Raw genomic sequence first — 66,427 nt, forward strand, 5'->3', positions numbered from 1 at the left:
AGGTGAAGGGCAGGCTAAAAAATTTGCACAACGTAGAATTTTTGCACCACACCGACCCCTGTGTGGTGGGCGGTGCGGGTGTGCGAATTACCGCACAAATGCACCGCACATGCGCCCAACCGCACGAGCGGGATTCGCCCGCACGGTTTGGACCATTTCTACGTCCACCCTTCCTCCTCCTCATAGAGAGGAAGTGGTGATCGTGGGAGGCCCCATTGGGCCTCCTTTTAAGGGGAAAACCGATTGGGCTTCCCCTTAAAAGAGATCTTTAGGGGGAGAAGAAGCCCAATATGGATTTCCTCCCCCTAAAGATGATAGCTAAGTCACCATAAAAAATGAAAACATATGAAGGAAGCTGGTATTCGCGCAGGAGGGGCCTCCGAAAATTCTAAAAACAAAGAAAAGGAAAGAACAAAAAGACGTCTCGGCATGCTCCAAGATGATGCGGCTGTTGCTTCAAGCTCGATAGTTGAAGTGTTGGTTCTTCACATCAGCTCTGGCTCTGCGTAGGGGCTGGCGACGAGTCTGGACACGATAAGCTTGGTGGTCCTCCATCAAAAGTGTTAATTTCATCATGTTTTTAGGATTTTAATGCTTAAAATATTAATTTTTAATGCATATTATCATGATTTTAGGTTAAAAGAAGTATTTTCTTAAATTTCAAGTCAAACGACACATTGGACAAATAATTAGGTCAATTTATAAATTTTAAACGGTTTTAGAATGATGATTATAAGAATTTAAATGCTTTTAATTGACCTATTTGTATAAATAAAATGAAAGTAACAATAAAACTTATTTTACAAGTTAATAAAACATTTTTCGCATTAATAAACATTATACGATTTATTCCATTTGTTTTTGAATTAAAAAGGTTTTTTATTTAAACTGGCTCTTATTGGGCCAGTTTTGGTGCTCACCAGTTGGCAAGTGGTGCATGGCGTACGAAAGTTGTGCACCACATGCAATGCCACGCAGACATATCAGAAGGCGCGCTCGCGCCTTCGGTGCGCGACACGGACATACACAATTCTCTGCGTGTCATGCATGGAGTGGAACCACGTGACGGCGCAAAGAGCCAATCATGTCACAATGTACATCCAGCGTACAGCACGAAAAAGAAAAAAAAAATAACAGAATCGGAAGAAGCTGTTCTTCCGATTCCGCGGCGATAAAAGGGGGGAAAATGAAAATTGAGATCCCCTTCTTGATTTTAAGCTCAAGGAGAGAACACCTTGCTCCCTTGAAGACTCAAGAGTCGACCAGGAATGATTTGGAGCTCAATCAAGGCAAGAATTTCGCAGATCCGTTGCCGCATTTTTTATCAAGTTCAAGCCAAACTCGTGGAAAATTGGGGTGTTCGTTGCTCGGGGTTCACCCAGATCAACTCTATGATAACTCCTGGTACTTATAGGTTTATTTTAAATACATTTTCCAACTGAATTGGTGTTCAAATTTCCTGATTTCTTAGTTACATTCATGTACGCCATTTTTCCAAATTTTGATTTTAATCACTTTAATTCATAAATTTTATCTTGTTTTTAATTCAGTTAATATCCCTTGAGTTTAGAATAATCAATTTTTGAATGATATCTCACCTTTAATTCACTCATTTTAGTCCCTTATTTCTCAAATTAGCAAATCGTATTCACGATTTGCTAATTGAGGACATCTTTGCTATTTTTAATTAATCAGAATAAAATAAAATTTTAATGAAAACCTTCTTAACATTCTAAATCCGTGAGAAACATTGAGCATGGTTTATCAAAAAAATGTTAATAAATCCATTAGAATTTATCAAAATTTCTAATTACATTTCTAAAATCAATTTGGCACATAATTGATCCAAATGAGGTGACTATTTAGCAAATCTTATCAAGAATTGCTAAGTAAACATAAATTTAATTCTCATGGATTATCAAGAATACAGAAATTAAGGCATTTTAACTCTCTGTTGATAAATAACAGAGGGTTCATTTTGATACTCTGAAGTAAAAAAAAGAAAGATTAGAGTGTCAAATCAAAGGTCCTATCACTTAAGTAATACTCATCTCATTTACATTTGGATTTCTAGACCCTTATTCAATAAAAAATTGAACATCACTATCGCCTCCCTAGGGTTCGACCCCTTACTTAAGCTCTAAAGGATAAATAAATTGTATTGATTAAGTTCAGAAAACCCTTAAAATAAAGACATATAAACACGTATTTTTGAATTTATCACCCCTGGTCATGTTTCTCCCAATCTTTGGTTGATTTTCTCCCAATCTCTTCGTCTTCCACCGATGCTCGTGGGAGTTGACCTGCGACGGTCGTGGCGTCCAACCTGTGGACGGTCGTGGGAAGTGAGGTGGCGAATTTGATCTGCCGGTGAATGCAGAGAAGGGAAAGCAAGGAGTGAAATCACAGTTCCACCCCGATCTCTGGTCACTTCTCCCAATCCACAGCTTCGCCCTCCCTCTCCTCCCCTCTTGATCTTCCTTTCTCTCAAGGGGGAGGTGAGACCAAGAGAGAACAACAATGACGGCAATTTTCTTATTCCTGGTCTGAGGAGGCTAGGGTGCCCCCCTCTTCCCTTATAACGGGGAAGAGGTCAATGCCCCCCCCCCCCTAGTGGGTCAACAAAAGAAAAAGGGGTCCATTAGGGGGCCCTTATATAATGGGCCCCCTATTACAATAAGAGGGAAATTAAAACATAAATGAAAAAAAGGACAAAGGGAAGTGTGGAAGGGGGAGCCCAAATTGCTAAGGACCCCCCCCCCCAAATGTCGACAAAGACGCACGGCGTCGACTGGATGTGTCGCCGTGTGACGAAAACAGAACGACGAGACAGGAAAACACAAAACACGACAAAAGAAATGATGAAAATGAAGATACAATACTCGAGCACTTTCACCCGGTCTCCGATGACCGTGGCGGGCGACGCGGATGGCGTCGTCGATGAACCTTGATGGTGTGCGCCATCAAGGTCTCAAGATATGTGCATTATGATTATAGGATTCTAGATCTCCATTTTCATACTGTTTCCTATCTATTTCCTCTTCATTCCATCATTTTCCCTCTCTTAACGCTTAGTTTAAAGCTGAAAATGCTTTATTTTTTGTGAAAAATTAGGAAATAAACTATAGTCATAAATAATTTAGATATATATGGATGTGGATGTTATGATTGAGATGGATGTGGACGATGTCGACAAGAAGGTAATCAAATGCAAGCAGTCTCAGCATAGATCCATATATTCCCCCAGGATCAGGCTGATTTGTGACTGCAAGAGGGCCCCTCTTCTCTTTCCCTATGCAATTTCAAAAGCCAAAGAACATCACTTTCAAAGATCATAAAACCATTTTCTCTCTCTTCCTCCTAGGACATGAGCAACTCTAATATGATTTCTATAAAAAGATGCAACCGTATGGGTAGAAAGAGGATAAAATGAGAAAGCTGCCCTCAAATTTTAATCTGAAATTTCTTCTAGATTGTTAGATATTGATATTTTACGTTGAATCATTCTCAGCCATCTAATGTTCTCCCTCCATGATTCATGTCGCGGATTGCCTGTGTGACAAAACATTTTCAAAATATACAAAACTCATAAAAGAATTATACAAAATATTTTTAATTCATAAAAGTTTAAGAAATATACTTTGGATTTAAAAATAACATATTTTTGAAATAATTTCAACTTTTTCTTAAAACAAATTCTGGCTTGGAAAATTATTTTCTTCATGAATATGATGTCATAAAAATCTATAGAAATACCAAAATATATAAAAAACTAAAATATCATCTTGAAATAGACCAACAGAAGCTTGATAACACACATCTTGATGTAACACCACGGGTCGGGATCAAACGACTCGTGTCAAAGCACAAGGGAAGAGTGAGCAGTGTGATGCGAACATAGATAAATGATGCGTAAGTTTTAAAACCAATGAGAGGTAAGACGGAAAACCTATTGACCCGGTATGATAGTCCAGGAAAATGACACGAGGGGGTCGTGGCACGGGCAAGCTCCCAATGACCTAGATGATTGACTCGAAGGCCGACAAGATGGGGACGATCACTGTCCGTGAGTGTCCAGATCATCCCCTAGAGTGATCCAGACCCGACTTCGAGGAATAAAATTTCTAACTCAAACTTTTTATAGCTAACCCTATGACACAAATAAAAACTCTCGATAGCGGAACAATCAAGGACGACACTGAGGGACGTAAAAATACTAAAAAGAGGGGCAGAGAATATGACCTATGGATCGAGCCCCAAACACTCGGGCGAGTTGCGGCCGTCATGGAGCTGACAAGGAAGCCCGGGATGAAGGGATCTCAGGTGCGGACAGTGGAGGCATGACGGGTTGGCCGAATTCAGTGATGCATGTGACGGAGATCACGGCGCGAGCACAACTAGAGGTGCAAGCGGGCCTGTCACCGACAGGCAGGTGTCAAGCGGGATGCGGGATGTGAGGCGATATCAGAACTACCAAAGCGGCACGACCATAGACGGTGGTCAAAACGAACGAATGTGGGCAAGTGGGTGTCCACAGACATGACGTCTACAGGAGTGGTCGAGGCTGCTGATTACGTGGTTGGCCCGTGGGTAGGATGATGGATGTCACACTCAGTGAGGCTTGAATTGCAGATGACAACGAGGTAAGGAGGAGGAGTCGCTGATGACCGGTGCATAAGGAACAGGAGACGCTGGGTGGTGAGAACACAGAGCGAGCACATGCAGGCCGTTGGATGCGCTAGAAGACTATAGAACTCCGCGGCTCGTCTAGTGGTGAATCATAGTTGGAGGGGGAGGGGGAATCTCAGACGACTGGGCGAGTTGAGGATGTGCGGGGAGGCTGCTGAAACACCAGGAGAGGGAAACCACCAGCACGGGGAGGCCATGGTGAGGTGCCAACGGGCTGACTGGTCGTGGCGACATCGGCATATATATGTTAAACATATATATACATATATACACTTTATATTTATCTACAATTAGATTCAAAGCAAAACGGCTAGAAATGATAAATAATATTTTTATAGAAATTCTTTGACGTCTAAAAAAACTAGAAATAATAAATATGATTTTATATTTTTAATTTTTATTTAACTTTTCAATGCTTGAAACATTAATTACCTTTCTAGAAATTGGCAGCCATGGACAGCAGGAATGGGAGTGGAACCCCAAGTGTGGACCCTGAGTAATTTGGCACATTTCTGGATGATCGCAACTGGATCATCCAGAGCAACCTGGACTTGGCATAATTTAGCCCACCTCTGACAAAGGAATCAGATGGGGTCCCACAAAAATAGATTAGTTTTTTAAACGGGATGTGAACGTAATTTCAATGGAGAACAAATAGAATGAAAAAAAGAAGGGGTAAATGAATGATATTTCTATTACATTTTAGGTGTATGAAATACAGATTAAGTTTAATGATATACAGATTTTGGATTACTTTGAGAGAAAGTAGTAAAAAAAGGGAAGCTAGATAGATACATGGCGCAAATGAAGGAAGAGTAGGGGAAATGAATGTGACTTCAGATCTAGGTTCCTAAATTGTTGATGCTTTGTGTCTTGAGCTCCCAATGTCGCTTCTTAAAAATGGATCCTTATATTTCACTAGGTTCATGCAGTTTCTTTACAAGAAAAGGACGAGAAAAGGATGAACACTTGAAAACACTTCTACTAGGTGGAAACGACTAAGATACTAAAGACCCTTGGTCTCCTGGCTAGCCACTGCTAGAGCACATCTGTAATGATGTAGGACAAGAGAGAATATAATATTTATACATAGGCCATGATCCAAATTGTCATTTTAATTTATTTTTTTTGTATTTTCTATCTTTCTCATTATTTCCTCTTTTCTCATTGGTTGAATTTAAATTGCATAGGCACCTTCATTTGAATTTTGTGCTCTTCATTGGGAAGAAAGTTAGAGTAGAGGGATCTTGGATGTGTCCCATACCACTCTAACTGGTCCTTTGACGCCCTAAACCATAAGTGCTCTAATTTGGCCCAGTAGCCCAACTAAATAGCTCTAAAAATCACATGGAGTGCTCGCGGCCATTTATTATCATACAACTTAGTTCATGTAAAATTCTGCTCACAATGGACTTTAAAATATTAATTAGTTTTAACACTACTTGGCATAGAAGTCCAGCAGGGTTGGTTTAAAATTCACACATATGCATAAAGTGATGTCTAAATGCAAAAAGTAGTGTCTAAAGTGATGCATAAACTGATGCCCAAAATATATTAAATGTCTAGTTAAAAACACGATACATCCAATAGTTAGTATGTAATTGTAGGCACAATTATTGCGGATGATAACAGATTGATAAGTTGAGATGACGAGTTGATTATTGTGAATCACGAATTTAATAACCCTAAAATGGTAATTTTGACGTTGAAGTTTATGTGGACTCGTGTCTCTTGACTATTAACTTTTCACTCTCGACTCTTTAGCTCTGACAGTGGGACCTTTTATTCCCGAGATGGCTACACATGACACCCGAGGTAGAGTCAGCCCTGGGGCTTGTGGAGATGTCTTAGGCAGCCGCAGCGGAGCAACGTCACCAACCTACGTCCCCCTGACTGGGCGCTCCTCACCCCCCTGAACCCGCTTCTCCGCCGCGGCCTCCGCCAACTCGTCTGCGAGAGGGAGTGTGAGAGAGAGATAGAGAGATTTTGATAGGTTTCCTCATGGAAACCCTCGCCGCCCCGCTTGCTGCCTCGCAGAGTCTCCGCCGCTCCCCTCTGCGTCTCTCTATCCGAGGGCGGCCGCCGGCGGTGTTCCACTCCGCCGCCTCTAGTCGGCGTTTCGCTCCTCTCGTCCGTCTCTCCTCAGGCCTCCGCTCCAACCCTTGTGGCGCGTCGTCTTCCAGCTCCCGCGCCGCGCTGTCCACTCGAAGCGCAGCGGCTCCCTCAGGTATTGCGATCTTTGCGCTGGGCTTTCTCTGCGATTCTTTGAGGCAATCGAGCGGCGTCGTGGGGAATTCCGAAAGGTGTCGTTTCTTGCAGCGGTGAACGATGAGATGGCGAGATTCGAGGAGGCGGCAAAGAAAGGGAACATGGTTGCCTTGTCCCGGTGCATATTCTGCGATCACCTGACTCCGGTTCTCGCCTACCGGTGCCTCGTCAAGGAAGACGACCGCGACGCGCCCAGCTTTCTCTTCGAGTCTGTCGAACAGGGGTCCGCCGGAACTAATGTGGTGAGAACGGGGCTGCCTTGAGCCAATTCTTCTCATTCCATCTCACCAGAATCTCACCAGAGTCAAATCGTCTCCAGGGAAGGTACAGCGTTGTTGGTGCACAGCCGGCCATGGAGATCGTAGCGAAGGAGAACTGGGTGACTGTGATGGACCATGAGGATGGGCAGAAGAAAGAGGAGTTTGCGGATGACCCAATGGCGGTTCCGAGGAAATTCATGGAGAGGTGGAATCCGCAGTCCGTGGATGATCTTCCCGAGGCCTTTTGCGGTATCGCTACCTTCTCTTCCCGTCTTCCGCTATCTTTTCATCCGTTTCTTCGTGTGTGCCTGATGGTTAATTCCATTATTGCATCTAGCATTTTTCAATGACTCGCCTAATGATTAAACAAAGTTCAGTGATTTTCCTCCATAAATCACGTTATATGGTGGTCCTAACATGACTCCGTTTGAAAATTTTATTTTCTAGTTATTAAACGATGACGTAAATTCAACTAAGTGCTTATTCTCCGGCTATATTTGGTTATCAAATAACTATTCTCTTTTTATTCTTGTTTACTTTTGTTTATTACTCCGTTTTGGCCGATATTTGCCTTCTACCTGGTGTTTTGATTGGGCAACTTTCTTTCGTGCCGGCATCACTGACTAACCCTTCGCTGTTCTTGAAGATTATTTGGGCGCGTTTGCCTTTTTCCTGGTTGGAACCCAATCCTCTGAAACCATTGGGTCTTCTGCTCGAATTCGGTTTTAACAGCCTTGATTTTTTTCTGTCTCCAACTTCATGATTAATGTTCATTAAAGTCGTTCTTACTTTTGCAACGTCTGATACCCATCGCAATGGCCTCATAGCATTTAATCAACACGGACTAAAATTGTCTAAACTTCAAAGGTTGGAAGCAGTTAGGCGATTCAAAGCTTGACACTGCAACCTTATTCTTTTTTTGGTTCTTTCAGGGGGATGGGTTGGATATTTCTCTTACGATACCGTGAGATATGTGGAGAAGAAGAAACTCCCATTCTCAAAGGCTCCCAAGGATGATAGGGGTCTCCCAGACGTCCACCTTGGCCTCTATAACAATGTCATTGTATTCGATCACGTTGAGAAGGTACGCATCCCCCTCTCTGTTTATGTGTTGAAAGTTTTATTATCTGAAGTTGGTCTCGCGGGTTTTCTTCTGAAGCATATATTATTACTAGGGGATTTTTGTTTAACTTATCAGAGTAAAGAAATGGGGTGCAGAGATGAAGCATAACCATGGAGTTGATCATGCATTCACTGCGTACATGATGAGGCATGCCGGTCTTTTACTGGACGTTTTGTTTATTTTGAGCCAGAAAGCTTACGCAATCCATTGGGTGCGTGTGGATCGCTACCCATCCGTTGAACTAGCCTATCACGACGGGAAGAATCAGTTGGGTATGCTGCTCTCCATGATACACAATGATAATCTGTGAGTTAGTTTATTTACTTTTGGGTGCTGCCGTCTTTTATCTTCCATTTACTGATGTTACCCGAGTCCAATTTCTGTTATTTTCTTGACACCTAGACCGAAATTGCCTGCGGGATCGGTGAATTTGCATACTCGGCAGTTTGGGAAGTCTTTGACGAAATCCACCATGACGAGTGAGGCATATAAGAGGGCTGTCACAGAGGCGAAGGAGCACATTTTAGCCGGCGACATCTTCCAGATTGTCCTAAGTCAGCGCTTTGAGCGCAGGACATTCGCTGACCCATTTGAGGTCTACAGAGCATTGAGAATCGTCAATCCAAGCCCTTACATGACGTACCTTCAGGTTCATAAAGATTCATATCTCTCTTTTTTCGCTGTTCTTCTCGACATTGCTATCCGCGCTTGTGGATTTGAATAGTTTATATAATCCAGGCAAGAGGTTGTATCCTCGTGGGGTCGAGCCCCGAGATTCTGACTCGAGTGAAGCAAGTGAGTTGCCATCTGCAGTCCGAGTTCAGTAATCTTGATTCTTTTGACTATGGATAGGACTTTTTATTGATGTATTTGTCACTGTTCTTCGTCTCTGTAAGGGGAAGGTGATAAATCGGCCGCTTGCGGGCACGGCCCAAAGAGGCAAGACCCCGGCGGAGGATGCCCAAGTGGAGCGATGGCTGCTCAAGGACGAGAAGCAGTGTGCGGAACACATCATGCTCGTTGATTTGGGGAGAAATGACGTCGGAAAGGTTAACACCATTGATCGCCCTCCAGAGAGGCGAATTTCGAACATGTTATCATCCACTGAATGCGAACGTGCAGGTCGCCAAGCACGGATCGGTGCGGGTGGAGAAGCTGATGAACGTCGAGAGATACTCTCACGTCATGCACATCAGTTCTACGGTAAGCTCGATACACCTTGCCCGCTACTAAGTTGGGTTTTTTTGGGTAAAGCAACTAACTAGCTGGGGGTCGCTGTGCAGGTGAGCGGAGAGCTGCAGGATGAGCAGACCAGCTGGGACGCGCTCCGCGCCGCCCTGCCGGTGGGCACCGTCAGCGGCGCTCCCAAGGTAAGATTTCTCGCGCTCGCTGCCAAGGAATGCGATGAGAATCGGAATGAATGAGGGGGTGTATTGGAGGAGCAGGTGAAGGCGATGGAGCTGATTGACGAGCTGGAGGTGACGAGGAGGGGCCCGTACAGCGGCGGGTTCGGGGCGGTGTCCTTCTCCGGGGACATGGACATCGCGCTGGCGCTGCGCACCATCGTCTTCCCCACCGGCGCCGGCTACGACACCATCTACTCGTACAGGGGGGCCACTACCCGCCGCGAGTGGGTGGCGCACCTCCAGGCCGGCGCCGGCATCGTCGCCGACAGCGACCCCGACGACGAGCAGCGCGAGTGCGAGAACAAGGCCGCCGCCCTCGCCCGCGCCATCGACCTCGCCGAGTCCGCCTTCCTCTGATTCAACTTATGTTTCGCGAAATCCAAACTCGCCAACTTGGGAATTTTCACCAAATCATTTCCAGAGAAACCGATACGAGACTCCGAATCCACGATCCAACGGTGAGGATTCCTCCACGCGTACCCATCGCTGCGATGTTCGTTATCCTCATCCTCTTCCTCGACTTGTCTCACTTCTTCTTACATCGTGCCCTCTTATCTATCTATCTAGCTAGCTATCTGTCCGCCTATCGGTAAAGCCTCCGTCCTGCTCGCCCGTCGTCTGCTCGAGAGCGCATTCCGCAGCGGCGCCATGGCGATTCTTCCGGCGGCGGTAGTCCCGGTGGCGAGGCCTCCCCTCGCGGGGGGCTCTCCTCCCTGCTGTCGGGTGCTCGGCTTCTCCCAGAGCGGGGCGCTCTCCGGGCTGTCCCTCTCGCTCCCCGCGGCGACGGCTTCTCCGACCCCGGCCTCCTCCTCGTCTCTTCCCCTGGGTGAGGCTTCTGGTCTTCCTTAGTATCCTTTCTTCTTCGCCGATGCATTCGTGCCGAACCCCTTTCTATCCACCGCGCGATTGACGCGTATCCATACTTCCTGCTTGGCCAGTGTACTGCGGGAGAGGAGACCGGAAGACGGCCAAGGGCAAGCGCTTCAGCCACTCCTTTGGCAACGTGAGTAGCTAGCTGCTCCGGCGCTTCCCTGCTCGATTCCTATTTTATGGGTGTGCTGATTTGATATTCATGGCGTCTCACGCATGCATCTGCGGTGAATTGTTTGCGCAGGCGAGGCCGAGGAACAAGAACAAGGGATCAGGGCCGCCCCGCGTCGCCGCGCCGCCGGCCCCACAGAAAAAGGACAAGTTCGACGACGGCGAAATCGTCAAGATCGTGATCGATGAGTCTCTCCGCTAAATCGGCCTTCTCCTAATTTAATCTCCCCGCTCGAATTGCTTCTCCTTCCGAACACCGCCTTCATTTTGCCCCTTCTTGTTTTTCCCTACATCATTTCTTTTGTTTCGATCTATCTTGTGTGGGCTCGTCCAACAAGTTTCTCTCCGTTCGTCAGAAGGGAGGAAACAATCGAAATCCCTGTTGTTCCCTTCCAGCAAAAACCAAGTTTTTCTTACTCTGGAATCTGGATCGGACCCGTGCGGGAAAAGAGGGAGCATCACCTTCGCCGGTCTTTGTCGTCCCCGTACGAACGCCCTTGGCTGCTCTCGGCGTCTCTGGAATGGTGGCGGCGGCGGTCCTTGGCCGACCGGTCTGTCGGCTCTCCGCCGCCGTCCCTCCTCGACGAAGGACGTCCCCATCGACGCTCCTCCTCCTCCTGGGCTGGCGGCGGCGGCGGCGGCGGCGGCGGAGGCGGCGGCGGCGGCGGCGGAGGCGGCGGCGGATCCCTTCGGAAGCTCCTCGGGGGAGCCTCGAACTTGTCCTGGCCCCACCTCGCGCCGGCTTCCCGAGGTCCCCAGCCCGTGTTCGCGCTCCTCTGCAGCCCATCCATGGAAAATGGACGGATGGGGGGGAGGAATTGAGAGATTGAGAGGAGCGCTCCAGACAGATAGACGGACAGAGAAAGATAGAAAGATAGAAAGGAGGAAAGAAAAGAGGGGCTTACTTGCTCGTCGTGTGAGAATTTGCAGGAATCGCCGCGGGTGCACTCCCCCCCCTGGAAAGCACGACACACTCCCCGGGCTTCCCTCTTCCGCTTCGCCTCCTCCTCATCCTCTTCCTCCTTTTTCCTGTACTTGTTGACGTGGTCGACCCGTATGATCCGCCCCAGCACCTTCGCCCCGTTGAGATTATCTGTCAAGATCCAAGGCCCGAGAGGGTCGGCGGCCAAAAACACAATCAAGAAAACAGGGAAGAACGAGGGCGCAAATTTTGGACGGACCTACGGCGAGAACGGTGCTCCTCTGGTCCTCGTACGCCAGGAAGGCGAAACCTTTCGATTTCCCCGTGCCCTTGTCCCGCACCAGATTGACATCCACAACTTCCCCGTACCTGCACGGATATGATAGAACAAGAACAACCGTCGCAGAGCGCGGATATGCCCTAGAGCCAACCACGGAAAAGAGAAACGCGCCGAATCCGAGAACGGCGGTCGAATGGAAGAAGCGGGAGAGCCGAACTTACTGGGCGAAGACGGCGAGAAGATCTCCTTCGGTGAGATCGAAGGGGATTCCGCCGACGAAGACGTAAGCCGAGTCCTTGTACTTGGCATGCCAGGAAGCCTCATCGGACAAACCGAGCGACGCCTCGAGGGAACTGATCTTCTGAATCTGCTTCACCTGCGTGAGGGGATTCATGGCGCTTCAATCTCCGCCGGAACGACGAAGAAGCAAATCGGCGAGAGGGGCGGGTCAGGTCGAGTAGCAGCAACTCGGAAACCAAACAAAGATGTTAAGATATGGGCCAAACTATGAAAACACCCATCTTTGTTAGTCTCTTGTTTAAATAAAACAACCTCTATATTTGCAATTATATGGCCCTCGATTTTTATTCCGTTGCCGCCGCCGCCGCCGCGTCGCGCTCTGGGCAGTGGGCGTCGGTAAAAGTAGATCTTCCGCCGGTGCCGGAAGAGGGAGGGACGGGGAGAGAGAATGGCGGCGGCGAGCGGCGCTTCCCCATCACGTCTTCACCGAGATGAAGAGGTCTGATTCTACATAGTTTGTTTTTTTTTTTCTGGTGCACTCATTAGGAAAACCCTAAACCTTGGTGGTGTAGGAAGATTCATCACTTTCTTCACTTTTTGTGGCTTGTTTCAGCCCGAAACTGCCGCGAAGGTGCCTGAGGGAAGCTCGGATAACGTAGAATCTTCCTAAAAAACTCACAAAATTATTGAAGTTTGCTAGAGTTCTCTAGTCCGAATTATTGAAGTTTGCTGCCACAGGATTGTTACGGATCACAAAATTTAGTAGGCATTCGTTGTATTGTCAGTTTAAGAGAAGGAGATTTCCGATCTGTATATCCAAGGCGATAAACATTGCTGCAAACTTCAATAATTCGGTTCCTGAACTGCGTGAAGGTTTTTTGGATGTCGCAATAGGAAATTTTATCAACCCATGCGCGTCATCTGGACCGGGATCTCGTCTTCTTTCGCGTTCACTGCCAATTCAGGAAATTGGGTATCTCCTGGGACAAAGACATGCGCATGAAACTTGCCCATGGAGTGTTCCGGCGAATTTCATCGTATATTGCTCCTAGTCTAGAGAACTCTTGCATTTTATGATTTAAAATTCTGAAATTTGGTCGATAGATTTTTGGTGCTATGATGTCCTGGAGCCTTAAACTATCTGCATTTGGAGTGAGTTCTATCGGTTTTCTCGTCCTGGATGGTCTTGGCATCTGAGATTTTCTGCGTCTGCAAATTATCTGCCAGGTCTACTAAAAAACTCAGCAAGTGATGTAATGAGGATAGTCGCCAGCCCGAATGGGAAAGTTTTAATCTGCGCAGTTTTTCATCTTAGTCGCCGGTATTAGAGATTCATGCCTCACAGCGGGGGAAGAAATAAGATGAACGGAAACTGCTGGACAATTGTGAACCTTACCTATCTTTCAGTTGGGGAAAGATGGGTTGGCCGATCAATCGTGTCTGTCCCAAGTTTGTTCGAAACATCCCACTTGCTGCCCTTTGAGATCATTTCAATTGTCCACTCCCGGCTTCTTTTTTATTTGATGCTTCTTACTTAATGGAAGGCATAAATATGCATATTGGCTTGCAGATGCGAGGAGAGCACCCAGATGGTGGTGAGATTAACGGCAGCAGTGAGAGGGTGGGGGAGCAGCAGGACAGCCGACGAGCTGATGCAGAAGAAGAGGAAGAGGAAGGTGAATGCGGATTCTGCCTTTTCATGAAGGGTGGGCCATGCCGGGAGGAGTTCATCGCCTGGGAGGACTGCGTGGAGACGGCTGAGAGGAATGAGCAGAACGTCGTTGACGCATGTTTCGAGGTTACATCCCTTCTCAGGAAGTGCATGGAAGCCCACGATGACTATTACGAGCCCATCTTGCGGGCAGAGAAAGCCATGGCCGAGGAGGAGGCTGAGAAAGAACCCATTCTCGAGTCTACCCAACCCGTGGAGTCCACAGCTTCTGCTGGGGTTTCGCCTAGTCCAAACAACCTGTAGGAAGAGGGGCCGGCTCCTCCGTTTCTTTTCAAATAATTCTTGCTGTTCATTCATTTTTCCCTGTTCGTCAAAAAAACAATTTCGAACTTTATATTGACTCAAATTAATTCAAAAACAAAACGATACATATAAAGAAAGTGTGAGACTGTCCGAGACCAGACAATGGGTGATTTGGGATGCCGCTTATCCTGTCATGCCCCATGAGGTTAATGGCCTTACAACTTGTGAAATAGTCTGAAACCCATACTGGATGACTCTTTCCGTTATGTTCTTTAAACTTGATCGAAGATTTCCTACATGTTGGAATAAAACAAATAGAAGAGGGATCAAGAAGAGAATCACAATTCTTGGATCAAAACAGGGAACCTAAAGCTAGACAGTTAACAGAAACCCAATACTCAATAAGTTCATTCTTCAAACACATTTAAACCCTTTATAGATTGTTACGATGAGGGAGTTGCAGCTACAGGCAGCCGCAGCTGCAACGCAAAACCTCTTTTTTGAACTGTAATTTCTTCTCCAAAAAGTTCTCCTTGTGTAGCCTCCCCGTGACGTCCCCTTTTTTTAGAACAAAAGAAAAATATAATAAAAATACTCAAAAATAAAAAGAAAAAAGACTAAATAAATGGGCTCGATCATCCTGTTCGACCTGTTTCCCATCAAAATGCAAGAACTGTAGAACTTGCCCCTAATTTAGTTTTCAAAAGTTCATTTCAGAATTCAAACCATTAAGCTTGTAAATTGAAGATTAAGACTACGTACATTTAAGTAAAATGCATAAATTTTTGTTTTGATGAATGGTCAAAGCGGATTATGCAAGTCAGCCCCCAATCAGTGGGTTTACATCAGATCAGACATTTATGTTCTTATCAATAATTATGCATACGGAGATAAAAGACTTCGTATGGCTAAAACTATGCATATTACACATGCATTCGATAACTATCTTCTAGTGTGGACAAACATGTAATGTTTTTACATCTGGTCAATGGGCCAAATAATTTAGTTAGGCCTCGTGATTTTTATGACGTGTTGAAAATCACATCCTGTGGCATTGTTTAAATATTTATGTTAATCAGACATAATTTGAGAAGTGAATTGTGATCGCCAAGATGGACTTATCTACCTACCTTTGATATCTATGGCTGAATTATAACATTATTTTATAGAGCTTAAATATAAATGAATAAAGTTAAATATTTGTGATATTTTTAAACTGTTAACTTTAGAAGTCTAAAATATAATTTAAGAATTGTTATGACACATTGAATTTATAAGGAAATGAAACTATTGGTTTTACCTTTTATGGTCGTGACAAAGTTGTACCTATGCCAATTCAAATTTGATGCAGTTATTCTTTCTTATTTTTCTACCTCATATTAAATACATTTGGGCATCGGAATTTTGAAACCAACAGACTTTCCCCTTGCACTCTCAGAGGCCATATAGGTTGATCGGGCCTAAAGTTATTGTAATTCATTCTTATTTTGAAAATTCCTAGAAGTCATATAAAATTAGTAAATTATTTTCAAATAAATTAACTATTTATTGTTTTATTTAAATTACTAATAAATCTTTATCTTCCATTTAATTTATTTAATTCCTAAAAAACTAAAAAGAACGGAAAATATAAAAACACCTCCAAAAATATTTGAATTCCAACAAAACCTTATTGTAAGGAAAATCTTTGTCCAACGGACAATTTCCGTCTGGACTGACGTCCAAACCGCCTGGGCGAAAATAATACTCAAGTCTTCAGACAAAATCATCGCCCTTCGTCAACGTCCACCCACTTCAGATACAAAAAGAGATGCACTCACCAGTCACTACAGGCTTAAGGGGTTCCATGTTTTATGGACATCTCGCGGTCTTTCTTATTTGAGAAGTTATGACAAGTGGGCACCCCTCAAACTTACCAGCCTTGCGTAGGGAACAAAAAAACTTCAGAGGAAAAAAAGGAAAAATAGAGGCGAAGACTAGACAAATCTTTGATCTCATGCGACGGGCTCTAACTCCTTTAGGGAGTCTTGAAAGAGAGTGTCGTATCTAAGCCCCTTGACCACATCAAAGAAATGGGCAACCGCATCTTCAGGCGTCCCCACAAGAACGCCATGTCCGAGGTTCAGGATGTGCCCTCTTGGCCCGGCACATCTCACCACCCTGTGAATAACGAGAAAGAAGAATTAAACAATAACCGAAAAGGGAATACGTAAATTACTGCGATATTCTGCTGCAGAGAAGTCCCCAAAAATTGCATGGCCTGCAGACAGACCTGTGGATTTCGTCGGTCACACCAGGAAGAGGGCCAAAGAGATAAGCCGGGTCGACGTTGCCCTGCACGTTCATATCGCTGCCCAGCCTCTTTCTTCCATCCGCCATGTCTACCGTCCAGTCAAGCCCAATAACGTCGACGCCAGTGTCTTTCATGCGCTCAAGAAGACCTCCATTGCCATTTATGTATAATACCAGCGGAGTCTGAGGGCATTTCTTTCTCACTGCGCTCACTATCTGCCGATCTCAACTCAGAAATTAATGAAAGACCACCATGGCGAAGAGTAAATCAAGCTTTTTAAACTTAAATACACAGTACGCCAAAAGCTATTTGAAAAAAAAAAAAAGAATTAGTCGCAACGCTCTCCAAAAACTCCACACTCGAAAAAAAATCGAGGAATGTGCTGATGAAAAAATGCTTTATCACATAACAGCATGGTTGATTCCTTATTTGGGCCAAATGCTGCAGATGATGAGCTACGATTGTAACTCATCAGTCACAAAAGAAGTTGGAATTTTAATATGAAAAAAAGTTAAAAATTTGACGGAGAAGCCTGAAGAGAATCGACACGAGATCAATAAGATTTTCCACTATAATCGAGACTAGGAGAAAAAAAGTTGCCGTTTTACCTCCTTGATATAAGGTTTCGACCAACGGTCCCACACATCTGGCGGCAACTGCCCACCCCAAGAGTCAAAGATTTGAATGCAATGGGCGCCGGCTTCCACTTGGTACACAATGTACTCAGCTATTGCCTCTGTTAAGTGTGACAGCAGGGCACGTAACACGTGCGGCGCCGTGTGGATCATGCTCTTTATGTTGGTATATGTACGAGTCGTTCCACCTTCTACGATATACGTTGCGATTGTCCATGGCGCCCCTACAAAACCCAGGACTGCAGCCTGCTCTCCCACCTGAGGGATAATAAAAATCAGTATAATAAAACTACGCGCCGGATTAAAAAAAGTTGAAGCAGAGTTGATTCCCAGTATAACACAAGAACGAGCAGATATCTGACGCATGACTGACTTTTATACCTCTCGGCGCAGAATCTTCAGAGACTCCCCCACAAAGTCGAGCTTCTCAAAGTCAATAGGATGCAATTTTTTTAAACCCTCCTCTGATCGAATTGGGTTCTGAATTACCGGACCCTTCACTTCTTCTATGTCAAAAGGAACACCAAATGCAGGTAGAGGGGTGAGAATGTCAGAGAAAATGATAACACCATCAGGCCGGAAAGCTTTCCAAGGCTGCAAAGAAATTTCCACGATGAGCTCAGTCGTCTCTGATCTCTCCCTGAACGATGGGTGCTTCTCGGCCAATTTTCTATAAACAGCCATGTACCTTCCTGCTTGCCGCATCATCCATGCTGGAGGACGCTCAATAATTTCTCCTCTGGCAGCTTTAACCAATAGCGGATCTGAAGTGAAATGAAACTGAGCTCAAAACTTGCTGCGGCTAGGTACAGATTGGAGTCCAAAAATCACATTAAGCGAGGACAATCTATGAACCCGAAACGCGTTCGTGAAAACTCGAAATAAACTGCGCGGAAAAGGGCGAAAGAAAAATGCGACGGCGGAAAAAAAGAGTGAAATTCCAAGTAAGAAAGGGTCCTAAGCAAAGTATTTTTATTTTATGGACGAGGCATTTGTTTTCCGGTCTCTTGGAGAGCATCGTGTGCGCCTATCTAGTGCGCTAGCTATTGACAAACAGAGATACCAAGACAACTCTTCACATTAGCATCTATTGACCATAAAAAACAGGCATGAATCACAAGAGAAAGAAGTAGAAAAAATTGATGGCGTAGTTTCTCTATAATAGTCTGTCGGTCTTTCTGTAAACGGAACGACAAAAATGGGGAATTCGATGTCTGGGTCAGGTGACGAACTGCGGGAAGAAGTGGACAGGAGCATATAGAAGTGAGGGAGATGTGTAGGAAGGCAGACGCATGGATATGGAAACTACAGTGAGCGCGGCGAAAGATCGTACCAGGAGAGAAGGACGCCCGGAGAGAAGACCCCCGGCGCTTCTTCTCGCCGACTGCGACAGTGGCGACTTTTGCATGGACGAAGAAGGAACCAAGGCCGGAGAGGAAGCCGGAAGAGCTCGCCTCGAGCAGGGAGGAGCTGCATCAGGGAGGAGAAAAAGGATATGAGATAATCCCCCCGTGTCCGCAGAACTCCAAGAAAAAGGTCTAATCTAAGCATTCGACAGACGTTCTTCCCCCGGAGGACGCGCTGAGCAGCACCATGGCTACCACGGCTGCGAGGCGGAGGACACTGAGGCGACGCGCGGAGCGGGAAGAAGAGCCGCGACCTCGACGAACCAGACCAGGAAGAATGAAGCTTGGCAGTGGGTGGGTCGGTGTTATCTATCCCCTTCTCCCGCAGTTCCCCACCCCAAAGAGGCAAAGAGGCAAAGACGAGTCGGGGGAAGACCCGATTGGTCCACGTCAGTGGCATCGCATCCGCAGTCGATCCCCCTTAGAGGAACCGGGCCGGGAGAAGCCCGCCAGCGACGGGTGGACCATGGACGGGAAAGGGTGGAAAAGGCCCAAGTTCGAATGTCGGGGAAAGGAATCCATTTCGACGGGTTCACACAGTTCGCGCCAAGGCGACGGGTTCTCCAAAAGCGCCAAAAAGAAGACAAGGGGAAGAGAGAAGGACGACGGCGGTCACGTCGACGGCGGCGCCGCCGGCAGCGGGAAGGACGAGGCGGTGGAGCGGGTCTCCCTGGCGTCGTCCTCGGCCTCGCTGGCGTAGAGACAGCGCGGGTTGCCGAGGCTGAGCTCGGAGCTGCTGGCGTTGCTGCTGGTGGCCAGGGGGGAGTCGGCCACGCCCGCCACCCCGCGGCTCCGCCCCGGCCCGGACCGCACGCTGTACATGGACGACGCCGGCACGGTCGCCATCAGAGGCCGCAGGCTGCTGGGGATGCTCCGCCGGATGTCCTGCACCACCACAACACACACCCGCGTCAACATCCGCCAGAATCGTCGCGCCGAAGAGTTTTTTGTTTTTTTTTCCTTGGTTTACCATGTGGCGCATGGCCATGTCCAGCGACTTGTTGGAGAGGGTCCGCCCGAAGCCCGAGCTCTCAGCCGGCGACGACGACGCGGGCTTGCCGCCCCTGGAGGAGGACGATGACGACGACGGGGAGCCCCGGTCGTCGCGCTTGGGCGGCGCCAGCCGCCTCAGGTTCACCACCCGCTCCACCATCTTCGTCCCCACCACCACCGGGCTGATCCTGTCCTCCCCCGCACCGGCGCCCGGTCGGCTTCTCGCCGCCACGGCGCCGCCGGCCGCCGCAACAGGCCTGCCGCGGGATGGAGAGCAAGACTGACGCCGGCCCCTCGGCGCGCCGCCGCTGCCGACGGCAGAGACGGAGCTCGCCGCCTCCACGGACGCCGACCGCGCGCCACTGGGCCTGCCCCGCGCAGCAGAGCTCGGTCTCTCGGGCAGCGCCATCCTCAGGTTGGGCGGCGTGTCCATGGAGAAACCCGGCATCTCCGACGCCTTCCACGGCCTCGACCGCACCGTGGGGGATGCCCCCCGCGGCGAAGGCGCCGCCGTCTTCTTCGCAGCCGCCGCCATTGCCGCAGCAGCTGAGGAGGAAGAGCGTGTGGGCGTGGCAGATGGCATCGAGGAAGAGCGCGTGGGCGTGGCCGATGGCGTCGAGGCAGAGCGTGTGGGCGGCGTGGCGGACGCCGCTGGGGGCCCCCGGGTGGGGGTGAAGGACCTCGACGGCGGAGCCGGCCGGCTCGTCGGCGCGGAAGACACCACCGAGGATGAGGAGGAGCGGGAGGCGGTGGGCGTGGAGGATCTCCGGGGGGCGGGCGCGCTGGCGGCGATGCTCGGCCGGGACGTGGGGGTGGAGGCTCGGGCGGGTCTTGAGCCGGGCGGCTGGGGGAGGCGGCCCGTAGGCGTTGCCGGCCTGGGCGTGCCGGCTCCAAGCCCCCCAGACGAGGAAGGCCGGCGAATCCCCAAGCCCGTAGCCGCAGAACTCATGGGCTGCCTTGAAACGACGCTTGCCCGCGCCGGCGGCGGATGGAGCGGATCGGCCAGCTGCAAACATCGCACGAGCGCCATCAGAACAGCCCACTCGAACTAAAATAAAAAAGAGAGTGCATTCATCGAGCAAAAAGAGAGTCCGGCGACGAGTCAGAATGGCTTTGGAGCCAAAATGTGGTCAAGTAACCCCGTACGTTGACTTTCTCCACAACTACGTTTCTCAAGAAGAAAGAAGGAATCAATGTCATTAGAACAGGAACGAGATTGTTCGTCAACGATAAAGGACACTATTCCTCGGAGAAAGGCAGATGATTCTACCAAAAAATAAGAAATGCCATGATAAAAATAGTAAAACACTGTTCAAAATTGAACCCATTTCAGCAGATTAAACAGACGCTGCAGTTCAAAAATATTATGCTGATGCTGCCTATTTTCCTCGATTTCAGTTCAAATTTAAGCGCTCAAACATTGGTACAAAAAGGTGGGAGTGGCAGCTGAACGCACCCAAAAATTATATGAGCAGCAGAACCCATGGCATGAAAGTAGAAGTTAAAGCTACGTTATCAACCGCTAACATTCTCCCCCATTAATGAAACGCAAATGAGCGGCGCGTGACAAGAAGTAAAGCCGATGGTGGAACTCACCCTAGACTTGAGCGCCGTAGGCCGAGTTTTGGGAGTCCCCACATGATCAACAGGTGATCTCTGCACCTCTTTCTCCAGGGATGGGAAAAGAGGAGTTCCAGGCGGCGTCAGGAGCCTGAATTAGTCGAAGGTCAAAAAAGAAATAAGCACCCCAGACAAGAGGGGGAAAAGACGGGTTGACTGAGCAGTATGAGATGAGATAAATCGCGTGAGATCATTAGTAGCTGGGATGGGAACAATGATTAAAGATGCCTTCAGCACATAAACAAGCTATCTCAAAATGGCAGATGGGTACATGAGGCGAAATCACGCGAAATGTAAGACTAATTTTTATCCAATAGAGTAATCAAATGTTATTGTGCGCATCGTTATAAACCCAACCAGGGTTAGCAAGAATTATGAGAAAAAACATGAGATTTTCTAAGCAAGAGTGGAGAGAATAATCAGACTACGCTGCAGATTCCATCACTTTCTAACGTATCTTCACTTGTAAAGACGCCTGATCAGGAAAAAAGGATTCCTCTACATTGTCAGAAAACCCAATGATACAAGTTCCGACATAGAAAAGCGATGCACAGCAGGGAGCAATAAATCAGATATCAACTTCGCCAAGTGTTTACACTCACCCCGTTTCCAAAACTGCACTGAAACACGAAGTATTACTAAACGGTCAACCGGAAACTACGTGGCCTACCCCGAATATCCAAACGCCATGATTATCCGAAATGAGGGCGCTAACCGAAAGCCAGAGACATCACACATTGAGCTCTTCCTTGGAATTATCATCGTAATATCCCCGAATATTGATAAAGACTAGTGAACGCGCACTAGGAAACGTACATCGGGCCAGAAACTAACGTCTTCCCCACCTTTTTTTTGAAATAGAAAACTAATGTCTTCTCAATTATAAAGTTGAACCTGAGAACTAAACCCGTTCCCCCCTAAGCCGACCAAAACAGCCCTGAATCACACCTAAATCAATCGAGTTCATATCCCACGAAAATTCGATTATTAAAAGTTCTATGCAGTTAATATCTCTTAGGAAGAATTAAACGCAACCTCCGCCATTCAGCATTAAAAAAAAAGAGTCATTCAAGATTCAGATTGCTATTTCTCCCTACAACCTCCGTCTGACATCCTCTTCCAATTAGACCTCGTTATATCTTCTTTGAGCATCATGGTGGTTTAAAGAGGGAAAAGATCCGGAATGCCACGCCAAGGTTTATCAAATAAGATATTGCTTCTCCCTAAGCTCGGTTGCGTTTTGGGTTAGTCAAATCTTCCACAATAAAGCGTCATCTAATTAGTAAAGTTAACAAAACAGAAACAGAAAATGAAAGCGGGCGTTGAGCGATACCAAACAAAGGAATTTAAACCCCCTGAATTCCTGACAATGAACAGCAAAGATTAAACCAAAGAAATCCCCTTATACCAGTCATAGTCGTTCTTGTTGCTGTCAGAATTCAGAAAATCATCCGCCACAGTTCGTCGAGTATGAGCAGAGGACGCGATCTTGAACATCGGGGAACTCCCAAGCTTAGATTCTGCCACGAAAAAGAGGAGGGTCATTGTCCCAGACCTCGGCAATATCATCGACCAACGACAGGGACGCGTGATCCGGTTGCTGGGTGACGGGATGGCGCACGGGCAATGCGTACCTGGCAAATGATCGAGCTCATCAGAAGTGGTGTTGTTGAAGAGGAGACAGTTCTGGCGCTCCTTCTCGCGCTTCCGCATCTCAAGAAAGAGCGCGAGCTCCTCGTCCTTCTCCTTGATAACGGCCCCCAGCGTCCGCCCTCTGGGCAGCTGCGGCTGCTGATGCTTCTGCCTCTGCGGCAAGGAAGGCGACTCCGGAGCACCCCTCTCCGGCCCATTAAAGCTCCGGTTGAGCATCTTCTCTTCGGGAAACGGCTTTCCCCCTAGGGCAAACGGGTAAAGACTTACTTAAGGACCAGAACCCGAGCTGCCCGACGCGCGCAACCACGCAACAGTGCCAAAAGAGGAGAGGGAGCTAGGGCAAATGCGGGAACGAGGCTTAGCTCGGGCGGTGGAGGAAAAAAGGGAGAATGCCGCAATAGGGGAGGAAGATTTCTATTCTGGCGAGGATCCCTTCCCTCCCGGCCCCCAGCCTCCCTCCCCAGAGCGAACGGCAATGGAGTTCCGGAGCTCAGCGCGCGCAGGCCAGGCCCGACGAGGGGGTCGGCCTCTGCGTTGCTCCCGCTGGCCGCGAGTGAGGAGAAAGCGACAGCACGCAGACGGGCCGATCCGGATCCGGCGCGGACGGGAGGGAAGGGATAGCTCGCACGAGGGAGGCAATGGCGGCGGGGCCGGGAAAGGAAGAGACAAAGCGAGACGCGAGAGAGAACGGGGACGCGCGGGTGGTCTCGACCTCGGATGCTGACCGGGAAAAAAGGGGGTGGTATGAACGCGGCGGAGGAGGGAAGGACGAATTTCAGGCGAAACTATTTATTATTTATTCTTCCCCGGGATAATAATCAGAGGCGGGATGGGGAAATTTTTTTTATTTATTTATTCTTTTCCGGCCTCTTTTCCGACTTCAATTCAAGCGGCACGTCATATGGCCCCATCCGCCGCCGATCGGCTGTCACGAGACGCCACCGTCACGAGCTCTCCAGCGGGTCACGTGAGTCAAAGACGACACGTGTCGCTGATTCTACCGTGCCGCGTCGTCCGCCAAGTGATGGGCCGGAAGTGATTTGGTGAGCTCCTCTATGGGCTGGGCCTGTCAGCGTAGAAAGGCCCATTTATCTAACACGGGGGCTGGGGGGGAGGCCTGGCCGGGGGAGTGAGACTTTCGGGGCCTCGACGACAGCTCTGAAAATCTCTCTTCGACCGCCCTCAAATCCCCCCCTCCTTTTTGCCTCCTCCCTCTTTCTCGATGCGATGATTCTTTGCCCAAGTTTTATAGTGCAGGCGATACTCGCGGATCTTTAGTTTTTTTTTTTTCCTTTTTCGCCCATCTCGTCGGTTGATGATGTCTGAGGGTGCCAGTAGCAGCAAAGACGGCCGCCTCAGGCGTAGAGGGGAGACGGTAGTGCTTGATCATGGTCGGAGAAAGGGTCCTTGTGGTTACTGTAAATCCTCCGGATTCACTGGCATTTCCCACGGTTTGTCCTACTTTATTCTTGATTTGATTTGTTCTCCACATAACTGTACCTCGTCATTTTCATGTTTCGTCCCGGGTTTCACATATTTCACTAGGTTGTTTGATTGGCGTTGAGCAATAAGTGGTCAAGGACAACCATCGTAATCTTTCACGCTCTGTTGCCAGAGTGATAATGAGGGAAAAGACCTTTGACTTCAGATTTCCTTGGAAATGCTCTGTTCCTCCCTCTTTGATTTTGCTCTTTCTAAAATTATGACGTAAAAATGGATTACGGTCACGAATCATCAGCGTAAATGGAATACTTGCATCAACACAGAAGTCAAATACATTGCCTCAAGTAGATTCATTTCTAGTAAACCTGAGCCATAAAATCTCTGAATTCTGGAAATTTCTGTATCGAATTCGCTTTTGGTAGTGTGGGCTAGTCAAAATTATTGTGGAAAAGTTAGTTTTGCCTATACCCTATCTTACGGTGTAATCAGTTATCGTTTAGATAAACGACCCTTTGCTGGTGAAACGAATTTTCGGCGAATTCTCAGAAAACATTGTTTTTTGTTTGCTCCATTGTACCATGCCATTCCATTCACTGTTAATTGGACTTAAAGACAATATATTAATACCTCCTCTTTTGCGTTGCATGCGCAGGTTTATCGGCTCAGACAATAACAGTTGATGATTTTCAAGGTTTTTTCTTATCCCCCAAGCTTTTGCGACCAATTAGTGCGTGATTCGAATAATATGAGCCGTTTTCCTTGTTCTCATCCCTCATCCCTTATAGTGACTTGCTGTCCGTGGATCGCACTGACCTCTGGAGAAACGTCCTTTGTTCCACCATTGAAGCTAGATATTGTTTTTGAAAAAGGCATAGAAGCTATAAATTTTAAAAATGTCAAGACGTGTTTTAAAGAATATGTTTAATCGACTACCACGAAAGCTTGGTGCGTTGCTTTTGTGGGCTTTCTTTTCTTTTTTATACATTCTTGACATTTTATGCTAACTTTCTTTGGCACCGCAAACCTTATCGTATTGAAATGCTATTATTCGACCTCCATTTATCTCTTCCGGATTGGAGCGTCACAAATCAATTCATTTTTGGGTATCCATTGAGACAAATGTTGTCTCAAGCATTGTGATTTTTATTCTCTTTTCTCCTTCTCGGCTGTTATCAACCATGGCTTTGCTCCCGGATGGTTATTAAATGCGGTCTAGACGTGTCCATACGAATGATCTTTACAATTCCTTGCTACCATTGAATCTTCACTTCGTGTCAGATCTTCTTGACCGAGGTTGGCGGAGATCTGGCTCGTACCTATACAAGCCTGAGATGGATAGAACGTGCTGCCCATCCTATACTATCCGTCTCAAGGCCAGTGATTTTGTTCCCTCAAAGGAACAAAAGCGCGTGCTCAAGAAAATGGAGAGGTAAACATTCCTATAACTTGACTTTATAACACTTCCTTGATTTGTTTCCCTTGAGCTTATTCAATAATTTCTGCCGGGCCGTAAGTTGATTATCTTTGCGCTCTACGCGTGGCCTGGACCAATCACAGGTATCTTGATGACGCTGTGGAATCGAGGGCACCTCATCGAAAAGACAGTGATACAAAGGCTGACAAAGAGTCTCCATCAGAGATGGTCATTCAAAGACCACGCGAAGACGATGCCCTTCAGCTGTTGGCGAGGAAAATTGATAATGCCGTGAAAGATTGCTTTCAAAACAGCGAGTTTTCTCACGTCTCGCAGCTGCCGCAGGCTACCGTGAAAAGGGTAACGCCCGAGAATCGGAAGAAACTGAAAGAAATTTCAGAAAACCTGTTCTACACCAGCAGCGTCGCCTATGGGATCGCAGCCGCGATACGGCGCGGTCGAATGGATCAAGAGGGCAAGTCTCAGGGTCAAATCGGTGATTCTACTACTACGTCTTCTTCGGATCCTTCCCCTGGCGATGTCGCCGAGAGGGTAGCTCATGCTTTGATTATGCAAGAACACGAATCTTCCTCGTTGATGGTCAGGGCTTGCAATGGTCATCTAAACTTTTACTCTTCTGAGGAGAAGCGTGACCATGAGAAAGTGTCAGGCGGCGATGATGCTCTGCAAACGCAACAACATTCAAGAAATGACTCTCGAGGGAATGACAAGCTTATCCAGAGGAATAAAAGGCGGAAACTGGAGATTCGGATGAAACGATCGACTTTTGATCCCGAAGAGTTTGAATTGTACAGGAGATATCAGATTCGGGTTCATAACGACGAGCCGCATATGGTGACCAAGAGCCAGTATATCAGATTTCTGGTGGAGAGCCCCCTGCAGTTCGTGTCGTCGGGTGATGGTGGGCGGGGTCGGAGTGTTCCGCCCTGCGGATTTGGATCTTTCCACCAGCAGTACAGGATAGACGGGAAGCTCGTTGCCGTCGGCGTGGTCGATGTTCTTCCGAAATGCTTGTCGAGCAAGTATCTGTTCTGGGACCCAGACATGGCTTTTCTATCACTCGGAAAATACTCGGCTCTGAAGGAAATCGATTGGGTGAAGCAATCTGAGACCCTCTGCCCCAGTCTTCAGTATTATTACCTTGGCTATTACATCCACACCTGCAGAAAAATGAGATACAAGGCGGCCTATCATCCTTCTGAGCTTCTTTGCCCGCTCCGCTACGAGTGAGTTTTTCGCTTCCCACAGTCTTTGCCTGTTAAAATCCTTTCCTCTTTTTATCATGTCATGGATGAGATGTTTCGTCGACGTAGGTGGGTACCTTATAACATCGCGAAGACGCTCTTGGACCAAAAACCTTACATGGTGTTGTCAGATTACGCATCAGCAAAAGAGAGAGCACCTTCCGCGTCTCAGTCCCTCGTCGCAGACCACGCCCGGCCGGGGCCGGATGACGTTGACCTGGGAGATCGTAAAGAGTGCTCCAGTAACGACGAAGACGGGGAAATGGATGTTGACCCAGATAGAGAGATGAGCGAAAGCGAGGACGATGAGTCGGACCCAGACTCGGGGGAAGAGAATGCTCCTGATGTTAGCGATGTTGTGCTTGAATTGGACGGCACCCGCGTCAAATGCAAGGTTACTACTCGATGTTGTGCTCATAAGTCGGAATTTTCCCTGTTTTTGCCCGTGCTGAACGTTTGAGTCTTTGAAACAGGAGATTCAGAGAGTGTTCGGCCCAATCCCTTTGAAGAACCTGCTCGCCTTGGAGCTTCAGCTTCGGCGGTATGCCAGGGTCGTGGGGACGCGTCTGGCCGCCTCCATCATTTACCTTCTCTCTTGAGCTCTACCCCGGAACGAGGAAGCGATTGCTATCAGGACCAGTCCAGAATCGCCTCTCTCTCGCTCTCCCTGTGCTGTTCATGTCAACCGCGTTTGGTCGTCCGTCTTGTACCTGTACATTTGATGAATGGCAAATTGATCGGATACACAAATCTTAAGCTTCGTTGCTAGCCCAGACGGTATAGATAGATAGGCGAATGAATCGACGGAACATGCAACCCATCTCCGGCCCGGCGGAGGTGGGATAGATGGATGGATGGATGGTTCACAGATGTACAGCCAGCCAGCCGGGGACGCGCCACCTCCACCGGCGGCGCCGCCGGCGACGCGCGTCAGGGCTCGGTGAGGGCCTTGCTTTCGTCGGGTCCCAGCACCTTGAACCTGTTCCGGATAGAAATCCCACGTCATCTCAGTCAGCAACGTGGGCTCCAATCTAACCGGAGGGCGGCTCACCTCTCCAGGATGAACTTGCCCTCCTTGTACTTCTGGCTCTTCTCGTGGGCGACCACCTGCCCAAAACACAACGGCGACGTGAAGCAACTAGTCACGGGGAGAGGACGAACCACCGAAGGCGCGCCAGGGAAGGTGGGGGAGAAGAGAAGAAACGCACGTAGACCCAGCCGACTTCGGAGCCGCAGCCCACGCAGAAGATGTCGGCGACGGTGTGCATCCCCGTCATCATCAGCCGATCCTCGTTCCGCCCCACCCACACGTTCACCCTGCCATCCACCCCTCGGCAAAGTCAGCGCCTTTCGCTCGTGCTGAAATGTTTGCGGAGAGGAAAGACGAGATTTTGCGCAAAAAAAGGGAAGCGGGCGGAATCCGGGAAAACAATTCAAAACCAGGTTCGATCGATTTGGGAAGAAAGCATGGGGGGATGGGGAACGGACTCACACTCTCGCGAACAGGTAGGCCTTCCCGTGCCTGCAGTGGAAAGACTGCGCCCGCACACAAGACAACAACAACAACAAAACAAGGAGATGTTTCAGGGTCAGTTTAGATGCTTCATCGCGGCGCCCCACCGCCCAAACCTAATCCGCTGCGGTCGACATTCGATTACAGCAGAAACGATTGGAATAGGAAAGAACATGCAACCCCAAGAAAGGAGGAGGACTAGATTATTAGACACCGACGCCCGCCGGAACCTCCGATTCACGCTAGAGCTCCCTATCCCCTGCAGTCGGGAACCGGAAGTAGTTGTTCGGTTGCCGCCGGGAGGGAAGGCCGCCGATGGCAAGGGGAACGAACGAGAGAATAGGAGGAGGGGGGCTGTGTCGGCAAAGGTACGGTTGCCCTCACCCTGGAGACGATGTCGTCACAACGGGCGAGATGCGTCTCGCAGTGCTTGCAGCTGTAGACCCTTCCGTCCAGATGAACCTGGTGAAGCCTCCCCATCTCCTCCAGACGAGGACAGGTAAGGAGAGATTGTGCGGGGGGTGAGGAGAGAGCCCCAGTCGCTCAAAAGGGGGAGAGGGTTGCGTCAAAATCCCTGTCACCGCTTCTTACCCCCCAACAACTGCCAAGGAAGAGCGCCCGTCGGAAGACGCTCGACGGCGTTGCGCCCGGCAGCGGAGAAGGGCAGCTCGCTCCCCTTCTCTTCTCTCGTCTTGTCTTCTCCTCTCCTCTCTCGGTGGATGCGGACGATTGATCAGTCTGACGGCGAGAAGAGATGTGGGGCGAGAGAGAGAGAGAAGACAAAGGAGAGGAAGAAGAAAAAAAGGGCAAAGTTGGGGTGCGTGCGTGAGGCGGAAGCAACAAAGAAGAGGAGAGGGGCGGTCGGACGGAACATGGTAAAGCGCAGCAAGCAACACACTAGTCAGTAGTTACTACCAGAAGGGCGAGAGAGGGCCGCCATGGCCACGGCCAAAGGCCTATGGGCCAAGTCACACGCATCCTTCATCAATCCTTGTCCTCTCAAATCTCAAATCTCAATCGACGTCCGCCATTAGCTTAACTGTCAAGCAAAATGACATTTTTTCTTTTTTCTTCTTTGCTTCGTCCTTACCAGTTCCCACACCCACCTCCACCCTGGCAAATGGGAGGAGTATCGGTCACAGTCCCTGCGAGCGCGCCACATGGCCCATTCCACCCACCCCCATTTTTCGCCGTTGAAAACCCGCCCGCCGCCGCCACGCGTCGCGTCACCACCGGCCTGCACCGGCGTCGCTGCGCAGGGCCTGCTCGATGAGCCGGACCTTCCCGACGTTGGCGTCGTTGACGAGAGAGAGTTTCTTCACGGACGCCCTCAGCTCCGCCATCCTCTGCGTCTCCAGCGCCGCCCGCTCGCGCCTCCCCCGCTGCAACGGCGCCGCCTTCCCTTTAATAAAAAGGACAGCCGCAGCCGCCCGCGCCCGCTCGCGCCTCCTGAGCCTCGCCTCCAGCGCTTCGATGGCCAGCTGCAGCGCCCCCACCTCCGCGTCCCTCGTCCTCTCCAGCTGCGCTTTGAATTCCTTCTCCGCCGCGCTCAGCGGCTTCCTGTCGGCTGCCGGCAGGCTGCGGAAGCTCTGCAGGCGCCTCTCCTGCGCCCTGTACACCTCCACGGCGCGGTCTATCCTGGCCCTCAGCTGCCGCTGCTTCCGCTCCACCTTGCTCAGCACCTCCCCCGCCTCCTTCAACCGCGCCTGCTGCTCCCTCACAATCACCCCGACGTGCTCTCCGTGCTGCCCCAGCTCCACATGCACCTGCCAAGTGCCAAGTTAAAGACCCACCCAACCAACTAACCAACCAAATTCAAGACAAAAGCAAGGACAGAAGTGGAGATGAGTTGCGAGGAAGAGGGAGGGGGCACCTTGTGGGCGTACTCGACGAAGTTCTCGTGGAAGAGTTTGCCGTACTGGTGGAGCGCCGACCTGCCCTGGATGGAGTCCGGGCTCAGCGATCGCAGGCTGGTCGAGTCCGGAACGACGAGCGCCCTCGGCCCGGCGAGCAAGTCCCGGCTCACAATGTCGCCCCCGTCTTCGGCCCTCCCATGGTCCTCCTCCGCGCCATGACCTTCCCTCGCAGTGTCGCGCTGCAGCACCACGTCCTTCCAACCCCGCATCTCCAGCAAGATGCACTCCCGCGACAGCGTCACCGCCACCGCCAGCGAGTCGCCCAAGGAATCTGCGATGACGACGAACCCGCAGAGCGGCGGGGGGGCGGCGGCGTCTCCTCGTCCGCCGGGTGAAGGCGCGGCTGCGCTGAGAATGGGCCAGACCGACGGAGGCCGGCTGGCGGCGGACCCGTCCGGCGGCGATCCTGTTGCAGGAGCGGTCAGATCGGAAAAGGGCAGAAAGTGGAGCGTGATCAGGTCTACCCCGCCACCGTGCAGGCAGTAGAACCTCTCGGACACCAACGGGTCGGGGAAGACCGACACCGGGTGGCCCAGCGCCGACTCCGGCAGCGCCAAGTCCACCACGGCCAGCCTCAGCAGCGGCGGCGCCCGCCCCGTCCAGGCCGACTCCGCCGTCCCCTGGAGCCACCCCGGCGCCGCGTCCGAGCCCGGCTCGCAGATCATGGCCATCTCCGCGACGCGCCCGTGCGAGTCTGCCCGCAGCCGGGGCGCGCAGCCGGCGTTCCAGAGGGGCTGAACTTCGTCGGCGAGGGCGTCGACCTGCAGCTGGCCGCCGCTCCAGGCGATGGCCAAGATTGAGTCTTTGCCCATCCAACTGTACAGCAGCGCCGCTGCCCGGCCTTCGCATCCCGCCGCTTCCCACGTCTCCGACCCCTCCTCCGTCTCCTTGCCGTCGCATACTCGACGGAGAGGCCCCTAGGAGAAAATAATATAAAATAAAAAAACCAAGATGCAAGGAGACGAATTTCGTGAAAGAAGAGGACGAAGCCAGGAAGCGGACGGCGCCAAGATGCAGAATTGCAGAAGCAGAGGAGGAGAACTAGCGGCAAACCTGCAGGGAGAGCGACGCGTCTGCTGGGGCATACGATCGGGCCCTCAGAACAGGTAAACTGTTTTGTCTCTGGTTCGCATGATCCAATAATTCCGGGAACGTAGCTTCTAACCAAGTGACGGCCGATCTGCAGTCTCTTGCGCCTCTCGAGTCGCTTGATTTCCTCTCGCAGTCCAATGCATCTTCATAAATGTCCTTGATGAAAGGCAAGTTGAAGACACTGCCACGTATCAACGCAAATTTTCAATCACCGCAGAATGCCTTGGGAAATAATTCACAGATATCACAGGGTCATGATAATGGAGAGAATACCCTCCGAAAGGAGCCACGGGGCAAAGAATATAAACCGCGCCGTCGCTGAATAAAATAAACACCTGAAATATAATAGACAGATCTGTGAGGTATTTCCAGAGTAGATTGGAGATGTACTATGTTGATGAACAGAGTCATGAAGGGCGGCGGGAATCACCGAGAATCGATCCCACAAGTGCTCTCCTCCAAAGGCGAATGCAATTGGGAAAATGGATGCAACGTTTTTGCATTTCCCAGCCTCAAAAGGCTGAATGAAGTACTCCTGCTCTGGTCGCTCTATATCAGAAGATAGATCAAATATCCTGCATGGCATTTCAAGCGGTTGAATCAGGCAAAATGATACTTTGATGACACAACAGGAGAATGGAAGGCGACAGCTTCGTAATCTGTGACGTGAAGCGATCCAAGTTTTTTCGGGTTCAGATGATTTTATTATAGCTTACGAAACGAACCAACATGGCGGATTGTTACCAGAATAATAGAATGTAATTTAAGCAATTGAAACAACTAGTCGAACAAGATACGTAAACGGTGCTTTCAGATCAGTCTAATCAAAAGGACGATTAAAGGAGTCCCCGAAAAAACATTGACGTTCAACACAAATGCTAGACACGGCAAAGGAAGTACGTGAGACAGAACAATTATTAGAGAGCTTCCATCCTCCACTCGCGCTCTAGGTGGTGATATAAGATCAACATTGTTCATTCAGGAAATCGTTAAAACCACCAGTCGATTTCACATAAATCCTTGCCAACTGAGGGAGATCTTTGGACGCGATCAATAGCAAGAATGAGGAGAAAAGAAAGACCTGAATACGGAGTCGGACGAAAGGACACCCAAGTGGGATACACTACATGGGTGCCAGGACGCTTGTAAAACCCTCAACACATTGTTCCCTGTAAAGAGCACCTGGGACCCCACGAAGACCGTCCTGCATGCGAGGAAAGAAAAATGAAACAACAGTGAATAATTTTCGATCTAAACAAATATTGAAAACATAGAGGATGCATAATGCAGGGATTGCAGAATTAGCCGGAATTTTAGGAGGATAGGAACAACATTCGACTTTATAACCCTGGTATTTAAGTGCCATCGACCAGGGTCACAGTTAATCCGTTGAATTAGGGACCAGTATGCAGCAACACCGAGCAAAATAAATTATAGGAAACTAGAAATAAGGACAACACACTGTTGTGAACGCATGCAGGTGCGACAATAGATAATCGACATGAAACTAGAATGTCGGACTATTCAATGTTATGCAAGCCCAAACAAGGACACGAATAGATTAACTATTACGGGAACAGAATAGATTTTCAGGTAATAGATAACAACGACTAACCAAAGCCGCTGGAAGATACTGATACGAACCTTGATGTAAGCTCGCATCAGGGAAGGGGGATAGATGAGAAGGCGTAGGTAATCCCAGGGTCATAGAGTAGAAGAGGGAATGGTCCAAGGAGATGTCGAACAGACAAGGCACGGATCCACCAGGGACAAGCCGCCTGAAGACATGAGTGATGTGGATTGCAAAGGGACAGAGGGGACTTAGACATGAAGAGGAGAGACAAGTGACTTCATTCTTCTTGCCTGCCCTCCTAAAGACAGGCATTCCCATTTAAAGGAAATACATAATGATCAAATGACTAAAATGCCTTTGTGGGCTAACATGACCAGACCACCCCTAGATTGGTTGGGATTGTATCAGATACCAGGCGAACAAGAGAAAGGGAGAAAGTCCAAGAAACCCTTCCATTAGAGAACTCTTCTCCCTTGAGCCTTAAATCTAAACTTCGATTTCTACTCTAGAGCCCCACAAGCCTAAATGATGGAAGTAACCTTTGCCACTCAAAGGGTCATAACGTTCTCATTGACATGGGAATTTGCGAAGCTAGCTGAATTTGAAGGGAATCAAAGCAAACTTACTCTCCTGGAAAACACAAATGTTTAAAGTTTTTGGAATAGGACAAAAATTGTAAGGATCAATTTCTGAGATAATGGGACTAGTATTTGTACTTGAAAAGTTAGATGAATAGGAAAAACTTTAACTATAATTTCTGATGAAAGCGTAGATAACCAAAATAAAACCCAAAACCCTACACCATTGAAAACCAACCACAAACCTGCACACACTTGTATTTCCGCTTGAAGAAATACGATCGTAAATGTAAATGACATATACGCCACGATGCTCAGAAAGATGGACAGCAGACCCATCTCTATTGAGGGATATCTGGCTGACTAACAAATTTATTTGGACGCCTGCACGTATTATCTGCACACCGGTCAAAAAAAAAATTATTGGGTCAAAAATGAATGAACCCTAAAAGCACCCAAAATGCAACAAGGAAATTTAAAATGTTGGAAAAAAACACAGATGACGAGCCGCTAAAAGTCAGGTCATCAGGTAATAATCAATAATGTTAGCATTCAGAAAACCGTTTTTATATTTTCTTCCTTTCTTTCCGTGGATTTAGTTCTATGTCCTCATGTAATGTCTCTCAATTTTTACCGTTGAAAATGGATTCAGATCTTAAGATTCGAACCTGATACGTACCTTATCAATGGTCTTTCTCCCTATCAAATAAAGGATATATTTTCAGACTATATTCCCTGCACTCTCTCTTCCCTGCTTTCTTCTACCTCTCTGGTTTGTTGATGCTCTAGTCATGCTTGCCTGCTGAATCTTCTGAGGATGGTTCGTTGATACCCTTCTAGTTTTCAACATTCCCCTACACCTTTCATGTCGATTCATAGTGAAATTTGGGGCCCATCTCCAACGTCTACATGAGGAGGGAAGCGCCAATACATCACTTTTTCCTGACGACCCAAATTATAATGATTTTTCCCAGATGGTTGAAGTACAGTTTAACGAAGGGATGTGTCATTTTCGATCTGTCAATGCCAAAGATTGTGTAAATAGCAACCTTAAATTCTGTTTTTACCACCACAGGATTCATCCAAGAGACATCATGCAATGCAATACAACCAGCAAAACAGGGTGGCCGAGAGAAAAAGCCGCCATCTCCTTGAGGTTACTGGGGCCATAGTGCAACAAACTAATGTACCAGAATTCTTATGGAGTACTCCTTTAATTAACCAGTGGCCAACAAGGGTCCTGAAACGGACAGGCTCTATTCAGGAACATGAAAAACATGTTACCAATATCCAACTAAAATCCAATTTCCAATTTACCCCTCCAAGTATTTGGATGCATTGCATATGTACACTTATCCACCGTCCAGAAATTAGCTCCACCTCCAATTAGGTCCGTCTTACTTGGTTACTCACTGACTCAGAAAGGTGTAAAAATATGAAGGCGATAAGTGTCAACAGAAGAACAACCCCGCTACTTCTTGTAAATCTCTGGTTTTAAACCAAAGAAACCCTAAGAACGAGAATGCTTCCTTTTTCTTGGTTCTTTCTTCCCGAGCACACTGGAAGCTAGGTCACCATGCTGACCGACCATGAAAATGTTTAACATGGTATCAGAGCGGCTGCGAAGAGCTCACTGGTTTTGAAAACGCCAAGGAGGCCGTTTGCTATCTCAAGGTATTAAGAAAGTTTCTTGTTTCTGATTCTCTGGGCTTCAGTAATGGCCACAGAGATGGCTAAGGCGAGTTCGAGTGATGTTGAATCACTCCAAGATGGTGGAAACGTGGTGCAACACACGTTCCCAAGTGTTCCTGAACCCCTCAGATATGATGGGTTGAATACCCTCCATTGGGGTGAGTATGTGGAGATCATCCTGGAAGGGAGAGGTCTGTCTGACCATCTGTTCACCACCAGAGACCCCGGGAGTGCAGGGTACAAAGGATGGAAGCAAGATGACGCCCTAGTCCGAGCCTGGCTCCTCGGGAGCATGCTTGGAAATGAGTGTAAGAATTTCCTCCTCTTGAAGTCAGCCAAAGAAATCTGGGATCATGCCCACAAAGGCAGCTCGAAGGGAAGGCATTGGAGGATATACAGACTAATTGCCAAGGCAGCGAATTTGGTCCAAGGAGACAAGATTGTCAGCGTATATGTCAATGAACTACAGGCTATCTGGAGGGAGATTGATTACTACAGGCCGATCAAGGACTTTGAGTCAGACAAATGGCAATACACAAATAGGATTGGCTTTATAAGTTTCTGTTGGGCCTTAATGCTGAGTATGAGAATATGCGGAGCCAATTGCTGAATCGTGAAATGGTACCTGATCTGGAGGAAGCCATCAGACTGGCTAGAGAAGAAGAAGAAAGGCTGGGTGTGATGTCAGAATCTGGTCAGGGAGAAAGTGCTTCTGGGTTGATGGCGAAGGCGGCACCACAGGTGTCACATAAATCTCAGAGAACTCAGGTTGCTCAAGGGGATCAGAGGAATCAGAGTTGGAAGCCACAGCCCCAGATACAGCTGCAGCCTCAGTCATGGGAGGGTTTATTCTGCAAATACTGCAAGAAGCAAAATCACAATATTGAACAATGCTGGAAATTACAGAATCGACCTCCTCGCCAAAGTCAGGAGAATGCAGCAGCGGTGCAAGGGAGTACTCAGGAAGCCCGTGAAGCACCTGCCCCTGAAGAATCCAAAATGCTGCCCAAGAACACGGGAGAAGAGATATCTGTGCTGAGAGAAGAGGTGCAAAGACTCAAATCATTACTCGGATCGGCCTCCATGATCAGATCAGGTGATTGTCACATTTCTACTGTTTTTCAAACATCCATGCTAGGAATGAACTGGATAATCGACTCAGGAGCAACTGATCATATGACTCCTGATCGATCCAAATTTCATTCCTATACTTGCTGTGAGAATCAGAGAAAGGTGATCATGGCTGGAGGCGAAATTCTCCAAGTCGCAGGCATTGGTACAGTGCACATTAAAGAATTGGGAATGCTTAAAGATGTTCTTCACGTGCCAATGTTAAGGGCACAGCTAATTTCTCCACAACGACTAATCAAAGATATCAATTGCTCAGTCGTCCTGAGATCTGATGGATGTTTTGTGTTTGACAAGGTACTAAATATGAAGATTGGATCAATTAAAGAGAAGAATGGGCTCCTCCAGCTGGATGATGACATGCGAAAGGTGATGATGGTGGCAGGAGCAGCTACATCTGGAAGATTGGAGCAGTTGAAGTTGATGCATGCGCGTTTTGGGCACCCCTCCTATGCTATTTTAAGAAAAATGTTCCCTTCCTTTGTTGAACATCTGGACCTGTCTAAAGTTTTTTGTGACTCATGTCAATTGGGGAAGCACAAACGTGCATCTTTTAACAGTACTAGTGAAAGGAGCTTACGACCATTCACTCTGATTCACGCTGATGTATGGGGGCCATGTAGAACTCCATCCATCTCAGGCAAAAGATGGTTTATTGTCTTGATTGATGACTGCACCCGGAGTATGTGGGTACACTTGTTTAAAAATAAGACAGAGGTACCTGACATCATCCAGGGGTTCTGTAACATGGTGAAGAACCAATATGGAGTCACCATAAAGAAATTTCGGTCAGACAATGCTAAAGATTTCTATAATCAAGAACTGTCAAAATTCTTTGACGATCAGGGCATAGTCCAAGAGTCTTCATGTGTGAACACCCCACAGCAAAATGGGGTAGCAGAGAGGAAGATAGACCGCGTGGTTGACACCACAAGGACTCTGCTTATTCATGCACATGCACCACAATACTTATGGGCAGAAGCGCTTCTTTCAGCCACTTATCTGATCAATCGATTGCCCTCCAGCACACTTAATTACCAAAGCCCAATAGAGATGATGAAAGTTTTTTTTCCTGACCAGAGGACCAAGAATGAATTGCCAATGAAAATCTTCGGATGTGTTGCATTTGCACATGTACACAATCCAGGCAGCAAACTCAACCCGAGGGTAGAAAAGTGCGTCTTTGTTAGATATTCCTCAACTCAAAAAGGCTACAGATGCTTCTTTCCTAGTCAGAGGAAGATCATTGTTTCTGCTGATGTGACCTTTAACGAGCTGCAGATGTATTATGCTGATCCAACAGAGAGAATCCATGGGAATCCAACACAATATAGAGGGGATCTTGAGTGGCAGTTGCAGGAGGAGACCGCCATCAGGAGACAATCCCCAGTGGAGGAGCATGAACAGATCAGGAATAGTGAAGATCAGAATGAGTCAAGACTAGAGGAATGTGAGCAACAGGAAACAACGGTAGTGGAGACTGATACAAGACACCAAGAAGACCCAACATTGCCAGAGGAAGATCTGAGTTGGCCAGTGGCGTTGAGGAAAGGAAAGAGAACCTGTACCCAACATCCAAGGTATCCTATATGCAATGTTGTCAGCTACAAAAGACTCTCGTCAGAGTATCACACTTTCCTTGCCAAGCTGGACGAGGTGAGTGTGCCACGCACTGTGGAAGAAGCAGTGAAAGATCCCAAGTGGAGGTCAGCTATGGATGCAGAGATGGAGGCCCTCAAGAAAAATGACACCTGGGGGCTAGTACCACTCCCACAGGGAAGAAAGTGTGTAGGATGCAAGTGGGTCTTCACTATAAAATACAATTCAGACGGTTCCCTGGAGAGGTATAAGGCTAGACTTGTAGCCAAAGGATACAGTCAGTCATATGGCATCGACTACACAGAAACATTCGCGCCAGTGGCGAAACTTAACGCTGTGCGGATACTAATTGCACTAGCAGCAAATTCAGGGTGTAGTTTGAATCAGTATGATGTCAAGAATGCTTTCCTGCATGGAGACCTAGAAGAAGAGATATACATGCAACTACCACCAGGATATTACTACCCTGAGTTTGGTAATCGAGTTTGCTGGCTGAAGAAGACTCTCTACGGACTGAAACAATCACCACGTGCCTGGTTTGGAAAATTTTCATTGGCTATGAAAACTATGGGGTATACTCAGAGTAACTGGGATCACACCTTATTTGTCAGACACTCCCATTCAGGGGGGGTGGTGGCACTGCTGGTTTATGTAGACGATATCATCATCGCTGGAAGCGATGAGAAAGCGATTCAGGAACTGAGTGACCAGCTATCACAACTATTTGCCATCAAAGCCTTGGGCTCCTTGAGATACTTCCTGGGAATTGAAGTGGCTTACTCACGGGAGGGTACATTCATCTCTCAACGCAAGTATATATTGGATCTTCTAAAGGATACTGGAATGCTGGACTCCAAGCCAGCATGTACCCCAATTGACCCCAACTTGAAGCTCGGATTGTGTGAGGATGACAGTATAGTCAACAAGGAACAATACCAGAGATTAGTGGGTAGACTTATTTATTTGAACCATACCCGACCTGATATAGCCTTTGCCGTCGGAGTATTAAGCCAATTCATGCATGACCCAAGGGAAACACATTGGAAAGAGGTTCATAGAGTATTGGCCTATCTGAAAGGAACAGCTGGGCTTGGTTTGCTATTCAGATGGAACAGTAATTATTCTGTAAAGATCTATACTGATGCTGACTATGCAGGGTCAGTAGTGGACCGGAAGTCAACCTCTGGGTACTGTTCTTTCATCGGTCCAAACTTGATTACCTGGAGAAGTAAAGAACAGGACGTTGTTGCCAAATCCAGTGCAGAAAGCAGAATTCAGTTCTGTTGCCAAAGGAATATGCGAAGCGCTGTGGATCAAAGGAGTTCTGGAAGACTTAGGTTTTTCTCAAGACACTCCAATCATCCTATACTGTGACAGTAAATCTGCAATTGACATCACACACAACCCAGTTCAACACAATCGAACAAAGCACGTGGAGGTTGACAGACACTTTATCAGAGAAAAGATAGACTCCAGAATTATCCAGATGAAGTATGTTCCATCATCAGGTCAACTAGCTGATATTTTGACCACAGGTCTTCCAAGCAACACCTTCCAGCAGATGACATCCAAGCTGGGCATTGACACCATCTATGCACCAGCTTGAGGGGGGGTGTCAACAGAAGAACAACCCCGCTACTTCTTGTTCCTTTGTCTTATTTATTCCTTTCTTTTCTTTATTTGTAAATGTAGGCCCCATATATAAGGGGCCCACATACTCACTAATCCGCTAGTGCACTCTGATGTGGGCCCAGCCCATTTATTTGTAAATCTCTGGTTTTAAACCAGAGAAATCCTAAGAACGAGAATGCTTCCTTTTTCTTGGTTCTTTCTTCCCGAGCACACTGGCGGCTAGGTCACCATGCTGACCGACCATGAAAATGTTTAACAATAAGTATCTTATAAAGGCTCTTTCTCCCCATTGAAAACAGGAGGTGATTTTCAGACCAAAATCTTGTGCACTCTCTCTCTCCTGCTCCTCTCTGGTTAGTTGATACCCTAATCATGCTCGCCTCTGCTGAACCTTTGGAGGACGGTGTGTCAGGAACGTGAGTTCTCCGTCAAATAGCATTAGCACATAGAGAGTAAACAACGTTTAGTGAAGCCCCAAAATGGCAAAAGAAATAGCTGAGTATTGGACCAACAGGATGGTTAAAACTTTGCATTTCGGCCAGTTACAATAGGAATATTGACTTTAGTCAACGCATTGTTTCAGTCCAAACTTCCTTCGACGTGCACTCTCCAGGATATCAAGTAGCATTTCAAATCTCCACTCAGTACATCTCCATGGAGAAGTTGAGACTGCGATACAAGCATCTTCAGATGTTGGAGAGGCTGAAAATACTTCTATCATTGACAGCCCACGAAAATTTAAAGAACCTTAACCACACGATATGGAAATTTGTATTCTTTCTGAGTCCACAAACCGCACAAAAGTTGTTAGTTGTTTCACAGCCCATCTATCAAAGTATGATTGGCCTCCTCAAATTTGTGCGTTATGATGAGTCGCTGGCGTCTGTCTTGTGTAGCCGATCATGACGGAATAAGTCACATTATAGAGTCCCTAGAACTAGAGTCAGCTCAACAATTATTTTCCACACGGTCCATCATCTGAAGTAGAATACAGCACACAGTATTTTCCGAATAGAAAGAAGAACTTTAGGCTTGGTACGGGGCTTTTAACGCCAGTGTTTCAGCGCATTAAGTCTGTGGTTATATTGACTTGAAAAACAGAGAAATGATAACGTGCTCAACAGCAGATTTCTCTAGGATCTGCGATGAGCCGCAGTTCTCTCACACACTAACCTGATGAACAAACGGTCATTCGCCTTGACTCACCACAGCAAAAATTCTACGATGAATATCCGATTCGGCCAATGCATAGAGGTCAGACAAAAGATAGGATGAAGAAATTATGAGAAGCGACTTCGATCTGACAATTATGTTCTTCGTCGGGGAGGAAAAGGCCTTTCAAATCTTCTCAAGACGCGAGAGATTGAGAAGCCGAAGTCGACAACGCGCAAGAATCATAGAGAGGAGCACGCGCAACGCGATAGAGAGCAGCCGATGACTAGGAACGTAAGATAACCCATGGATCCGACCATACCTCCGAAGGACAAGCGGCCTCGACCGACGCGGATTCACCGTGGCTCCTGAAGCGAACGGAGAGGCGATGAAGACACTTCCCATCGCGGTCCCAAAGGTAGAGACGCGAGGAGGAGGAATCCCAAGCAGCGAGGTTCCACCCATAAGAGGACGCCTCGGCGAGGGCGTATTCCACCTTTCGCGCAGCGCCGGAACCCCCCTTCCGGTTGAAGAGGGGGTGTTTCTGGAGGGGCATCCACTCTACGGGAGAAGACGAAGACGCCGGAGGAGATGGAATCAAGGGCGACGCCCCAAACCCTCTCCCACCCTGTCCCAGAATCTCCATCGCGGAGGAGGCGAACGCGACAACGAGGGCAGGCGGGAGGAGAAATACAGACTACGCACACTACGTAGATTTATATATTTGGCAAGAGGGTAGCGGAAAAAGGCCTCCTTTTTTGTTCATCTCTCCGCCATGGGGCCATGGGCGGTCCCCACTTTTATCTCTTTTGCTTCCCTCCCCGCAAGCCCCCTGCGCTCTTCTTCCTCCTAGTTCCCCCCCAACCCCCTTTCTTCTTCTTCTTCTCCTTCAAAACCTTGAGAAGAGAGACCGCAGTGGCGCGCAGGCAAGCCTTGGCCGCCCCCTCGACGGCAGCCATCGTCACCCCCTTTCGCTAGTTACTCCTATTGAAGGCCGTTGCCTCCATGAACGACGGGGTGCTCGTATGGCGGCGTATACCGGGGCTCTGCCAGCCCGTCGGGCAGCGGGGGGGAACTGCGCCAGACGAAGGCGTCGCCCGCTCCGGCGGGGGTTCCGCCAAGAGCTCGCGGGCCTCGGCGGCCGGCGGCAGAGGAGGTTTCGCCTCCCTCGTCGTGGGCCAAAGGAGAAAGGCTCTGAGCGCCCCTTGCGCTGACGATGACGATACTTCCCTTGTGCTCGAGGACGACGTCAAGGTGTGGCCCTCCCCGGCGCAGTTCCTGAAGCACCCGCTGGCGCTGATTGCCCTGGTTCCCAAGGAAGCCACCCTCTTCATGGCCGCCGCTGCAGCCGGCGCCGCTGCGAAGACGTTGACGGCGCCGCTTGACCGCATCAAGCTCCTCATGCAGGTGAGTTTCACCCACTTTCCAGCACCCCTCTCCTGTTTATATTGCCAATTCGTCCTTGTCCTCTCCATGGATTTTTGAACGCCCTTTATCTTGTTTTATGTTCTTACTTTGCAGACTCACAGCGCCCGGACTTTTGGGCAAAGCACCGCAAAGGGGATTAGCTTCTTGGAGGTGCCCGTCGTCTCTTTTAATTAACTCTTTTGCAGGTTTCTTCTCTGGTTCGTTTTTCACTTTTTGCTGCCGTGGATGCGTCGCAGGCTTTCTCTTTAATCGGTAGGGAGGAAGGCGTCAAGGGCTACTGGAAGGGTAATCTTCCGCAGGTAGCATCGTTCAGAAATTACCCACTCTTTTACTTTCGCAAGTTTTCAGATGATGTCAAAATCTCCCGGTTCTTCAATCATAACTCTGTGTGACTGCGGGAATGTCTCTTTTTCATCCAGGTGATCCGTATAATTCCTTACAGTGCGGTGCAGCTGTTTTCTTATGAAATGTACAAGGTCAGCGCCCAGACAATGCCCACGCTATTTTACTTTTTCAGTAATGTAGCGTTCATCTGTGTCTTGTGTTTGTTTTCGGAGATAAAATCTTCAATTCCCTGTCGTTTACTCCTGCTCTTCATTGAGTTCTTCAGAAACTCTTCAAGGGAGCGGATGGGGAGCTTTCAATTCTTGGAAGACTGGCTGCAGGCGCGTGCGCTGGGATGACTTCCACTCTGGTAAGGCCTCTACGCATCAATTATATACGTGTTCTTTTGAATTAATCTCACATTTTCGACAGATTTCTCACAAGCATATCATCTTACAGAATTTTTTGCCTTGATTTGTGTTACTTGCAGGTCACCTACCCTTTGGATGTTCTGAGGTTGCGCCTAGCGCTAGAGCCTGGAGGTAGAACAATGTCTCAGGCAAGTGCCATGATAAAAAAAAAAGATTATATTCTGATTTTTCGGCGGACTTACTCAGTTCTGAGATTGAACTGTGTTTTCAGGTGGCATTATGCATGCTGCAAGAAGAGGGACTAGCTTCCTTCTACTCTGGGCTTGGCGCCTCCCTTGTGGGCATTGCGCCCTACATTGCAGTGAATTTCTGCATGTTTGACCTGTACGTTCCCACTCTCGGCGTTCTCAGGCACAGTCGTGTCTCCTCCCTTAGAAAGTTATGATTTTGACACCACCGCTTTTCAAATAGGGTCAAGAACTCTCTTCCGGAGAAGTATCGGCAGAGGCCAGAAACCTCTCTAGTCACAGCCCTCGCTTCGGCAACGCTTGCCACACTCATGTGCTACCCTCTGGACACCGTAAGGAGACAGATGCAGATGAAAGGCTCGCCGTATGACAGCATTCACGCGGCCTTCACAGGTAAAATAATTCTGCATAATTCTGCATTACTTGGTCTCACCTTTGAAACAGTAATGAATTGCCTCTGTTTATCGCTCAGAATCCACTTCCCAGAGCTGAGGATAGTTGTTTCTTTCTTTGTTTGTTTGTTTATGCCTGTGTAGGGATTGTGGAGCGTGGTGGTGTGTTCGGATTGTACAGTGGGTTTGTGCCCAACGCACTCAAAAGTTTGCCAAACAGCAGGTACGCCGGTGCTCATGCGATAGGGAATGTGTTTATCCTCATTAAACTGGCGGATATGAATCTTGCAGTCAAAAAGTAATATCTTGATGTTTTTTTTTGTTGGGTGGTATATTGCAGTATTAAGCTGACCGCCTTCGACTCAGTAAAAGGGCTGATAGCGATGAGTCAGAAGGAGCTCCAGAGAATCATAGACGAGAATCGAGCCAAAATGCTTAGCTGAGAAAGTGTCGCAAGTTGAGGGCCTGATGTGATCAGTCGCCGTCCATTTTGCCAACGTGTGTTAAACACATTGTTTTGTAGGAAGAGTTTAGATTAGGCCCTCTGCCTGCAGGGAGCTAGATAATATAGCATCCGAATGTTTGAAGGTGAGTTGAGGCCCTCCGCTCTGTTCCCTGATTGGTGCCCACTCTCGCCAATGCAAGATTTTTCATTTTTAGAGTCGGGTTTATGCTCAAGTGTGTAAACGTTTGATTCCTTCTTTTTGCTGGTGCTCCAAGTTGGATGAGATTATTGAAATTCCCAAAGAGCGTGGGAGGCAAAGAGCCAGATGGACAGGGAGAGGGGAAGCCCAGGGACCCAAGCATTGATGTCATCAGTTGGGGGCCTACTCTTGCTATTATAGATGCATTCCAAAAAGAAGAGATTTTAAAAGGGACAGTGTCTACCACACTGTCTTAGCGTTGTGTGAGGTATTTACATATACCCTTATGAACAACCTATGTCAGCTTGGGATGCGTTTAAAGTTTAATCGTTTGGAATATATGAAATTTATTCTAAAGAAAAAATTATATTAGGATTATCTTTTCTCAGAATCATAATCAAATAATTCAGTAACAAATTATGATTTGGGGGCCAAATCTTACAATTAAAATAGAAATGAGAGTTATATGTTGAGACTTGGGTATTAGTATTTCTTTTCAGAGTTATAGTTCTGCCCAAAAAATATTTTTTCTTGGGTCCAGTGCCTCGTAAGAAATATAGGGAAATAGTCTTCCCTATTCTTTCTCCAGGCCCCAAAACTAACGAGGATGCTTATTTCTTAAAATATCCTATATACATGGGAAGGGGTCATATTTATCCTGACGGTAGCAAGAGTAACAATATTATCTATAATGCTACATAGCATGTGTAATAAGCAAAATGGTATGAAAGAGAAAAAGGGATATGAAATAACCATTTTACAGCTCAGTGGAGTCTTTATGCCCATTATCCAGATTGTAGTAATCATTTATTTGGTACCTCTGAAGCAGTGGTAATAGCCATTTTAGCTCTTCTTAGTGGACTCCATCCACAAACCCAAAGTTTATGGTTCACATGTATGGCTCATCATCATTTAGTTCTTGCATTTTACTTTTATGATTGCTGGGCATCTGTATGGAGCTAGATTTGGGATTGGTTAACACTATAAAAGATCTTTTTCAAACTCATAACCTACCAGGAGATTTGATCAGGACGTGGTTATGAAGGTTTTTATGACATAATAAATAATTGACTTCAATTTTAATTTGGTCTTGCTAAAACTTATGCAGATGTTATGAATTCTTAAGTAGCGTACGACATGTATGCCTTACCTTCTTATGTATTCATAGCAAAAAACAAAGACTTTACCACTCAAGCTGCGTTAAACGAACTGTAAAAATCACTCATGCTGAAAAGAACAATGAACAATTTTTAGCACAATTTAGTTGTAATTCACTAGTTATTATAGATGTGTGCCAAGTCTAAAGGAACTGATATGCTATTTTTATTTGTCCGAAGTAACAATCCCCCCCCCCCACTTACATCAACCAAAATTTATTAACCACTATTGGCAAAACACCCCTTTCAAACAAGGTACAATCTGAGTAAGATCACTTAGCCATGCTCCATAATTACAAAAAGAGTGACATTGAAGTAGATGCCACTCAGCCCAAGAAAATAGTGGGAAGTTTAATGAAATGTACAATAAATACTTGTGAGAGATCTCCTCAATATCATTTGTATAAGTACCAAAATTGTGAGTATCATAATGTAGGTTCCATATCCAAGTTGTTATTCAAGGCCCTTGGTTGTTGCCCAAAAAAAAGGTTGGGTTTGTGCCATTGTTCAATAGACCTTTTTACAAGATTCCATATGGAAATATATGTGGCCGGAGAGCCAGTCACACATTCCATATCTTGTTTCATGTTCATTAATAGAACATATTCATTATAATGTTCATTAATAGAACATATTCATTATAATGTTCATTAATAGAATATATTCATTATAGTGCACATGTGATGCTTATAATGAAGTCCCTGACTACACGATTGGACTTAGTAATTATAATGAGATCGTTATACATAGATCACTAGTCTTTAATTATGTGTTCTAAATATTCCTATTCTAAGGATACTCGAGAAGGACATCAAAGTATCTGGATAGAATAACACTATCTAGCCTCACTCATATGATGAGTATGGCTGTTCTAGTAGCCATTAGTGTTGAGACACTAAGGATAGATAGTGGGTGCTCTTTAGTGAAAAGAGTTCACTAAATTGATAAGTATGAATCCTTGAATGGTATTATACCCAAATGTCAATCAGGTTGATTCATATCATGGTTGTGTAAGTGGTCCTTAGACTTAAGACACCAAATACGTCCTGTGGACGAACAGTTTTTTACTTTGACTATGATCTATGAGTCTCTAATCATCATATTCTGAATAGTTTTAGCTCTGGTGCATTAAAATTTTCACGAAGCCGATTAAATGGTCAGGATGGGATTGTCCACTCTCAATAAGAGGAGACAACTCACGGAAGATAATTCGATGAAGCCCTTGGCCAACACAGTGAAATGTTAGATAAGATTTATTCAATGATTTCTAACACATCAGTCCTAACGCGAATGACCGATTAGGGTATGATAGTTGACCAAACCCTAAGTCATCCTAGGAGCATCAAGTGGAAAAGAGACTATACGTATGTGATAACTGATCACAAACAACTTATATGACTGAGTCGATACGCACTCTTTTGTATCTTTTAGAGCACGAGGTGTAGCTTGGCAATCCATGTGTTAGGGACTCAACCTATCAATTGGGTTAAATGGATCAAACATTAATTAATATGTAGGCTGGTATAGTTAATAAATTTGGAAGGGGGCATTGGAGTCATTAAATAGACTGAGACATGGGCTAGAGGCTCACACGCAAATGCTCTTTGGACATCAAAAGATATAATTACGTTTGGGGAATTTTAAGAAAAATATCGACTTAGTATAAAGAGGGGAAGGCCAGACCCAAATTATTTAGGGGCTTTACCCTTCTTCTCCCTTCTCCCCATGGCTCCTCTCCATTCTCGATGAGATCTGGACAATGTAACGACGCCAATGGAGCTTGAAAGGATGTTGCCAAGGTGAAAGAGGAGATTTGATGTGATGGGGATCACATGGATACATCTAAAATCTGCTCACATGAGCAGCTCGATATGTCTCACTTGAGGATCCAAGAAATCATGGATGTTATCCGTGCATATGTGATTTGTTTCAATGGTTTTTGTTGATGCCATTGTGATTCTGTTTTAAATCTTCTGATGCAAGGAATGATCAAGTTCATCCAAATCACGGCCTCCATAAACCAACAATTCCTACTTGTCAAAAAAATTTCTTTTGGTCCTGGTAAACTTACAACTTGGATTTATAATTATATCTATATTAATAGAAAAAATACATCATTGGATTTTTATCCAAGCTTTTTTTGTCATATATAACCATCAATATGTATCCATTCGGAGTGAGGGGATTGATACAAATAGCAATCAGGGATTAAATTTAATCATATCAATCGAAAAAAGGGAATTTGATTGGAACTACTCAAATATTTTGGTCGAACAAGGATTTCGCTCAAGTTGGATCTACAAATACGAGCGACTAGATTTCATTAATTGAAAATATATCAGATCTGATCTCTCTTTATGGATTTTCTATCATTTCATTTAGTATATATATTTATGGTTTAATTAATTCAAAGTTATATCCAATTTAATTCGAACGGGGTGGTTCAAATAGAATATTTTTGGGTTATTCAATTTAAATTTTGGGCTATATCATTTTAATATGATCTGACTCAGTGGGTTCTGTCAGTTTGAATCAATTTTCTGGCTAAAAGGGTAAAGGTTGGGATTTGATCGATTGAATGCTCAGTTTGATTAAAATTTAATCGACCAGATTGACATCCCTGATCCCTAGGTGTAAGACTTTATAAAAGGTTCTGAATGAAAAAGGTAAAGCGTGTTGGGCATGTGACAATGATGGTAGTATGAGCTTTATCATTCCAATGGATAACCTATAAAATGAACTTTCCAGTAGTACCAACCTCATCCAAGCACTTCATTCATAAGTCCATATACATCATTCCCACGCCACCACACCACTGCTAATCAGACCTATTAGTGACCGACAGGTTTAAATTTAGGGGTATTATGTCATTGATTCAATTTTGTCTTATGAAACATTGTATAAAATGAATTTCCACTTGATGCTCTACAAATAATACAAGGAAAATAAGTGATCAATCAAAATGGAGGCAGAAATTCAATTTTGGATTGGTTCTAATCTTAGAACTAAAAAAATAAGTGTACAAGTGAAAGTATATTAATAGATTATTCTGATTTATAGAATTTATATAAATTCTGAAAGGTAATAAAATATTTAATTTTTCCATAATTTATCCTTATTATATTTAATATTGGAAAGGAGAAATATTTTTTTACTTTTTATGACTTTTTCTAGAGCCAAAACTACGTGAAAAACTTTTAGAAATGATAAATAATATGATTAAATATAATTTATATTTTTTCTCTTATGCCTAACATAAATACAAATAATGTATACATTTTTATTTTATACTCAAATTTTAACGCTAAAAATTTGAAAACATATTTCCAACAGTCGACAGCAGAAAATGGCAGTGGTGGATGGCAAATTTTGGTTCGGGTCCACAATCGTGGGCCTTAGATCAAGGGTATCTACACAAGTCCTGATAAACTCAAATTTTGGGTGATAATTTTTATGGATATCATGTGGCCATCAAGCCACTCACACTACCATGTTTATTTAAGTTCATTGAATAAAATATTTATGTTCATTATTATTCAGTGTGATGTTTATAACGAAGTCCATGAAAACATGCAATGACCTAGTGAATTATGATGAGATGATAATGCAGTGATCATTAGTCTTTAAACATATATTCCAAATATTCCTGTTCGACAGATAGTCGAGACGAACATCGATTTATACTGGATAGAATAACACTAGCTGATCCTTGTTAATATAAGTTTAGTTTATCTTATGGCTATTATTGTGGCGACACTAAGCACAGATAGTGGGTGCTCTTTGGAGAAATAGTTCATTGAATTGATCCGTACGAATCCCTGAATGGTAGTATACCTAAATGTCAATCAGGTTGATTCATATCACTCTTGTATTAGTGATCCACTGACGTGAGACACCAAGGACATCTCGTGAATGGACGAATACATTTTGACTACGACTTACGAGCCTCTAATCATGAGACTCAAACAAGTAATAGCTCGGATGTAGTAAGAAGCTCACGGAGATGATTGAGTGGTCAAGAAGGGATCATCCACCCTCAGTATAAGAGGAGATCGACTTAAGGAAGACAATGCATAAAACATCCTCGGCTAGGGTAGCGAGGATATTGGAGAAGGCATTCTACAATGATCCCCGTTATGTATCAGTACTATTCAAATGACGGATTAGGTTTTAACGATAAACCATACCCTAAGTTGTTCGAGAGTCTTGCGCGGATGATGTATTATACATGTATGATAATCGAAGACGGTAAAGAATCCATGAGAGAGTTCAACACTACAAGATATCTTCTAGAGCACGAGGTGTAGCTTGGCCCCCCACGGGCTGGAAACTTAACCTATCGATTGGGTCAAATTGATCCTTATTTAATTAATATATAGTTTGATATAGTTAATTAATCTGGCTGGTCAAAATTATTATTGGCTTCTAAAGTTATTAACTAGAACGATACATGGGCTTAGAGGGTCACACGCATAAGGTCATAAGGGCATTGGTGGATATATTTTATTTTTAGGGTTTTTGAAAAAAATCATAAGTTAAATATAAAGAGGGAAAGGGCTCTCATTTCAAGCACCAAGGAGACCCTCCCTTTCTCCACTATCTTCTCCACTCATCTAAGGAGAGTGTCTTCATGGTGAGAAAATCTTCTAGATTTTCAAGAAGAGTTGAAGAAGAAGACGTGGAGATCCAAGCATCGAGTGATCGCATGTATACTTCTAGAGGCGTCAAACGCTTGAACGACTTCAGAATGATCTCAGAGCGGCAAAGTTAAGGGTGAAACGAGTTCCCCAAAAGGTGCATTAGATGTTTGATTTTAAAGATAGATTATGAATCGATCGACAAGCTTCCGCATCCATGGAAACTTATTTTCCATGGACGAACCAAGGCACCAAACCCAACAAATTTGTCGTTGATATTTGAGTTAATCAATAATAATTTATAAACCTTTACTAATAAAATAATTTTACTAGTTATTGATGAGTAAGGGTTGTCTACACAAGGAACATATATTGTATTCTTTAAACCTTATTCGAGAGGGATGAGTGGAGATATGTATAAAATTGGAGATTATGATGTGATGAATACCAGGGTGGTGAGAGGATGATAGTAATTATTCAATAATGATGATATGAATAATAGTGTGAGAAATATGTAGGAGGATTTAGATATATCAAATGGAAATGAGAGAGTGAGATAGATCAAGACGTGAATCAGTTATGTAAGTAGAAGATGCATAAGAAGATAGAATGATGAGATGGGTGAATGGATGTGAGTGGATGGATGATGGTGCAATAGAATGGGGAAGAAGAAGTTATAATGACCTAAATAATGGATGTGATGGAAGAACGATAGGTGGTTGTGAGATGGAGAATAAGATGATGAACTAGATGATTTAGGGTTTTTTATATGACACAAAATGAGGTCAAGATCGAGATTGGAGATGGCTTGAGTAAGGTGAGATGTAGAAGATGGTGATGAGAATGAGATGAAGAAAATAAGGATGTAGATTTAGCTAAAGATATGTGAAGGAGAGAAACCAATTTAAGCCAAGAGACTAGCCTTAAATCACTATCCTGTAGGATCAAAGCATTTTCCTAATACAGACCAGCCTCTCTACTTCTATATCGATCTTCCCCATTCACTCGAGACACCAAGAACAACTTTGATGGATCTTCAAAACCTTATTCTCTTTCAATCTGCCTCTCTAGGAGAAAGTGAGTTTAAAGATACTTTTTACAAAAATCTGAGGCTCTATTTATGTATCCAACCAAATGGATGGAAATATATGGGAAAATGGAAGCTTCGATTCAAATTTCAACCAGAAACTCCTTCTGGATAGTCAAATATCATGATTTTAATTTGGGTCATTCTCTTCCCTCCAATTTTTCTCTCTCCTTTGATTTTGGAAGTATAGAAAAGGTCAAAGAGCCCATAAAATAATTTCAAAAATAGATATTAATTCATTAACATATGTGAAATTTATATTTTGAATTTAATAAATGATATATCTTTCAATATATTGCCGACTAATTTGTGAAAAATTATATTCCACCTAAAAAATTATGTTTTTTTTTCAGAATTTCATGTCACAAAAACCATTAACAATACTTAAAATTCATAAATTTGAAAATATCATTCTAAAAATAAATTTAATCATTTTAGGCTTGATAACACACATATATAATCATTTTGATACAAATAAACATGTAAATATGGTCATATTAACCTACTAAAAATGTGTGATATTAGTCACAGATTATTCTAGAGGAACCTAAACATAGTATGGGACATCACGAAGTAAAGAATGGACAAATATTTTCAGGATTGAAATGGTATTTAAGGTTTTGAGAGAGAAAATTTGGAGTCTATAGGGAGAAATGGTAGAAAAATGTGCTGATGTAGAGAAAGTGATGTGAAACAAATGAAAAATGTGATAAATAGATGGGGATTATGGTAAAACTTTAGATCTAGGTTATCCAAGTGTTGATGCTCATGCCTTTACTCCCAACGACTCTTCTTAAACATGTATCCTTATATTTCACCAGGATCATGCATTTTGTCTTCAAGAAAAGGATGAGCAATGATGGAGACTTCAAAACACTAACTTTAGCCATGTTTAACAACTACGATCTTGGAGAGTTCTATCTTTCTGGATAAAAAGTTCTATAGCACATATATATTTATACAATATGTAATGACACGGAGAGAAAAGGATAATATTTATACATCCCTTATGATCTTATATGTCTTTTTTTTCTATTTTATCTCCTTGTCATTTAATTTTTTTAAGCTCCTTCTTTTGGATTTCATGATCCACATTAAAGGGAATATAAAAGGATTCGTGGAGAAATCTTCATTGTATTCTCCATCCCTCTAACTTCTCCTTTGAAGCCTAAAATTGAATTTCTCCAATTTTGTCGAATAACCCAAAGAAATATATCTAAAAGTCATATGGAAAGCTCCAGCCAATTGATCATCATCCCATTTAATTATTTTAAATGTTTGCACACATGGGACTTTAAAATATTCATCATAAATAAAATATTTTTGGCATAAAAGTAAATCAGGGTTGATTAAAAATGTCCAAAAATATCCACGAAGTGATGTTCACATAAAATTCAGAGATATTTAAGAGTCCAGTTAATGACATGAAAATTTCAATATTTGTCTGCTTAATCAAATAAAATGAATGTATCATGTTATCAGTGGAGAAAAACTAGCCACCTTTTCTCAAAAGAAAATGCAAAAGCCAATAAACATTTCTGTCCACTGGATTTTACACATTCAATCATTTGGAATTGGGTCAAATCTGATTGACATAGTAGTAACTTGGTCTAACATAATCATACCAGTAGTCATTAGATCTGATTGACTAGGTCAATCGACCTTGGGCTCCACAAGTCACAACTGCCATGTAGTGTGCACACACTCGGGTGCCCACCACTTCCCATAGGCTTGAGCCTCTGCCTAGTTCTGCCATAGCTCAACTGAATCAAGATTTCACTATTTTTAATTCGATTTCACACAAAAAATTGCCCCAAAAATGTATAAAATTAAGATAAACTATTGACAAATATAAAAAAATTATGTGATTTTTTTCTAAACTATGTCTTAGTTGTTTCCCTAGGTTTATTTTCATGAAATCATAAATAATATTTAATTCATAAAATATTTTCCTTGAAAATATGTTATCTCATTGCCTCCTCCTTTTGGATTTGACCACTGTCCTGTGCTAAGGGAAAAAAGGTATTGTTGCACAAATCAGAGTCCTAAAAATACATAACCCAAACATCTGTTTCATTAAACGAGAATTATTCTCGGTCTAAAAAAACAGACATTCTTCAAGTAGATTTATTGAATATTTGAAAAGTGCCCTTGGCTTAGCTGAATTTATAATGTAGAACTGGGATGTTGATTTATCACTTTGGGACTGGAATTATCATGAGATATTTTCCTATTTATTTTAACTCTGATTGATCCAAGACTTTGGCTACGAGTAAGTCTTAATGATACCTTTTTCTCTTGGTTGTATGCTTGTGTAACTCTCTTTACACAGGTTTCTGGAAAAATTGACTTAGGGAAGAATTCTGGAGAGAGTTGCCCAAGTAACCAAGGGGATAGATAAGGACCAAATTTATTTCAATTTATTAGTTTAAAAATGTAATAGAAGTCTTGAAACTTATTAAAGATATTTTCATGTGGACTATAATGTTTATTCCTATAACATCATCATATTGTCAGAATGTGAGGAAAAAATAACATGATTTATGGCACAAGATGATGTACCCGCAGCTGCACTATTAATGATTGTGATGGGTGACCATCGTGACGACGCCGGGACGGGACGAGTTCAACCACACCGAGTTGCTAGCGTCGACGCTCGCCACACCGCGTTCAAGTATCCCGCGTAAGTGGCTATTTCATTTCCCGTTTTATTTGCTTGGTTGTCTTTTTCGTTTTATTGAACTCACGGATCGGGCCAGTGTGCTGGGGCCTTGTCCACGTTATTTTCAATTTCTGATCTGTAACCGCTGCCTAGAGGATGGACCACGTCTCGCGACGGTTCCTCCTCTAGAGACGTCTCGTGGCACCTATCCTCCCTATATAAGGGGATAGCATGCCCCAAGTGAAGGTAGACTTTGATGAATTGAGAATCGTGTTTCTTCTTCTATCTTAGAGCTTAGAGAGAATTAGATGGGAATTAGATAGTAGAGGGATCGTGGTCACATCGCCCCGCCTCACGTCGAGATCACTCCGAGGACGCTTCGATGCCGCCGGGACGCTAGCACCTGTCCTGGTAGATTTCTTGAATCTTCAAGAACCACAATTTCTTGGATCATTGCTGCTTTCGCCTCCCTCGTCGAGACTACTCCGAGGACGTGCCGCCGACGCCTTCCAACTAAAGCACCCCTGTTCTTGGTGTCACCTTGTTTCCTCCTCCAAGAATTCTCAAGAAACGAGGAAGGTCCTCTTTTTGGAGTTCTTGGTGATCACCTGCCTCGGCAAGATCGCCCGGAGGATCGCCTGCACCGCCCTACCCAGCATCCGCCTGTGTACGCGCTCGCTCTGCACCTTGCACAACTGGCGCCGCAAACGACAAACCCGCGCACGACCGCGGGCACGCTAGTGCCTGCACTCAAGCACCAGTGCCCACGCGCCCGCGCGCTGCCACTGGCATCCAATGCCCGTGCGCTACCACCCGCGTTTGCATGCTGCCGCCGCTAGGCATGGTTGTTCTGTTCAGATTGTTCGATTTGGTGCGAATCGCGCGTTCTGTTCAGATTTCCGAACAGAACAATGTTGAAAACGAACACAACTTCGCACACACTGCTGTGTGGTTCGCCTTGTGCGAATTGTGCGAATTTTTTTAAGGTTTTTTTGAAAAAAAACTCCCTCTTTACCCTCGTTCTCGTTCTAGTTCTCGTTATTTGGGTATGTGTGAATCCAAAGTCTCCTTCTCCCTCCCTCATTCTCCATCTTTCTCACTTCTCACTTCTCAGTGACTCTGAATGACCTTGACCCACAGTCTGAGCCACTCGTTCTCGTTCATCTCTCTCGAGTCTCCAGAGCGGCTTTTTCTTTTTTTCTTTCTCCTGTCTCTTCTCCCCGAGCTTGAAACCATCGGACTTCTTCCCAGTCGATTTGGCGCCGGATTGGGATGGGGTCAAAGTGGAGGCATTTGGTACGTTTTTTTTTCAAGTTTTTTTAGACTTGTGTCTTTCTTTGATTCTCTTTTCTTTCGTTCTAAATCTCTGATGCTTTATGATTCTCTCTTAATTTCTCTTCAGTTCTTTCCCAAAAACTCTCTTATTCGCTCTTTCGCTCTCTGATATTCTGTATGTGTCTCTCTTATTCCCGTTCATCTCTCTCTGTCTAACTCTAATTCTCTTCCTATTTATATCTTCGCCTCCCTTGCACTCTAATTTTTTCCTTCCCAAGGGTACTCTCATTGTCCGAATTCCTCTTTTTCTATGTCTGATTCGCTTTTTTCGATCGCTCTCTAATTGTCTGTCTATCAAATTCTCTGGATTTCTTTTTTTATCTCTCGGTCATTGCCCCTTACTCTCTCTCTTTTTTCTTCTCTCCCTATGTCGTATTCTGTTTCTCATTCTCTCATTCTCTGTCTCTTACTCTTTTTTTTTCTCCATCAAAATGTGGCTTTCTTCTTCTCTATTCCTCTCACCTTAGTAATTATTCTTTTTTTTACTAGCGTTCTCTGAATGTCTCTTTCTCTATCTCTAAGTTACTCTCTCCCTCTAACTCTGTGATTCTCTCTGTCTCTTATTCTACCTTATTAACTGTCTTTCAAATTCTATGTTGCTCTTACTTTAATTCCCTCTTTGTGTCCGTCTCCCTGATTCTATCTATCAAATTCTCTGGATTTCTTTTTTTATCTCTCAGTCATTCCCCCTTCCTCTCTCTCTTTTTTCATCTCTCCGTATGTCGTAATCTGTTTCTCATTCTCTCATTCTCTATCTCTTACTCTTTTTTTTCTCCATCATTATGTGGCTTTCTTATTCTCTCTTTCTATCACCTTAGTAATCGTCTTACATCTTAGAAATGTTCTCTGACTGTCTCCTTTTCTATCTCTCATTTACTCTCTCCCTCAAATTCACTGATTCTATATATATATATATCTCTCTCTCTCTTATCTCCCTTATTATCTGTCTTTGAATTTCTCTGTTGCTCTTACTTTAATTCCCCTATTTATGATCATCCTTTTAATTCTGTCTATCTCTAGATCTCTATTTCACCCTCTCCCTACTTCCCCAATTCACTTATATCAGCCCAACTCACTTATTTCCCCAATTCACTTATTAACGTATTCCCTCTTATTTCAGCCGAGAATCATCTCTGGTAATCTGATTATTTCTCTGCCTTTCGATACAAAGCTATAAGCGGCGTTCTCTGTTATCTCGATAACGTTGAGAGCACTTATCTGCCTATTGATTAATTCCTGAATTTCGCTCCGAGGCAGTTAAAAAAGTTGCGCACTTATGTGATGAATGGGACACAATCTGGAGGATTTTCAGTTTCCTGTTAATTGGCATATATTTCATTTTTTTGCTTTATTATGTAACCGTATGATGTAGGATTTTACATTTTTGCTTTGTAGTTCTCATAAGTTGCTTACTTTCCTATTTATGAATCTGCGTGAACATATGTGCTTTAGTAATGCATATAAAAAATGTCCGAATTTAGTTTGGTATGGGATGAAAATTTTTAAATGATATACATTTCCAATTGTAATTTAGGATGACTAGGGAACCCCTATCGCATGCCTCTGGTTCACACGAAAGCTCTTCATCGTCCGCGGGGAGTGTTGGCCAGGGCGGGAAGAAGAGAAAGAGAAAGAATGAATGCGCTGCACGGATCCACTTCTAATTCTTTGATTTTGTCACTATCTCTTATTCCCCCTCTCTATCTATCAAAATCTCCCTTTGTCTGTTTTTAATCCCCCCTTTATCTTCATCTCTCTACCTCCCTATCTCTTTCCTTCTACAATTCACTGTCCCACACTCTCACCATCGCTCTCATTCCCTCTGTCTTCCTCTCCCTTACTCACCTACGCACTCTCCCTCGTCTTCTCTCTTTCACTCTCTCTCCCTCTCCCTCTCCCTCTCCCTTTCCTGACAAAACCAGGAACACTAACATTTGTTTTAAAAAACAGCATCTTGAATTTGTTACCATATGAGAACTTAGCAAAAGTTATATTTTTATTGTTGAAATACCTAAATATATTTTTATTGAAACCTAATCATTCTACCCTCTAACCTAATCACTCTGTTTCATTCATGTCATTTTAATGAAATTAATTCTAAAAAATCTATTAAATTCATTCCCTCACGCTCTCCCTTTTCTTCTCTCTTTCAATCTCTCTCCCTCTCCCTCTCCCTCTCCCTCTCCCTCTCCCTTTCCTGACAAAACCAGGAACACTAACATTTGTTTTAAAAAACAGCATCTTGAATTTTTTACTGTATGACAAGTTAACAAAAGTTATATTTTTATTGTTGAGATACCTAAATATGTTTTTATTGAAACCTAATCATTCTACCCTCTAACCAAGTACTAGAAAATATGGAAGTACACTCTGTTTCATGCATGTCATTTTAATGAAATTAATTCTCAAAAATCTATTAAATTAATTAATTCCTTTCCTTCTAGAACGAATGATTTCAGTTATGTCACCCAATGAAATGAGATGAATTACCAAAATGAATTCAGTACAATCTCCTCTGATTAAATTGCCAAATGAATTCGTCAAATCATTCCAAATTTTTTTCTTAAATCTAAGTTACATCAATGGCATAAATGCCATTATAACTAGATTTAATGACTGTTATATTTATTCTTAACATTTTACACTGATTATGGTGATTCATGACTTGCGATTCGTAAATTAAGATAACGTCATTACTAAATTAGATTATTCGTAGTAAATTATACTTTATGCACAACATTTTTTTTTCAAGTTATAGCTTTTTATGAAATTTCCAAACAATTATGTTCTTCCTGTGCGAATTTTGTTTGCTTGTTCGAATTTGTTCGTTTTGTTCGAATTTGTTCGTTTGTTCGAATTTGTTCGTATGTTCGAATTTGTCCGTTTGTTCGAATTTTTCCGTTTGTTCGAATTTGTTCGGTTGTGCAAATTTTGTTCGGTTGTGCGAATTTTGTTTGGCTGTGCGAATTTGTTCGGATGTGCGAATCTTGTTCGTTTGTTCGAATTGCTCGAACATTTGTTCGAATTTTCGCACATAAAAAGAACAGCACACCGAACACACTCCTGTGTGGTTCGTTTGTGCGAATTTTTTGTTCTTTTTAAAAGAACAGAACATAACAACCATGTCTAGCCGCCGCGCTCGCGTGCGGCCGTCAGCATATGGCGCCCCACGCGCACCGCCAGCCTTGGAACCCCACGCATAACACTGGTCGCGCGCTGCTGTCCTCGCCCGGCACCCACAACCCCTCCCCCGCGCTAGACCGCGCGCGCCATCTCCGCCTCCTACGCGCTGCCATCCCCCCCCCCCCCCTGGGCTTCCTTCCTAGCATTTATCGCGCACCTTCAAGCTTCTCTTCCGCCTGCCACCATGTGCCTGTGGCCGGCCTCTCAGGTCCCGATAACACCGTTGAGTCCTACCGTCTCTGATATTCTGCCAAAGGATTAACCTCACTCAAGGTACTCACTCGTTTTCCCCTTTTTACTATCAGTTTGATTACTTAATGCAATGCAGTCTTCCCCTATCAGTTCCTCTGTCCTAATGAAGACGTCAACTGAATAGGATAGCCACTTGTTGTGAGATAGGGATTTTTTGAGGTTGACAATTAGTCGTTGACTTGGAATTAGGACAACCTTGGGCCGTCAAACGCCTCTTACGTCGTAATCATCGTAGTTGATCTAGAGGGTCACTAGGAGTCAGTCTTGACTATTCCCTTCCTTAGAGGACTTAGAGATTGTTCACCCAAGTTATGAGACGTCGTATATTGCTCATCAGAGTTTTCTCTTAATTTTCCATATCATCTAACACTCATAAAGAATTCATAATCTTGTACTGTGTTGTAATACGAACTGTCGGTCCCGGTGTAGTCGTATTACGTCAGATTGTGTAAGGGTCAAGAGTTAGAAAAAAAAGAAAAGAGTCTACAGAGAAGAGATTTTCATGGGTTCCTTACCCATACCTTATAGGATCCTCATACAATAATGGGTGGCTTTCAAAAAACCCCAACATATTCACATGCATTCTATTGTCCACAAACCTTATATGTGTGAACTTCAATGCCCAAGTACACTTCCAATTAACGGTGGAATAGCCAACACTTGGCATCCTAAGAATTAGATAATCACAGAATTAGATAGGTTGGTGATAACACCCTAAAATTTATTTCATGCTATTAGCACGATTTTATGCATTTAAAGAGATTAAAATGGGGGTGTTATCATATATTTACGTAAATCGAATGTTTTCAAGTGATTCCTGATTTGTCCCTAAATTGCTGTTAATTTTATGAATTTTAAGGGATTTATTTGAGCTTGAAATAATTATTTTAAAATGAAAATGGCAAGTCTAATATTTAATTTTGAGATTTATTAGTGTGGGGATGAATCAGTGAATTTTCTAGAATTTTATAGGATTTTTTAGGATGTTATTGGATTTTTCTGAGATTTATTTGAGGAAGAAATGCATTTTTATTAATAAAAAGGATATATTTATTAGGAAAAAATGAGTATTAAGATTATTTTCAAATTTTGAGGGGATTTTCGTAAATTTTAGTTGCAAGGATGCCCCCAAAAACAGCTCTCGATCGTGGTTGCAGGCGTAAAGATACTATTTAAACAGTTCTATGGTTTTATTGTAATTACTTAATATTTTTTAATGGTTTTTAGGAGAAACCAGAGGAGAGAGAGTGCACAAGGGGCATATACACAATTACCTGTGCGCGGCGTTAGGCGGAAATTCCAGTTTTTAAGAAGACCTTTATTACAAAAGCGCTAGAGAGATTTTCGACTGATCGACGTGGCCTTATCGTGGCCGTAGGATGAGAATCCTATAGCGCTTGACGAGGATCAGCGTCGGGAGATAAGTTCACTGCCTGCACGGTGTGTACAATGCGCACGCACAGGCGGTGACTTCGCTTGTGTGGATTCGACGCTTTATGAGAAATGCATTACTAAATGCTTTTCTATTTGTACGACTTCGATTTATCGTAATAGTTTTCTTTGATTTTATTTTCGACAGGGGGGTACGTGGCTGTTGCAGAATCAACCCAACGTTTGAACTTCAAATGTCGTCATCCAATGAGAAAGCGACACATCATTGGGTGTTTTAAGATAAAATAATTAAATAAATGGATTTAAATCCAATGGTTAAAATTGGTTTAAATTCATTTATTAATAATTTTTTATCACGAAGTCCGATTAAGATGATTTTTTATGGATTTGCTCGTCTTGATCCCCTCTTTCTATCTGTATGGTTGGATCATTTAGATCCTGCCTACATTGATGGATAAAATTAATTACTAATTAGGGTAAAATGGTATTTTTTTACCATTTAACCTAAGTATAAAAGCCGAATTTCAAGAGGAGGGGGTCATTCTTGATGGTTCTCTATCACAACTGCAAGACAGAGAGGAGCTCCAGCCTAGATCAACTTGTTTGGTACCCTTTCCTTCATTGTATTTAAATTTTTTGGTGTATTTTGGATGTTATTAGTTGAATCTCTAAATCGTTCTTCTTGATTTCTGCCTGAACTTCTTAATCGCTTGGCTTGAGTGGCATGTACAAGCTTTGATTGGGATTGAGAGGAGTAATTGAGAGATTTAACTGGGTATTCAAGTGCATTTCAATCCAGCTGTTTACTCACCAATCGTACCGTGACATGAGGCATCTTAGGCTGAATAATTGATTCTGATTTCTACATCTGTTAAATTGAATTTATATTATCAGGATATAGAAACCAGTTGAACATATTTAAAACCATTATTCAGCATTTGAGTTCAACGAAACATGAATCTGGTAATTTCCCCAAATATTCACTAAATCATTACACAATGATACTTCAAATACAATGCACAATGTCACGTGACCCATGGCTTACCCTCTCTATGGCCTATCTAGCTGGTCATACTAGCAATGGAGGCTCAGCTAGGACATGTATGTTCCAATCAATGCCATTTTCAGTGGCCCAAATGTGATTTTAATCTATTGGCTTATAATAACAAACCAAAACTAATAGGGGAAAATTAGGCAAAGGGAAAACCATTAGGTGACCAGCTTCATCTCTATCTGATTTTACTCAGGACGAGGTAGGATAAACGGAAATGGACACGATATTCATACAGTTTTTGACTGAATCCTAATCTAGTCATAGGTACTATTCTTTTCCCTTCACCCTCACTCTCACTAGCATAGGAAGCCCTTGGCAGTAAGAATAAAGGGCAAAAATCAAATCATAATATAAAGGTCGCCTTGATTTCTCCAATTGAAGATCATCGTTTTAGAAAGGGTATTCATTTGCAGATCAAGCATAGCCTGATGATATTTTGGGGAAATCCTTGCAGAATTTCAGATCTCATCTCACAGTATGCAGAGAAGATATCACTTCCCAGTTGGACGACGATCTTCCATCCCATGGCGGCCCCCACTGTTATCCGCGACGTGGCGGTCGTCGTTCCACCAGTGCACAGTCCACGTTCCGCTTCTCCGACTGGTCTTCAAAACCATGACAAGGGCCACCGCAGTGAGCTGCGATGGCGTGCGTTGCCGCCGGCCTGACAGTCAGCTATCGCTTCCTTGTCCACTCTACCTTCCACCATCGCCGCATTCGACATCTTCCTAGCTCCCTTCCTTTCCCGACTCCACGACCCATTCTTCTTCCTCGGGCGGGCAATTGGCCTTAGAATTCATGAAGCAGGGGGCGCCAGTTTGGAGGCATGCATCGGGTCTCTGCCTGCCCGTCGGGGTGCGGGTGGGAACTCCACTCCCGTGGATGAAGAAGGGAACGGACGGAAGAGTCGCCGGCTGCCGCGCGGGTTCGTCCATGACCCTGAAGGCCTCAGCGTCCTCCGGAGAGGGAGACTTTGCCGCCCTTGCGAAGGGAGGAAGAAAGGGTACGAGAGTAGCGGCTCGAAAAGGCCCTCTCAGTGGAGAAGAGGACGACTTGAAGGTATTTCCGACCGCAACAACGCTCCCGGAACCCCCAATGGAGCCCATTAGCTTGGTTTCTGTGGACCACGACAACCTTCTCTCACTGGTGCGTCTTTTTGAATTGGCATGTTTAACTTGCTGGCCTGTTGAATTTGAGTGGGCCTCTTCGCTCTGAGATCTTCCGGAGGAAGTGAGTACTGAAGGTGGGTTTGCCCAGTTGAGCGTATCAGTGACATCTGGTAGCTTGTTTTGAGTTCTTCGCCGTTTCTTTCTTTTATCAAATTGATCGTATTCAAGTCCGTTCGGCACAAGACATTTAGATTTAGCTTCAAATTCAGATTATAACTCCCCCATTCTTGCAAACCCCTTCGTAGAGTAGGCAAGTGTTCGTTCATCAGTAGAGATACCAATGAGGGGTTTGGTGCAATATGTGAGGGGAAATGCAATGAAAAGGGTAGTCAATGGTATAACGTCAGCTTACAGGCTTGAACATATTTTTCCTTTTCTCGGTGGTTTGATGTAATATAGATCACTTACCCTTAGATCACATACTGAAGATGAGGTTAGCTCTTGAGCCCGGATGCAAATCGTTGTCCGAGGCGAGTGCCAATGTATTAACTTTTGGAAAGCAAATATAACTAGTCTGATTTTTTTTGCTTGATTCGTGCGTATTGAGAAGTTTTCTTCTATGGTTGAATTATACTTTCAGGTGGCATCGTGCATGCTTAGTGAAGGTGGAATGGCCTCCTTCTATGCTGGGCTTGGCATCTATCTCATCGGCACTGCTCCCTTTATTGTCGTGAATTTCTACATGTTTGATCTGTATGTTCCCTTTTCCAGTATTCCGTGCTCATCCCGAGCTCTGAGATTGTCATGTACTCCTGATGAAGTCATTTTTTAGTTGCCTTCTCCTTTTCAATGTGGTCAAGAAATCACTCCAGGAGACGCATCAGATGACAGCCGAGACTTCTCCGGCCACAGTATCACAGGCCATGCCCATGCTCTACCTGCTGGACGCCATGAGGAGACAAAGGCCAGTGAATGGTTTGACTTATGACGGCATTGTCAAAGTTTTCCCCGGTAAAAAAATTATACATGATGCTTAACCTTTCATCATTCATCATCATTGCCTTTGGTTGTGTTGCATTTTCTCCATTGAAATAGAAATTTACTTTTGTTTTGGTGATTGAAATCCAGTTTGCTATCCCGAGGATTTTCTCTCATTCATATATATGTGTGTAGGGACGTTGGAGCATGGTCGTGTGCTTGAACTTTACCATGGGTTTATTCCCAGTATGAAATCATTTGTTCCAAATAAACGGTACGCCGCTCCCACCTCGTCACCATGTTATTCCTTCCTCATAGTTGTGGGAGTTGCTGGTCTTTCTGTATGACATCTTTAAAATTGCAATGGAAACTTGCACTACAATTTGTCAAGCTGGATGGGGCCACTTGGTCCATGGAGAGAGATCTCTAATGTCATGACTCTTATCTGCAGCGGACAGCCTATGGCCAGTGCAGCCGCCTTGCGGCTGTCACCCAAGAATGAAGTGGCTACATTCATCCGTGGAAGGAGGGCATGCCGTCCTTGCCGTTGTTATGGAGACTCATCAGGTGATTGTTGGGAAGGCGAAAAGGTTCAAGGACCAGATACAGATGGTGCAGATGAAGAACGAATTCAGCGTGTGTTTTTGGTGGAGAAGTATGAAAATGGCGCTGCCAAGAGGTAGTAGTCTTCTACAATCCCATTTATGGCTAATTGGCGAACAAAGATGCCCTCTGAGTTGTGACCTCTGTGGAAAAATTCCCCCGTTTTGCTAAGGATGATGCAAAGCTGGTAGCCTGATAGGTACATGATGGACTCTGATTTGCGCCTGCATACTTCTTGGAGGACAGATGGAGCCATCAATGATGCAATGACAGAGGAAGGATTGTTTAAGAAATCCTTCTGGTTTCCGGATGCCCTCAAAAGATTCATCCTACCTGAGGGGTTTCCTGGTGAGAAGTTGTTGCGATGAAATTGAAAGATGATGGTTATGTCGTTAATAATTTTTTCTGTGATTCTACATAAATAAAGTGATGACATAATAACTATTTATGTATTTTAGGCTCAGTGTCGGACGATTATTTGGATTATATGCTGCTGCAGTTCCCCACCAATGTTACTGGATGGATTTGTCACACCTTGGTGACATCAAGTCTTTTGAAGGTGCATCAACTTTACATGAAATCTTCCTGCATTTTCTACAACAAGGGGCGTATACATTAAGTTTCTTCACTTTTGAAGCAGAGTTTGTTTTTTCTGAAAATCGTTTTATATCTTCATCCTTTAAACTGTTAGTATCTACGACATCAGATTTTCTAAAAAAATGCTTTGTATTTGGAAACAGATCTAGATTTTTAGTTTGCGACATACTTTTAGTTTTTTTTTGCCTCTGCCATAAACAAATTAGAGAAGTGTCATCCAGAGATATCAACCCAATTAGAAGAAGAAAAAGGAACTCGGTATATTGGTTGCACTCCTCTAACTCACAATATAAGTATAAAATTGCATTAGACAGCATGCCTTCTAATTAATTATGAAGAAAGGTCATTCTACCAATTTAATTTTTGACATTTCGATCACTAAAAATTTCTAAGGGACCTTTTACTTGATCATGTTACAGGCTGTGGGTGTCGGATCATTTTCTGGAACCAGTGCTGCCGCGTCTGCTGCTGTTATTAAGTAGGTCCTTGCATGGAATAAAAAGTTGAAGAAGCATCTTGCCACTTAGTGTGACTAGATGCAGGGCAAGCAGTTGCAAGTCCTCTTAATTTCATTATATATTTTAAATTATCTTTCGTTTTGTATTTTCAGATGGGTGTCAAAGGATGGTATTGGGGCTCTTGGGCGTCTGCTTGTTGGTGTGAAGATATGACTCTCTTTTATTTCCTTGATTACTTTTTGTGTTTCAAATTTATCACTAGTTCAATGTTTCCAGGTGGACGCTTTGGTAAGATTTTCGATGATGACCCAAAACTGTGGCGCTTGTATGCTGATTTTATTGGCAGCGCTGGGAGGTCTGGCATGCGCTCACTGCATAATTTACATCCCTTTGAACATATTTTATTTTAATTATCAATTTTCCCTATTGTGCCCTTTTTCTGTGTACAGCATCTTTGAACTGTCTACACAACTGTACCCTGTTTACTTTCTCCCTCTTGCATCCCTAGGAAATCTCTCCAAGGTATTAGAAGCCATTTTTATCGCTTAAAATCATTTTATTAGGCTTGGGATGTCTGATTTTTTTGTGAAGTGCAAAATAAAATAGGCTGTTGCCAGAGGGCTAAAGGACCCATCGTTTCGTGTGATCCAAAATCACTTTGCGATTTCTGGCAACCTTGGAGAAGTTTCAGCAAAGGTACACAAAAGAGAGATTGAAATCATTACCTCATGCATTTTTTGTCAAAACCCACTATGGTGTCACTCAAACCTTACATTGTTAAATAATTCATCAAGTTTGTGTGATGAAACCTGCACATTAAAAGTAAAATGGATGCATTTCTTATGTAAACAATGGATTCAATCGACAGAAAAATAATATTTTTATGGCATAATGTCCAAGGAACTGAAAATATATTCCCCACTGATTTGGGCCCTTGAAATTAAAATTAACATTAACCCTGACTTTTTTTACCTGACTCCAGTTGCCATATAACATTTGATTTCCTTTGGTCCAAAGATTTTTGAGTTAACTCAGTCTTAGAATCTATAGTTTTTTTTTTCTTCTTAGAATTTATAGTGACATGGAAAGCTATTGTATCAATCAAAAATTAGATTTTATCTTTCAAAGAAAGAAATCAACGAAAAAGTATATCTGTGCTGTTTATGTCTGAGATTGCTGGTAACTACTAAGTATTTAAGGCCTCACTTTTATCTCTTACTCATTTGGGAGCCGATATCATTTGAGATGTTCTAGGAAGAAGTGTGGGAAGTAGGAGCACAGCTTATCGGCCTTGGTATTGGAATACTGATCCTGGTAATCTAATTGAGAAGCAATATCTGGAGGTTGTCGAGTTTCTTCTACTTAAATTTCTTTGAATTTACAAAGCATACCGAATCGCTGTTACATTGATCAGGATGCAAGCCAGATGGAAACCTCATACTCGATGCTAGCCTTCACATGGTTAATCATACGTTCTCTACACCTGGTTCTGCGCTACCAGTCACTTTCGGTCCTCAAATTTTCTACAGTAAGGCACATTTATATCAAAGATGATGTAGCCAACTGCCTTCTCTCTTCATGCAGCTTCGTTTGGTTTGTTTTCTTTTTGAAAAACATAGCTTTATCTTGAACATGTTTCTTATTGCATCAAATCCACTTTTTTTACCAGTATAAATGTGCATGTAAAACGCAAAACGAAATAATGCCCTGGAAAA

General features: G+C 44.8%; 10 protein-coding genes and 1 long non-coding RNA gene across 16 annotated transcripts in view; 7 read left to right on the forward strand and 4 right to left on the reverse strand.

The window, feature by feature from the left end:
- The first annotated feature begins 6,496 nt into the window (after positions 1-6,496).
- Positions 6,497-10,174, forward strand: ASA1 (anthranilate synthase alpha subunit 1). The gene is made up of 11 exons (XM_078580356.1): positions 6,497-6,916; positions 7,009-7,199; positions 7,277-7,466; positions 8,150-8,301; positions 8,531-8,646; positions 8,743-8,989; positions 9,079-9,135; positions 9,237-9,389; positions 9,463-9,543; positions 9,624-9,710; positions 9,786-10,174. Exons 1-11 carry the CDS (start codon positions 6,691-6,693, stop codon positions 10,101-10,103), a joined length of 1,818 nt encoding a protein of 605 aa, XP_078436482.1. The 5' UTR covers positions 6,497-6,690; the 3' UTR covers positions 10,104-10,174.
- Positions 10,175-10,303: 129 nt separating this feature from the next.
- PSRP4 (plastid-specific ribosomal protein 4) lies at positions 10,304-11,099 on the forward strand. The gene is made up of 3 exons (XM_078580362.1): positions 10,304-10,572; positions 10,685-10,749; positions 10,861-11,099. Exons 1-3 carry the CDS (start codon positions 10,395-10,397, stop codon positions 10,987-10,989), a joined length of 372 nt encoding a protein of 123 aa, XP_078436488.1. The 5' UTR covers positions 10,304-10,394; the 3' UTR covers positions 10,990-11,099.
- A 47-nt stretch (positions 11,100-11,146) lies between these two features.
- On the reverse strand, positions 11,147-12,383 carry LOC144707219 (zinc finger CCCH domain-containing protein 25-like). The gene is made up of 4 exons (XM_078580358.1): positions 12,211-12,383; positions 11,969-12,078; positions 11,693-11,880; positions 11,147-11,563 (listed from the first exon to the last, which is right to left on the reverse strand). Exons 1-4 carry the CDS (start codon positions 12,381-12,383, stop codon positions 11,246-11,248), a joined length of 789 nt encoding a protein of 262 aa, XP_078436484.1. The 3' UTR covers positions 11,147-11,245.
- A 202-nt stretch (positions 12,384-12,585) lies between these two features.
- Positions 12,586-14,295, forward strand: LOC144707221 (uncharacterized). 3 transcript variants are annotated; one of them, XM_078580359.1, is made up of 3 exons: positions 12,587-12,728; positions 12,843-12,884; positions 13,800-14,295. In XM_078580359.1, exons 1-3 carry the CDS (start codon positions 12,678-12,680, stop codon positions 14,202-14,204), a joined length of 498 nt encoding a protein of 165 aa, XP_078436485.1. In that variant the 5' UTR covers positions 12,587-12,677; the 3' UTR covers positions 14,205-14,295. The 3 variants fall into 3 exon arrangements, with proteins under 3 accessions (XP_078436487.1, XP_078436485.1, XP_078436486.1); XM_078580360.1 differs by having other exon boundaries at positions 12,843-12,860; XM_078580361.1 differs by lacking the exon at positions 12,843-12,884 and having other exon boundaries at positions 12,586-12,728.
- Positions 14,296-15,958: 1,663 nt separating this feature from the next.
- On the reverse strand, positions 15,959-23,554 carry LOC144706524 (uncharacterized). The gene is made up of 12 exons (XM_078579525.1): positions 22,786-23,554; positions 22,560-22,671; positions 21,128-21,242; positions 19,509-20,537; positions 19,155-19,423; positions 18,970-19,099; positions 18,693-18,847; positions 18,466-18,602; positions 17,514-17,896; positions 17,106-17,390; positions 16,477-16,712; positions 15,959-16,364 (listed from the first exon to the last, which is right to left on the reverse strand). The coding sequence occupies exons 1-12, from the start codon at positions 23,018-23,020 to the stop codon at positions 16,199-16,201; spliced, it is 3,252 nt and encodes a 1,083-aa protein (XP_078435651.1). The 5' UTR covers positions 23,021-23,554; the 3' UTR covers positions 15,959-16,198.
- A 355-nt stretch (positions 23,555-23,909) lies between these two features.
- LOC144707216 (arginine-tRNA protein transferase 1) lies at positions 23,910-27,676 on the forward strand. The gene is made up of 6 exons (XM_078580355.1): positions 23,910-24,255; positions 24,900-24,938; positions 25,526-25,676; positions 25,805-26,908; positions 26,996-27,320; positions 27,400-27,676. Exons 1-6 carry the CDS (start codon positions 24,120-24,122, stop codon positions 27,523-27,525), a joined length of 1,881 nt encoding a protein of 626 aa, XP_078436481.1. The 5' UTR covers positions 23,910-24,119; the 3' UTR covers positions 27,526-27,676.
- On the reverse strand, positions 27,669-29,380 carry LOC144707223 (protein yippee-like). The gene is made up of 5 exons (XM_078580364.1): positions 28,824-29,380; positions 28,419-28,462; positions 28,135-28,243; positions 27,978-28,033; positions 27,669-27,905 (listed from the first exon to the last, which is right to left on the reverse strand). Exons 1-5 carry the CDS (start codon positions 28,917-28,919, stop codon positions 27,857-27,859), a joined length of 354 nt encoding a protein of 117 aa, XP_078436490.1. The 5' UTR covers positions 28,920-29,380; the 3' UTR covers positions 27,669-27,856.
- Positions 29,381-29,474: 94 nt separating this feature from the next.
- Positions 29,475-41,501, reverse strand: MOS7 (nuclear pore complex protein-like protein). The gene is made up of 8 exons (XM_078580354.1): positions 41,124-41,501; positions 33,844-33,995; positions 32,529-32,651; positions 31,878-32,022; positions 31,721-31,782; positions 31,409-31,628; positions 30,313-31,272; positions 29,475-30,205 (listed from the first exon to the last, which is right to left on the reverse strand). The coding sequence occupies exons 1-8, from the start codon at positions 41,445-41,447 to the stop codon at positions 29,666-29,668; spliced, it is 2,526 nt and encodes an 841-aa protein (XP_078436480.1). The 5' UTR covers positions 41,448-41,501; the 3' UTR covers positions 29,475-29,665.
- On the forward strand, positions 31,325-31,589 carry LOC144707224 (uncharacterized). The gene is made up of 2 exons (XR_013582413.1): positions 31,325-31,461; positions 31,542-31,589. It is a non-coding gene; the product is annotated as an uncharacterized LOC144707224 (long non-coding RNA).
- A 125-nt stretch (positions 41,502-41,626) lies between the features above and the next one.
- On the forward strand, positions 41,627-44,297 carry LOC144707218 (putative envelope ADP,ATP carrier protein, chloroplastic). The gene is made up of 10 exons (XM_078580357.1): positions 41,627-42,208; positions 42,323-42,379; positions 42,466-42,528; positions 42,649-42,705; positions 42,840-42,923; positions 43,044-43,112; positions 43,196-43,308; positions 43,396-43,565; positions 43,709-43,787; positions 43,905-44,297. Exons 1-10 carry the CDS (start codon positions 41,807-41,809, stop codon positions 44,005-44,007), a joined length of 1,197 nt encoding a protein of 398 aa, XP_078436483.1. The 5' UTR covers positions 41,627-41,806; the 3' UTR covers positions 44,008-44,297.
- Positions 44,298-61,374: 17,077 nt separating this feature from the next.
- The window catches only part of RUS5 (root UVB sensitive protein (Protein of unknown function, DUF647)), an 8,337-nt gene continuing 3,284 nt past the window's right edge, over positions 61,375-66,427 (forward strand). Inside the window, exons 1-14 of one of the 4 annotated variants that reach the window (XM_078579465.1) lie at positions 61,375-62,113; positions 62,717-62,829; positions 62,909-63,087; positions 63,250-63,328; positions 63,506-63,733; positions 63,857-64,005; positions 64,116-64,216; positions 64,674-64,732; positions 64,865-64,911; positions 64,989-65,067; positions 65,162-65,234; positions 65,319-65,408; positions 65,967-66,026; positions 66,127-66,240. In XM_078579465.1, coding sequence (XP_078435591.1) covers positions 61,766-62,113; positions 62,717-62,829; positions 62,909-63,087; positions 63,250-63,328; positions 63,506-63,733; positions 63,857-64,005; positions 64,116-64,216; positions 64,674-64,732; positions 64,865-64,911; positions 64,989-65,067; positions 65,162-65,234; positions 65,319-65,408; positions 65,967-66,026; positions 66,127-66,240 — 1,719 coding nt within the window. In that variant the 5' untranslated portion in view covers positions 61,375-61,765. Of the gene's footprint in view, positions 62,211-62,716; positions 62,830-62,908; positions 63,088-63,249; positions 63,329-63,505; positions 63,734-63,856; positions 64,006-64,115; positions 64,217-64,673; positions 64,733-64,864; positions 64,912-64,988; positions 65,068-65,161; positions 65,235-65,318; positions 65,409-65,966; positions 66,027-66,126; positions 66,241-66,427 lie in introns of all 4 variants that reach the window. The other 3 variants (XM_078579466.1, XM_078579467.1, XM_078579468.1) reach the window with 3 other exon arrangements.

Source organism: Wolffia australiana, chromosome 8 (genome assembly GCF_029677425.1).
Source record: "Wolffia australiana isolate 7733 chromosome 8, ASM2967742v1".
Taxonomy (NCBI): domain Eukaryota; kingdom Viridiplantae; phylum Streptophyta; class Magnoliopsida; order Alismatales; family Araceae; genus Wolffia; species Wolffia australiana.

Bases quoted from the DNA above. Each gene is read 5' to 3' on its own strand.
- ASA1 (XM_078580356.1), top strand. From the start codon at position 6,691: ATGGAAACCCTCGCCGCCCCGCTTGCTGCCTCGCAGAGTCTCCGCCGC. The intron at 6,917-7,008 runs GTATTGCGATCT...CGTTTCTTGCAG, and splicing joins AAGCGCAGCGGCTCCCTCAG to CGGTGAACGATGAGATGGCG. The intron at 7,467-8,149 runs GTATCGCTACCT...TGGTTCTTTCAG, and splicing joins TCTTCCCGAGGCCTTTTGCG to GGGGATGGGTTGGATATTTC.
- PSRP4 (XM_078580362.1), top strand. From the start codon at position 10,395: ATGGCGATTCTTCCGGCGGCGGTAGTCCCGGTGGCGAGGCCTCCCCTC. The intron at 10,573-10,684 runs GTGAGGCTTCTG...CTGCTTGGCCAG, and splicing joins CTCCTCGTCTCTTCCCCTGG to TGTACTGCGGGAGAGGAGAC. The intron at 10,750-10,860 runs GTGAGTAGCTAG...TTGTTTGCGCAG, and splicing joins TCAGCCACTCCTTTGGCAAC to GCGAGGCCGAGGAACAAGAA.
- LOC144707219 (XM_078580358.1), bottom strand. From the start codon at position 12,383: ATGAATCCCCTCACGCAGGTGAAGCAGATTCAGAAGATCAGTTCCCTC. The intron at 11,881-11,968 runs GTCCGTCCAAAA...GGATCTTGACAG, and splicing joins GAGCACCGTTCTCGCCGTAG to ATAATCTCAACGGGGCGAAG. The intron at 11,564-11,692 runs GTAAGCCCCTCT...GATGGGCTGCAG, and splicing joins AATTCTCACACGACGAGCAA to AGGAGCGCGAACACGGGCTG.
- LOC144707221 (XM_078580359.1), top strand. From the start codon at position 12,678: ATGGCGGCGGCGAGCGGCGCTTCCCCATCACGTCTTCACCGAGATGAA. The intron at 12,729-12,842 runs GTCTGATTCTAC...GGCTTGTTTCAG, and splicing joins GTCTTCACCGAGATGAAGAG to CCCGAAACTGCCGCGAAGGT. The intron at 12,885-13,799 runs GTAGAATCTTCC...ATTGGCTTGCAG, and splicing joins CTGAGGGAAGCTCGGATAAC to ATGCGAGGAGAGCACCCAGA.
- LOC144706524 (XM_078579525.1), bottom strand. From the start codon at position 23,020: ATGCTCAACCGGAGCTTTAATGGGCCGGAGAGGGGTGCTCCGGAGTCG. The intron at 19,424-19,508 runs GTAAACCAAGGA...GTGGTGGTGCAG, and splicing joins ACATGGCCATGCGCCACATG to GACATCCGGCGGAGCATCCC. The intron at 17,391-17,513 runs GTATAAAAGTCA...ATTATCCCTCAG, and splicing joins TGAAGATTCTGCGCCGAGAG to GTGGGAGAGCAGGCTGCAGT.
- LOC144707216 (XM_078580355.1), top strand. From the start codon at position 24,120: ATGATGTCTGAGGGTGCCAGTAGCAGCAAAGACGGCCGCCTCAGGCGT. The intron at 24,256-24,899 runs GTTTGTCCTACT...TTGCATGCGCAG, and splicing joins ATTCACTGGCATTTCCCACG to GTTTATCGGCTCAGACAATA. The intron at 26,909-26,995 runs GTGAGTTTTTCG...TCGTCGACGTAG, and splicing joins CTTTGCCCGCTCCGCTACGA to GTGGGTACCTTATAACATCG.
- LOC144707223 (XM_078580364.1), bottom strand. From the start codon at position 28,919: ATGGGGAGGCTTCACCAGGTTCATCTGGACGGAAGGGTCTACAGCTGC. The intron at 28,034-28,134 runs GTGCGTTTCTTC...TGTTTTGGGCAG, and splicing joins CCGAAGTCGGCTGGGTCTAC to GTGGTCGCCCACGAGAAGAG. The intron at 27,906-27,977 runs GTGAGCCGCCCT...TATCCGGAACAG, and splicing joins GGCAAGTTCATCCTGGAGAG to GTTCAAGGTGCTGGGACCCG.
- MOS7 (XM_078580354.1), bottom strand. From the start codon at position 41,447: ATGGAGATTCTGGGACAGGGTGGGAGAGGGTTTGGGGCGTCGCCCTTG. The intron at 32,652-33,843 runs GTTTGTGGTTGG...CCTCGCATGCAG, and splicing joins GGAAATACAAGTGTGTGCAG to GACGGTCTTCGTGGGGTCCC. The intron at 32,023-32,528 runs GTCTTTCTTTTC...AATGCCATGCAG, and splicing joins TCGTCCGACTCCGTATTCAG to GATATTTGATCTATCTTCTG.
- LOC144707218 (XM_078580357.1), top strand. From the start codon at position 41,807: ATGAACGACGGGGTGCTCGTATGGCGGCGTATACCGGGGCTCTGCCAG. The intron at 42,706-42,839 runs GTCAGCGCCCAG...TGAGTTCTTCAG, and splicing joins TTTCTTATGAAATGTACAAG to AAACTCTTCAAGGGAGCGGA. The intron at 43,113-43,195 runs GCAAGTGCCATG...CTGTGTTTTCAG, and splicing joins GAGGTAGAACAATGTCTCAG to GTGGCATTATGCATGCTGCA.